At 42.9% G+C, this 53,979-nt stretch overlaps 1 protein-coding gene across 1 annotated transcript; it reads left to right on the forward strand.

The window, feature by feature from the left end:
* Window positions 1-13,885: 13,885 nt before the first annotated feature.
* Window positions 13,886-45,953, forward strand: LOC118836450 (selenoprotein N-like). Its single transcript, XM_036743741.1, has 12 exons — window positions 13,886-14,071; window positions 15,032-15,149; window positions 20,259-20,401; window positions 26,094-26,297; window positions 26,810-26,934; window positions 29,792-29,929; window positions 32,132-32,225; window positions 37,258-37,440; window positions 44,518-44,623; window positions 44,755-44,867; window positions 44,971-45,072; window positions 45,801-45,953. Exons 1-12 carry the CDS (start codon window positions 13,886-13,888, stop codon window positions 45,951-45,953), a joined length of 1,665 nt encoding a protein of 554 aa, XP_036599636.1.
* The last annotated feature ends 8,026 nt before the right edge of the window (window positions 45,954-53,979 follow it).

Consider the following 53,979-nt stretch of genomic DNA (forward strand, 5'->3'; position numbering starts at 1 on the left):
CTTTATCATCACCAAGGGACTTAGAGGGAATCTAATTAGAGGGTGTGGGTGGGATTTTGTTAGGTTTGGATGATCTCAAAAGAAAAATGGAAAGAATGGGGAAGAGTAATGCACTGGGAAAGGGGAAAAAGAAGAATGGGGGGAAATATCTCATGTAAATTGAGTGTGTAAAAAGGAGTTTACACCACAATGAGAAGGCTGGGGATGGAGCGGAGCAGACAACATTTGAACTTCACTCTAATCTGAACTGGTAAAGGAAGGAAAAATACACAACTGAGTACAGAAATACATCTTACCCAATATACAGGATGGAAAATGGTGAAATGAAAGTGGAAAAATAAGAAGGTAGATTAAGAGGTGATTAGTTGGAAGCAAAACAGCAGAAGCAAAAAAAATCAGAAGCAAAACAGGAGAAGGATAAATATAAGAGAATAGAATGGAGGCGAATAGTTAAGTCATAACTGGGAATGAGAATGGGATGAACTCACCCATAAAATGGAAGAGGATGCCAGAATGGATTTTAAAACCAGAATTTAACAATGTTATTTGTAAGAAACACAATTGAAACACAGAGTTAAAATAAGAGGCTGGAGCAGAATCTATTATGCTTCAGCTAAAGTAAAAAAGGCAAGAATAATAATGATCTCAAAACGGAAGCAAAAATAGACCTAATTAAAAGACATAAATAGGGAAGCTATATTTTGCTAAGAGGTACCATAGACAATGAATTACTATTAATACTAAACATATATGCACCAAATGGCACAGCCTCTAAGTTCTTAAAGGAAAGTTAAGTGAGTTACAGGAGAAGGAAATAGTAAAACTGTAAGAGTAGAAGACCTCAATTTACCCTTCTCATACCTAGATAAATCTAATAAGAAATAAAAAGAGAAAATGAATAGAATTTTTAAAAAATTAAATACTATAGACTTCAGGAAAATATTGGAGAATAGAAAATAAATATGCCTGATACTCAGCTGTGCATAGCATCTACACAAAAACCCACCCTATATTATAGTGGGCATAAAACTCTCACAAATTCAGAAAAGCAGAAATATTCAATGGATTTGTTGACTATAATGCAATAAAATTATATTCAATGAAGAGCCTTTAACACACAGGTTAAAAATTAATTGGAAACTAAAGAACTTAATCCTAAGCATGCAATTAAAAAAAACTAGAAAAACCAAGTTTAAAATTCCCAATTAAATACAAAAATATAGATCAAAGGAGAGATGAACAGAATTAAAGTTTAAAATTATTGAACTAACAAAACCATGAGTTGTATGTTGGGGGACAATAAGGATATGCCATTAACTAATTAAAGAAGAAAATCAAATTGCCAGTATCAAAAATGAAAAAGATGAATTTACAACCAATGAAGAAATGAAAGCAATTATTAGGAACTATTTTGGAGCTCAACAGTTGGATTGTTGGGTCAAAAGGGTACAAAAATTTAGTTATTTTTCTTGCAAGTTCCAAATTGGTATCCAGAATTGTTGGATTAGTTCATAGCAAACTCAACAATCAATCCAATACATAAGTCATTTGGAAAAGAAAACTGCCTTTTGTTTTCTTTAATTATTCTCCTGCCTAATTGGTAATGACAACAGGAATCATAAGTTGAGATGTCTTTGGAAAGTAATACCAACCTGTAGATACTTAGTCCTTTTGAGATTGCCTCTGAGGGGTGGGTGGGGCAGAGAACCAGGGATAGTGAACTTATGGTTAAGAGTGTGACCTGGTAGTGGTGGAGATGGATCTTAGTTACTAACGGGAGATGCTTTCCCCTGAGGTTATAGGGCCAATCCTCAAGAATCCAGGAAGACATGGCATTATCAAAAAAGAATACTGGATTAAGAATCAGAAAATTCAGAGTCTGGTTTCAGTTCTGCTACAAGTTGTCTTTCACTCCCCCCTCTGAGTCTCAGTTTCCTCCTCTGTAAATTGAGGTGGTTGGATTAGATTGTCCCTAAAATCCTTTCAACCTCTGATCTTCCATGATGTCTGGGGGTTCAGGCTATTGTTTCCCTTCATGAGTTAGTATATGCAGTTATTTCCTCCTCTCCCCTCCCTCAATCAATAAATATAATGGGAGAATTCTCTTCTGTACCAAAAGCTCAGAGGTAGATAACAGGACACCACCATCCTTCCAAGTACATAAGTTCACAACACTGTAATCACTCTCCACACTTTTCTCTACCTCATCCCTCATGTCCTATCAGTTGTCAAATCTTGTTTATTTATTCCACAATGTATGTCCCACCCATACTTTTCTCTTTACTCACACAGCCCTACATCAGACACATCAAGTACAGGACAGCCTTTATTGTACTCCACAGAAAATGAAACATGGATGACTTGGAATAAATGGTAAATACCCTATACAATTCTTTTCCTTCTTTGTTGAATCCCACCTCTATCCCAGAGTCTTAAATAGAAGCCCTAGCACCACCCTTTAGATTGGGTTCCCTTCAGAAGAGAAAGGTACCCACCAACAATTAGCTCAGTAAGTCTCCTTGTCATCCCAGAAACCCATTTGAAAGCCATAATATACTATCTGAGGGGTTTGGATTTGAACAGAGATGAAACACAATCAAAGTTGCTATACAAGTAACTTCCCAAATTGCTTTTGAGACTCACTTACACCCCACCCCCTCATTGGATTCCTTTCTAGCCCATTCCCCTGACTCAATGGTCTGTTCCATTCTATCGTTTTCCATTCCTGTGCCCCACATCCCCTCAGTCTCCCTTCCATCCCTCCCCCCTCTCTTTGGTCTGCATTCTGTTTCTCCCTCACTGGTCTCGCACACATTCCATCCCTCCCCATTGGTTTCTGTTCCATTCCATCCCTGCCTCACCTCTGTTCTATACTCACCCCTACCCCAGCCCCCGGTTCGTTGGTGTTCGTCGGGGCTTCCCGCTGGCGGAACAGAAGCCCCCGCCATGGCGCGGCCTCGACGCTCTGGCCGCTGCCCTCCAGAGCCAGCAGTCCACCCATGCAGCTCATTTTGGAGCCTGGCGCTGCTTCTGTTCCTCCTCGGGGTCGCTGCTACAGCCTGGAGCTACGCGGGCTACCGAGAGGCTCAGACTAGGGCGCAGCGGGTCAGACCCGGCTCCGGGACCGGGAGCCCTCACTAGGGTCATCTGGACTGTGGGAGGTGTCCTCTCGGGTCCCCAAAGCAAACTAAGGATCAGTCCTAGGTATCCGGTGGGACCAGGGTGTCCAGCTCCTGAGTCGGGGAAGGAAAGGCAACCACCGCACCTCCACCTGCCTGGCTTACTGCAAGGACCCTTGTCCTAGCCCCATGGGCCCAGCTGTCTAAGGAGCAGGAAGCCCCCCTCGAACACTTAAAGAGGCTCTATGATCTCGGGCAAGTCAGGCAACTTTTCTGAGCCTCACTTTCCTCATTCATAAAACGGGGATAATAACAGAACCTGACCACTAGTGGCTGTGAGGGTCAAATGAGATCAGGTGTGACCCAGGACAGGTCAGTCAACCACTGTCTGCCTCAGTTTCCTCATTTGTAAAATGGGGATAATAATAGCCCTCACCTCCCAGGGTTATTATGGGGATAAAATGAGATATTTGCAAAGGGCTTTGCAAACCTTCAAACATTATAAGTGTTAGCTCTTACTATGTATTTAAAATGCTTTTGAAAGTGACATTTATTGTTATGGTCATCGTTATCTGTCCCCTTGCTCTGACACAGGAGGAGGTGCTGAAGTTTCTGGGGACAGAAGGCCAATTCCTCTTCTCCTCTCTGGACATTGACAGGGACCTGTACATCAGCCCCGAGGAGTTCAGGCCCATCGCTGAGAGGCTGAGGAACATCAACAGAGAGTAGACACAGGGGCATGGATGATGAGCACAAGAGAACAGGAAACATTGGCTCATCACCTTAAAGGAAAGCTTCATTTTCCCATCCGAGGAATACCCCGCCTCCTCCTCCATAGCAGGATGAGGACAAAGGAGAGGAATCATGAGGAGATCCCTGGACCTGGCAAAGTGCTGCACGAACGCTGGGAATCATTATTAATGGGGGGGAAATATCTGAGTACAGATATTTCTGTACTCTCACTGATGAGAGTCATAATCATTGAATAACCCAGGCAAGCGAATGACTGGACTCCTCAGATCCTCAAAGCTCCTTTCATCATAGGTTTTCATATGATCTCAGCTGCCCTCACAAATGGAGTTTCAGATACTTTCATGGTTGCGGTTTACAAATGTATAAATAATAAAAGCTAGTAGGACCTCCTGCTTATTCTTCCCCACAGTCAAGCTTTGGGAGCAACACAAAGAGAAATCTAGAATCCTAGAATAAGAAGGGAACTTCTTAGAGCTTTATGTGGTCCAAATCTCACATTTTACGGCTGAGGATGTAATACTGGAAAATTAAGAACCCCTGAGAAACCTCTAGCTACTGACAAGCACCCCCAGAAAGAATGGACTCAGATCTCTTCAGCATTTAGCAGATATCCTGGGGCTCCGTGACTCCTCCAAGGAATGTCAATAGATAGGACCATCCCACTGAAGGATAACCTGGCAGACTCTTTCTGTCTAGCAGATATCCCTGGGGCTCCGTGACTCCACCAAGGAATGTCAATAAGATTATCCCACTTAATGATAACCTGACTGAATCTTTTGATCAGCCAGGACCTTTGTTCCTGTTCCCCCCACCCTGTGACCTGGCCTGTAGGTTCCAGGAGATAATTAACCACTGTACCCCCACATGCCCTATATAAGTCACAGCGTCACCCCAACACGGGGCCACTGATTTGGGTTGCAGTGCCCCGATGGCCGCCGGCTAATAAATTCTCCATTTAAAACATATACTCTGTGGAGTGTCTCACTTGCTTCTGGTACAACAAGGAAACTGAGACCCAGAGATGTAAAAGAAAAAAAATACAGCCAAGGACATACACCAAATTAATGGCAGAGCCCATACTAGACTGTATTGAAATGGGTTTTTATCTTCATAATTATACCCCAATCTGGCCCTAACTGGTCAATCAGTTAATGAATAAACTTTTGTTAACAGCCTACAATGTGCCAAGTATAATGCTAAGCAGTGAGATTACAAATGAAAAAGATAGATAGTCCTTGCCCTCAAGGAGCTCACAATCTACAAAAGCAAGCTGAAAAGGGGGAGGGGTTGGGGAAGAAAGTACCCATTGTAGGGGTATGGTGGGGTCCAGTCCAAGGATTACAAGCTGGTGGAAAATGAAGAGATGGCTGGTCTAGGAGCCTTCTTTAAATGGAGGCTTTGGGAAGAACACTTACTCCACCCTCCAGCCCTCCAGTGAGAGGAACAGAGGGTCCTGACATGAGGAGTGAATACCAAAGCTTGAAGGATGATGAGCTTCCACGCTAAGAAGTTTTCCTTTGGGTGATGTGGAGTCCAGTCCAAGGAGTGCAAGGTGGCAGGATATAGTCTTTTGAAAAAAAATTTAAATCTCATAGAATCAGAGAATTTCAGAAAACTGAAAATCATTGTCTGATAGTCAATAAATATTAAGCTCTTACTATGTATGTGCCAAGCGTGTTGGTAAGTGCTGGAGATAGAAATATGGAAAAAAGAAAGATGGTCCCTGTCCTCAAGGAACTTACACTCTTAGAAGGGAAGAGGACACACAAAAGAAAACTGGAGGTGGGGAAGGGTGGTTAAGGCACCTGACAGGGCATGGCCAAGGAATCAAAGGAGTCCCAAAGGAATGTAACCAAGTGGGAAATGAGTCGTGTGTCCTGAGCCCCGCCCCCCACCTTAAATGGAGGTTTTGGACTTCTCAGCTCTGCCTTCCAATCAGAAAGGTAGAAGGTATCTGAAGGGTGAGTACCAAGACTGATTCAATCTTACAGGGTGATGAGTTTTTCCCAAAGATGAGCTTCCTGGGGGGGAAGCTACAGCACTGCTCCTGCCTCCAGAAGACTTGGATTCACATCCCAGCTAGAACACTAGCTGTGTCATCCTGGGCAAGTCAGGGACTTAGCCCCTCTGAGCCTCAGTCTTCTTAGATGTAAAAAAAAAAAAAAGAATCATTGTACTTATCCTAAGTTTGTTGTAAGGAAAATGTATCCACACTATAGCTTTATAAAAATGGGAATCATCCTCTAAATCAAATGAGATGATATTTGCAAAGCACTTAGCTCAGTGCCCGACACAGAGGGCACTATATAAATGCTTATTCCCTTCTTCCCATCTATTCTACCTTCCTGTCTCCCCATTTCTACTCCACCTTTTTTTCTTAAACAGAAAAGAATCTGAAGCCAGAGAGTGGAAGTGACTTGCCCAAAGTCCCATGGTCACTTAAAGTTTATTAAACAAGCATTTGCTAAGCACCTGCCCCCTGAAGAACACAGTTTAGCTGAGATGTGGTTCCTGCCTTCATGGGTCTTATAAGCTATTGGCCAGACCAGCAGTGACAGGGGATTCCCCAAATCACCCCCTCCATTACAGACTGGACTAAACGTCCAACATCCTAACTTTCATTTTAGTGACCTTTCTGTTACATCAGAAACAACCCGACTATTTCCTTTTCGCTTTTTTTTTACTACTTTAATTCCTACTTAGTTCTTTTTGTTGATCTATTGGTAGTTTTCACAAGGGTCCCAGGATAGTTGAAGCTGGATGGTAGTTGTTCCCGTTTTAGGGGCGGGGAAATTGAGGCTACACCAAACATTCACTAGTGTGCTCACAATTCAAAAGCACTCCCACAAAAGATGGGAGCTGGAGCTTTCAACTCATGAAGAATGTGGAACAGTTGCATAATGATGGTTAAAACAATGTCACGGAGGCTAAAAGCAGAAGAGAGACCACAAACAGGATTTTCTCAGCTGTGTTCTGGCAAAAAGGAGAGCAAGAAAGCATTAGAATTGCTTCCTGGTAGGAAGCACAATAACAGCTCCCCTTAGGAGAGTCTTTTGAGGTCACAAAGCACTTTACTCACAATGGCTGGATGGTGGTTGTCCTTTTGTTCTCCAAGAGGACCGAAATGACATCATTATGTTGGGGTCAAGGAACAGCGTGTCCGACTGTGGCTGATCAGATCAGTCTGCACTCAGAAGGCTCTACCACAGGTCAGGCACGAACATTTGGAGGAGAGATGTGTCTAAATTTTGTGCACCCGTGTTTCTTTTGAGCTATTGCAATTCTGCTTCACTCACAGAACACAGCACCTCCTTTGACGTGGGCCATGCTGGACAGTCCTTTGCCAGTATCTCCTATGTCTCACAATTAATTCCAAAGTTCTTAAGACAGGCCTTGAGAGAGTCCTTCTAACACTTCTTCTGACCTTGCCTTGTGTGATTTCTCTGTAAAATGGTCTTTTAGGCAAACATACATTTGGCATTCAAACAGTTCATCAGAGTTGCACTCCCTGCAGAAGAGTTTGAATGCTTGGCAGGTTAGCTCAAGAAAGGACCTGTGTCCAGTACCTTATCATGCTAGGTGATTTTCTGAATCTTCCTAAGACAATTCAAACGGAAGCAATTCAGTTTCCTGGCATGGCACCGGTAAACTGTTCAGGTTTCACAGGCATACAACAATGAGGTCAGCACAATGGCTTTGTAGCCCTTCAGTTTGGTAGGCGCCTAGTACCTCTTCTCTCCCACACTTTTTCTTCAGAGCCCCAAACACTGAGCTAGCTTTGACATTGTGTGCATCAACCTCATCATCTACGTGTACATCCCTGGAAAGTATACTGCCAAAGTAAGTGAACTTATCCACAGCATTAAATATTTATTTCTCCATTTGCTGTAACTGGTGGTTCTATGGATTGATAGTGTGGTGTTGGCTGATGGAGAACCTCTGTTTTCTTGGTGTTGATTGTCAGACCAAAATTAGCACAAGCAGCGGAGGATCAGTACATATCTTGTAATATGTACATATCTCAGCCTCAGAGGCTGCATTTAGTGCACCATCATTTGCGAACAAAAACTCATACGTGAACTCTCCCTCCACTTTGGTCTTGGCTTGTAGCCCATTTCAAGTTAAAAAATTTACTGTTAGTATAGTAGCTGACCTTAATTCCATTTTCATTCTCAAAGGTGTCCAACAACATTGCTGAAAACATCATGCTAAAAAGATGAGAGGAAGCACACAACCTTGCTTCACTCCACGGGTGACTGGGAGCATTGTCCATTATCCAGAACCCGGGCACACATGCTGTCATGAAATTGACATACAACACAATGAACTTCTCTGGGGAACCAAACTTTGACATAATTTTCCACAAGCCCTCATGATTGAGAGTATCAAAGGCTGTGGTCTGATGGACAAATGTTGTGTGTTCTGCTCCTGACATTTCTCCTAGAGTTGTTGGGCAGCAAACACCATATTGACCATTCCCCAGCCCTTTCTGAAGCCACACTGGCTCTCAGGTAGATGACCATCTTCCATGTATTTTCCTCACAATACCATGGCAAAGGATGACCTCAGGGAAACAAACGTAGACCACTCAGCTTCTATTCTGCTCCTCTTCTCTGTCAAGAAGGATGATCGCCAGACTGAAAAGGGAAGGATCAAAAGGTTTCCGGGGAAATGGAAGCCCAAGATAAGGGAGGACTCAGTAAGAATACACTCAGGTGTTTTAAAGACCACCTGACTCAGCCCAGGTACATCATGGGTCCTGGAAGAGCCTATAAATAGGCTTGCTCAGCTGCTGAAGGTAATCTCCAAGGAGTCCTAGAACCAGAACAGTCTCAGAACTGGAATAATCATTCTAACAACAAGGCTGTTGTGTGGAAAATATGAGGTGTTGTTACTATCCCCATTTGACAGATGAGGAAAATGAGGTTGAGAGAGGTTAAGTCACTTGTTTGACAGTCACCCATCTTTCTTTGTATCCTCAGTGCTTAGAACAGTGCCTGGAGCATGAGCAGATGCTCAGTGAATGCTTCTTTATCTGACTGTATTTGACATTTGAGGCAGGATTCCAACTCAAGTATTCCTGACTCTCAGTCTAGCACTATATTCCTTATGCCATCCAGCTGGCACAGCACCATGCCTTCCTCTGCCTCTGGTGCCAATTCACTTCTAGGAATGCTTGAATTTGTCTCCAACTGCACTGAGAAGAAGAAAACCCAATCGATGCCTGAGCATTAGTCCAGGGCCCCCAGGAAGGAAGCAGACAGACATCTCTAAGGATGTAGCTTTTGTCCCACACACGATTTTTGTGGTAAATGAAAGATGTAACTTTGGTTATTTACTTTTTTTTGAGGGGGGAAGGCGAGGCAATTGGGGTTAAGTGACTTGCCCAAGGTCACACAGCTATTAAGTGGGTCAAGTGTCTGAGGTCACATTTGAACTCAGGTCCTTCTGACTCCAGGGCTGGTGCTCTACTCACTGTGCCACCTAGCTGCCCCGAAAGATATAACTTCAATACATCAAGTTGTTGTATGTTTGAAAGGGTTAGTTTTAATTTAAAAGCAAAGGATAAATGAAGTGTAACTGTTAGGAAAACATGAGAAAATTAATAATATTCAAGGAATTGAGGGGATTAGGATAGAAAGAGGTTGGTTGCAGGAATAGGGTGAACCACAGTGACTCCATCTTGTGACTCAGTTCTGGAGCCAGCTCAGTTCTCCTTCTATTCAATTATGGGTCTAGTCCAACTTCTATCTTGTGAGAAAATTTTATTCAATTACGGGAATTGAGAGAAAACCTTATAGCATCATTTGAACCTAGCCCCGTGTGGCTGGGAAACTGGACCACCTCTATGTGTTACTTAATTAAGGACCTGGGTTATATTGAGCAGAAACCCAGGCAGCTCCAAAGATGAATGCACGGAGTTTTCTCACAATTGTACACCTCAATCAAGATGGCTTATCTTCAAAATGGCTCTGTACTGATCAATCAGTTACTATTTCCATATTACTTTGATTGAATACAGATACTTGGGGAGTGGGAGGAGTGGGGCACCTCCTTTTCTGATTTCAGAGAATTGAACCTGTTCACTCTCCCCCTCCCAACTTGAAAAGTTCATAATTTTTCTTCCAAGTAGAAACCAGATGACCTAATGTATCCTTGTTAATGGTCTCCTTTTAATTAACTGACTTTACTTGATTAATTGTTTTTAATGTATAAAAGTCTTTCTCCCTCTGTATTCAGGGTCCAGGCCTAAGCTGAGGAGGTCTAGTCCTGGTTTGTCCAGCAATTGGCATGCATTGCTTAATAAATCAATAAGCTTGGAAGATCAGAACTTTGTTTCCTCAGTCATTTCATCTTTTACCTACCACACTTTATATATATTAACATTATATAATATTATTATATATAAATGATATATATTATTTCTAAAACATGTACATATTTTAAAAGGAACACTTGCTTCCCTCACTGATCTCCAAAACATATATACATACATACATGTATGTATATATGCACATGTGTACATATATGTTATATACAAAGGTGTGTGGTATATATACACAGGTGTGTGTATGTAAATATATATGTTGTATATATATGTATATACACACACACTATATATATATAAAAATCCCCCCCCCTTGATGTGTGATTTCATCAGTGTAAGTTCTTTCTACCAAAGTATATCTCCAAGCATTTTGCAGGTTATAGCCTTAGGACCCTGAGGGTAACTTGGTTTGCCCAAGGTCACACAGCCAGTAAATATCAGAAGAAAGACTTAACCCTTCACCTTCATCTTCCTGACCTGGACCCTGGCTATCTAACTACTGTGCCACTCTGGCTTATGATTAAATAGATGTATGATTAAATTCCACAATTTAGAAAGACAAAAGCATTGAGAATCGTCTCCTTGTTCCATTAGAGTCGGACTCTGCACAAGGGAGGGTAACACACACAAGGGAAAGAGGTCAAAAAGCCCAGCCAGGGCCAGAGCAGGGCATCATTCTTGTGTATGTGCCTTGTAGTGGTGACACTTGGCACTGACTTTGATAGGAAGAAGCTGCCCTTTCTCTAAAAACCACAGGCACGAATAAAAGAGGCTGGCCAGAGGTAAATCAAGAAGGGATTTGCATTTCTTTGTACCCCCAAAACTTGGCAGTGTGTAGCACAGAGTAGCCATTTAATAAATAAATGCTAGTTGACTTGACTTAGGGACCATGAGGATGGTGCCCTGGAGGCCCCTGATCAGGCCTAAAAGACAGCAGAGATCAGGGATTATGAGGCTTCAGTCTTGTTTTCCTATCTCCAGGTGGTGGTGGGTGGAGAGTGGGGAAAGATTTTGGGTTGGAGAGGATCTCCTCATTTCTGACAATCTATCTCCCACACTGTCCTGCCTACCCTATGTTGTATGAACAAAATGCACTATGCCCAATCCCCCTATCCCATTTCCCACACCCTTCAGACCTCCTCCCACTTTTCCCAGAATTGAGGAACTGAGAAAAATCCAAGTGAATCCAGCCCCAATATCCCAGCTTGGCCCAGGGCCTCATCACTCCTCCCCATCCCATCACGGGGTAAAGAGCCTACAATTAGACCCAGTGGAAGGGGCCAGTTCCTGTTCCAGAAAACAGCCTCTGTTTGGAGGAATTATTGCTAGCATCAGGTCAGTAGAAGCTCTTTGCGCTATTCCTTTCCCTTTCTTCCTTCTTCTTGTCCTTTCCTTTCTTCCTCCCTTCATCCATCCTCAGTGACAACATCTCTAAGTTACCCACAGCCACTGTACATGTGCAGTCAATGTACATGCTGCTCAGATTCTCTGTGCTGGGTTCAGTCCTCCTGCCCTTGCCAACCTGTATAAAAACTCAGACCAATTAGATGGTCAATTTAAAAAAAGTGAGGCATTTATTCAGGGTTGAGGAATTGCAATTCGGGACAATGATGTCCAGGGAGGGAGGGAAGAAAGGGGGATTCTTATAGGGTTTAGGCATGGGAAACAGAAGGGGGAGGGTGTAGCTGGGAAACACAGACTAGCCAAACTGAAGGAGGGAGTGCGCAGTGGTGTCCTTGTGATGATCTCTGTCCTGGAATAGGAGTGGTTAGAAATTGCTCAGGTATGGTCTTCTTGGGGCAGTTAGAAACTGCAGGTCAGAGCAGGGTAGGGGCCCAGAGATTGCCAAGAGGGACACCCTATACTAATATACATGGTCTCCTTTACCCCCATATATGGTTTAGACAATCCATGCACAACTGGGAAATGGTCTTTTACTCAGCATTTGCTGAGGTGATGGTAAATTATTTCCCTTGCATCTGCCAGTTGTCCTGACCTATGTCTCGCCACTGGATTCTGAATGACTCTGAAGGAGAGAGTGAGGTTGATGACTTTGCACAGACCTTCTTCACTTAAATCCAATTCACTTGCAAGTCACCCTCCTGATGTCATTGGTCCTCTTCGAGAATGAAGGACGAACAACAACAATCTGTGAGCATCTGTTCATTGGAAAGTCCAACCAGCTCTCCCACAGATAAATAAGTGGTTGCAGTGAATAGTCTCGATAGGGCCCTACCACCTTGAAAGAGGAGAATGTCTTGATGACCCCTAGAAAGACTCCACTAAAATCCCTGGTCAGTGGGTCAATCACTGATAGTCCTTTGACTGCATGAATGTCTCCTAATGCCCAGAAATCAACTCTTCTGTCCCACAGCTATCACCTAACTCCCAGAATGCCAGGGACACCCTCTAGCCTGGGACTTCCCTTTTTCCCCCCTTTCTTATTCCTCCCTATAGGTTTGCAGCTTGTGCCCCTGGCCTCTGGACTTCTGCCATTGGCCTCTGATAATAGTGCCAATATAAAAGCCACCTGCAATGAATCTTGGAATAATCTCTTCCTGTCAGAACCTCTTAGATGAGTAATAGACCGAGGTTGGACCATTACGACTTTCTGTAGCTTGTGATCCACTGACCAAAGCTGAGACTGTGTTTCTAAACATGCATAGTCTTTGACCAGCAATAGCATCATCATTCTTAGATCCCAAACAGATTAAAAAAGAAGGGGGGGAGGGTCAGCTAGGTGGCGCAGTGAGTAGAGCACCAGCCCTGGAGTCAGGAGGACCTGAGTTCAAATACAGCCTCAGACACTTGACACACTTACTAGCTGTGTGACCTTGGGCAAGTCCCTTAACCCCAATTGTGCCCTGCCTTCCCCCCTCCAAAAAAAAAAACACGGAAAGTCCTATAAGCACAAAAATCTGTATAGCCCTTTTATCAGGAAATGTGTAAACTAATTATGGTATAGGAATACAATGAAATGCTACTGTGCCATAAGAAATGAGGAAGGGCACAATTTCAGAGAAACTTGGGAAGATCTATACAAACTGATGCAGACTGAAACGAACAGAACCAGGAGGATAATTTATCAACAACACTGTAAAAATGAAAAGCTTGGGATTCTGATCAATGCAATGATTCCAGAAGACAGAGGAAGAACACCACTCACCTCCTGATAGAGAGATGATGGACTAAAAATGCAGAAACGAGACACGTTTTTGGACATAGTCCAAAATTTGGAGATTTAGAATTTATTTTGTTTGACTATGCATATATGTTGCAGGGGTTTTGTTTTTCTTCGGGGGATAGGGAGAGAGAACCAATTCTTGTCCATTGAAAAAAATGTATTGTTTTTTTAAAGAAGAGACTTCTCTTGCGCTGGGCCTGGCACACAGTGGGTGGCTAATTACAACTTCATAGTCAGAACCACATACTGCAACCATCCGGAGCCGCCAGCTCCAGAGCCAGCTTCCCATCTCCTGCCAGTTTAGGAGACCGAGAATCTCCAGTTGTCAATCAGACGCCGGTCCCGCCCCTCCCCGGCTGTCAGTCAGTGGTTCTGGCCACACCCCTCCCAATCCGTTAACTGGCCCCTTCGGAACAACTGGCCCCGCCCCCTCTCCGCCATTGGCCAGCCATTGGCATTTTCGCCTCTGAGGAGGAGGAGCCGGAGCTGCGGCCTCCTATCATGGACCCTCCCAGGAGGCCGGGGCCCAGCGAGCCTCGCCAACCCCAGCAGCCCCGGGGCCGCCGGCTTCACTGCCCCCTCAGCCTCCGTGACCTGGCGCTGCTGGTGGCCATGCTGGGGGCGCTGCTGGCCATCGCCGCCCGGGGCTACATGGACTTCAGGGAGGCCCAGGCCGAGGCGCTGCGGGTCAGGCCTGGCCTGGGAGGAGGCGGGGAGGGGACCGCGTTGGAACTCCTTCCTCCTCCCCCATCCCCTCCCCCTCTCATCTCTCTCTTCATCCCCTTCCTCCTCCCCCTCTCATCTTCCTTCTCCGCATCCCCTCCCCACTTCATCCTCTTCCTCCTCCTCTCCCATCACCTTCTCCCCCCCTTTCCCCCTTTATCCCCTCCCCTCTCATCTTTCTCCTCTCCCATCCCCTTCCCCTTCTCATCTCCTTCCTTCGTCCTATCACCTCCCGCTCCCCCATCCCCTTCCCTGCCTCTTCCCTTTCCCTCTATCTTCATTCTGGGTGTATCTGTCTCTCTTGGGTCCCCTTGACTTTTCCCTCCACTCTCCAAAAGCCTCCTTCCCACACTCAGGCCTTAACCCGGTCCCTAACCACTGAACCATCCCCCTCTTCCGTTAGTCACAAATTCCCTTCACCTTAGTTGCCTCCTCACCTCCCCTCCATCCTCTGATGATCCTAGCGAAGCCTAGCTTTCTCCTGGAGATCCACATCTCCTCTTACCCTGGACGCATCAGACTAGGAGAAGGAATCGTCATATTCCTTATTCCCCACGACTGCCTTCTGGCAGCTTCACTCCGTTAACACTCCCTTCTTATGGGAGTTAACCGTGGGGCCTCCAGTTCCCTTCTTTCTCCCTTCATCTCCTTACCCACCCTTACACTAGCCTCCTTCCAACACCTCAGTTCTCATAAGTTGTCCCTCCAGTCAACCTCAGCCACGGAAAAAAAAAAAACAACCTTTCTCCTGCCTCCCTCCCCGACCCCATCCCCACCTCCAGTCAACTCAGTTTGCCTCAAGTGTAAAACGTCTTAACTGTGTCTGATCCCAAGACAGAAAGAGCAGCAAACAAGCCTCTGGGGAGTCCAGCAGCCTCTTCTTGTATGCTCAGCCCGTCTCTCTGTCCTCTTTTTCTGACACAGGTGGCTGCACAGAAGTATCTGGGGAAGGATGGATTCTTTCTCTTCTCCTCTCTGGATACAGACAAAGACATGTCCATCAGTCTTGAAGAGTTCAAGCCTGATGCTAAGAAATTGATAGGTACTTGGGAGTCACTAGGGGCTGATGAGAAAGACCCTGGGGGAAAATTGGAGTGACTTGTTCATTTCCCCACCTGAAAAGAAAAATCCCATTTCTACCTCACAGGTCAAGGTGAGGATAAAAGATATAATTCATTCGAAAAGCTCTTCTCCTTTAAGGGCTGTACAAACATCAGGCATTACTGATGATCATTATCAGTGATGACAGTGGCAATAAATAAATAACAGGCAAAAACTAATGACCCCTCAAATTCCCAGAGCTTCTTTCTTCCCAGAGTTTATTTTGATCTTAGCTTTTCTCACAGGTTAGTGTTTCAGAGGCGTTGTGGTGTGCCTTCCTGCCACTCTCGGCCACAGTCCATCTCCCCCTTATCTTGGGTGACTCTTGTCCATGCTCATCCTTCACAGGATCATAGATTTAGAGCTAAAAGGAATCTCAGAGGCCAGCTAGTCCAATCCCCTCATTTTACAGATGAAGAAACTGAGGCAGGAGGAGGTCACACAGTATCAGATGTGGTTGGTTCTCAACCGAAGTCCTTTGTGTCTGCCCAACTCAATGGAGCCCTTACTTTAAGAGAGCCTACAGCCCCCTTCTCAGAATAATGTTAAGTGTCTAAAACAAAATAGACAGCATCACAAAGAAAGCCAACTGTACTAAAGCAGTTATCAACATTTTAATAAGTTACGAGGCTCCCAGTTATAAATAATAGCTAGCACTGATACAGCACTTTAACATCTGTAGACCATTTTACAGATTTTATCTCATGTGATACCACAGCCCTGGGAGGTAGTGGCTGTTATTATCCCCATTTTACAGATGAGAAAACAGACAGAGGTTAAGGGATTTACCAAGGGTCACATACCAAGTAAGTGTCTGAGGCTGCATTTGAATTCAGGTCTTCCTGACTCCCAGCTCAGCTCCTTTTCCACTGTACCACCCAGCTGCCTGCTTTATGAACCCCAGCTTTAGATCTCTTGACATTATTTGGAACCAATGGGAAAAAATGACTCTCCATTGGTTATCCTTCTTTCTCACTATATGCCCACACCTTCTCTTCTTGTCCATTGTCTTGATCATATATTTATGCTGTTTCTCCTACAAGCTTGGCACTTGATCCCACTATGCATCTCTCTGTTGCCTTGTAAGTAGCTGACAGCTTAAATATTCTTGAGATGGGGGTATTCCATGCTTCAAAGCCATGTAGGATCGCCAGAAAAACATTGGTATTCAAAAGATGATCTTTGCTTCAGGGAGCAGCTTAGGGTCATTAAAAGTACTGGGCAATTTCCCAGATGCTATCCAGCCTGCTTTCTTCCTGTTCAACTCTGGGTCATTGCCCCAGTTCATCATCCATCAGCAGTGTCTGGCCAAACAATATGTACTGAGAGTTCAGTTCTATGACCCATCTCTATCACAGTCTGTACAATATGCCTTCTTTCTCTATTTGGTTTTTGCAGTGTAAATAGTGGGGTTAGACTCTTAAATAATTATGAATCTCATAACAATGCAGTGCTTGGGAACAGGATACAATCAGCAATGTCATCCATAAACGGGAGCACCTAGGAGATTTTTACCATCTATAGGCCTTGCTCTTCTTTTTGGATTCTGAATTTAACATCCTTCGTGAAACTGGCAAACACTCAGTGAACATACTTCTTCCTGTTTTATGTGCCATTTGACATTTATCAGAGAAACGGTGTGGTGTAGTGAATAGAGAACTATCCTTGGAGTCAAAATGCCTGGGCTCAAATCAAATACTGACTGTGTGATCTTGGTCAAATCAGTATTTCAGTGTGCTAGGTCATCCCCTTAAGACTGTAAATTGCAAAGGAGCAGCCAATGTGCATTTGTAGATTCTTCATCTGGTAATTTCCTATGCCAATGAAATGACAGGTACATTCCCTATGGATGTAATTTCTTGGTCATTGAACAAAATTATCTGTTACATATCTTTAACCTTACTGGAGGATAATCTTTCAGACAGCATTTTGATCTACTGAGTCAAATGCTTTTTTATAGGTAACATAAATACAATGGGAGTTTGTAGTCTCTGTATCTTTCAGCCAGGTAATTGCATAAATAAAAAAGTTATGTGGTCTGCTTTCAAATTTTGTTAGCAAAAACATGTCTGTTCTCTTCTCATATTTTCATCAAGGATGGCCTCAATATGTGTATAAATTATTCTCATGAAGATGGTCTAGATATAGGAAAGTAGGCATATGGGTCAGTAGTTACCATCTTCATCTCTTTTTAGAAGTCATAATATCCAGGGGTTGATTGGTTGCTTTAAGGATTTGGTGTCCTCTCAGATACCTTGACAATCAGTTCTTCAGTCCCCTCAGGACTGTCATCTTCAGTGCCCTAGGTAGATTTGGTCTAGCCCAACTGCTCTGTCCATCTTTGTCTTCTTTCATGTCATTTCCACCTCCCTTACAGCAGTGGTGAGAACTCAAATAGAAATGGATCCCTGCAGCCACATAATGGCTTAGGAAATCACATCAACATTATTTAGGTTTTATTGCATTCATATTTATTTTGTTAAATATTTTCCAATTACATCTTAGTCTGATTCAGCCATCCTCCCTCAGATGCCTCTGTCATACAGCATATCAGGGACTGTTATGTTAGAGTACAAATTTAGTGTATTCACTTTTATTGATGATTGAATAGCTTTTCAGAATAATTTTGGCAGGTCTTTTCCATTCTCTCATCTGTTGCTTGTCCTTCTAGTTTCATCTTTAAATGTTTTAAAAATAGTCTGGCTTAATTAGGTCTTTAAGTTTTCTATAAATGTTTTTCCCTCTATTATCCGTCACTTTCATAAGGTGATACTACTCATAATTTACCATCTTCCTCTATAAAATTTTAAAAATGAACTTATATTCCAAACAAATATTGTTTTTTACCTTCTATATTTCTCCTCTTAGAAAGAAAATCAAACATTTACTGGCTGAGATTATTTCTAAGCTTTTTTAGCCTCCTTGCTCTGTGACTGATTTATATTGCTTAAACTCCCTTAGAAAATAGTGATAATCTTGTTCTTTTATCTGTTTCCCATGTTTTAGGGTCAATAGTTGATTTAAAGAAGTCAATTTGGAGATTTTTAATTGTATGCAATAACTTCTCATTTTTATTCTATTAATTTGTTGTCGATTGTGAGTTTTGCTCGAACAAATCAATAGTCTGACTATATACATGGCTAATACAGAAATGTCTCCCGTAGCAGTCATCAGTCATTTCCTATCTGCTAAGAAATCAACTTCATTCTTTGTGTGTGATGCTATTCAGTGCTCACCATGTCCAACACCTCAAAACTCCATTTTTTGAAGAAAGTGTTCATAATGTATACGGGTAAGGCTTCTCTACACACTGTATGCTTTTGGCTTTTTTATTTCTTAATCCTGAGCAACATTTTCCTTTATACCCATATTTGCATAGAAGACAATGACTATCAAAATATATGCTGATTTAATTTGGAGAGTCTTTATTGAATTCTTCATAGTGTTTCTTTGCCTCCTCACTGTCCACAGCAGATTTGGGCATATAAGTTGTAATACCTTCATGATCTTTTTGCAAATGTTCACTCATGAGCACTAAGATAAGAGACGACCAGGCATCCCATGAAATAATGTTTCTTGTTTCCTTTGGATGGACAATAAGCCAACTCCTTTATTTGTCTCTCCAAGAAGAACTTTTCAGATATCCTTCATTTAGATGCAATTTCCTTTTGACTTCTGTTTTCATTTGCATTGAGGTTGCCAAAATTGATATGATTCAATTTCTCTGGCAATGGTCTTTGATTGCTATTGACAAGGACCTCACTTTCAGAGTACCAGCAGTTAATTTTTATAGATAGTCTAAGAATGGTATGGTTCTCAGAACCTTCTGCCCCTATTCCTACCAATCTGCAAAAGCAGAAGGGGAAGGAGGGGGGCCATATCACACTGAGGGCTATTTTTAATATTTGTTTGTCATATGGGTTGTGATTCTCCCAAAACTGATCACTTGTGGCCAGTTTAGGGGTGATGACCCTTTCCATACATGGCTGATCTGGCCTTCAGTTAGAGGACACAAATCCTTTTCAGTAGACCTACCCAAGCTTGCTCTCTTCCAACATACATTGAAAGCCCAGGGTCACCTTGACACCACAGTGAGGTACTGGAGTTTGACTTTTGTAAACGACAAATGTTTTCTTAAATGAAATGTGTATCCAGATACACACATCTTCATCCTCTAATTTCTGAATATTTATGCTTTTAGAAACAATATGAGCAGAAATACAGAACTGAAAAAGAATCCCAGGAAACATAGGCTAACCCATTTATTTTATAGATAGAAACAAGAAGTTTAGACATGTGAAGGGACTTTCCCAATATCGTATAGTTAGATTGTTTGTGGTAATTCTGGGATTAGAATATGATCATTATCGTTCCAAAAGCTATGTAGCAAGGTGGTATAACAGATAGAACACTAGATTTGGAGTCAGAAAGACCTGACTTTGAATCCCACCTCAGATTCCATGCTGCTTGTGAGTCGACCTGCCTCAAGTCTCTCCCCACTCCAATCCATCCTCCATTCAGCCACTAAAGTGATTTTCCTAAAGCCCAGGTCTAACCATCTTACCCCCCTACTCAATTCCAGTAGCTCCCAGTCACTCCCAGGAGCAAATACAAAGTGCTGTATATAGACTGCTTTGTATATATTTGTTTGAATATGGTCTCCCCCATTTGATTGTAAATTTCTTGAGGGCAGGGACTGTCTTTTGCCTCTTTTTGTATCCCCAGCACTTAGCACGATGTCTGTCACACAGTAGTCCCCCATGGAGTGCTTGTTCCTAAAACAACTCCTAACCTCCTTGCCAGGCAGGGAAAATTGTCCCCGTTTTACAATTGGGAAAACAGAAAATGGGGTGCAGAGGCAAGACTATGATCCAGTCCCCTCCCCATACACTTCTCTGCCTGAGAACATTCCTTTTCACTTGACAAAGAAGAATTCTCCATAGGATAATGGAGAGGGGAACAGAAATACTTTGCTCCCTGGTACCAGAAGAGAACCTCACAACTCTCCCAGGGATGGAACTGATTCTGTTATTATGTCTATGCTCCACAGCAGCCACATCTGTCAGCATCCTTGAGGAGGAAGTGTCTCAGAAATTTCCACTTGACCTCAGTGAGGAGAAATTTTCTGTGATGGCCAGATTCCAGCCTCTGCTCCAAGAGACTATGTCTAAGAGCAAAAATGGATTCCTGAAGGTAAGTCTGAAGGGAGGCCTGGGCAATAGGGAGCTATAGGGGCCATATTACAGGGTTGTGAGGTCTTAGAGAACAGGGGTTGTGAGCTATCTATTACGCTCTCCCATTCCAATGACAGCTGAGTCATGAGATGGAACTGAGGCAACCTGAAGTGCAGCCATAAAGCTCCCTCACTGAAGAGTTCTCTGTGTTTCTTACCCCATAGTACATGGGAAAATTGCTCTGTCCCCAAGCTCCCACCGCTATTTTCCCTACCTGGTCCCCTATATTCTCTCTTCAGAAGGTCTAAATATAAAGACACTGTGCTGTTTCCATGCTTAATGGATGGTATGGATGATCTAGAAGTCTTTTGAGTTGGCTCCAAGATGCATTATGCAATTTTAGAGGGAGAGGACCAGGAGAAGAAAATTTCTTTTCTCAGATAATTATTGAATGAAATAACATTTTTTGAGCACAAATAGAAAGTAAACAGACAGAATTCCCTTCTTTGTAATATTCAACTCAGGTTAACAATGAAATAAATTCAGCTTCAGACAGAATGCCTACATAGGTTCAAATCCAGCCTCTGGCAATTATTACTATCTACCTAACCTTGGACGAGTCACAGCCTCCAGAATTTATGGCTAACAAAAAGCAATCCTGAGCTGATATCCAAAAGTCCCTCAAGACGCCTTACCAGACACAGCTCCTCACACATGACATTACATGCACATGATATTAAATTTATCTCATAGGAAACTCTTTGCCCAGCTCACTTACCTTCCTATCTTTCCTTATCCCCAACCATTACTCCAGCCTCAGATGAAGTTTCCTTAGTCTTCTCAGTGAGAAAGGAGAGAACACTTATCTTTCTTCTCAGGAAAGTGGAAAGAGAGAAGGATACCTGGAGGCCAAGAAACCAAAGGCTCTGGAGTAGTTTGGCACCTGTAAAAATAGCTGAGATATGAAGTGTGATGGAATAACAGGGGCTTGAGTCATTTTCACAATTACCAGTTAAGGACTTGGGCTCCTTTCTGGGATTCTAGCCTTGGGTGGGTAGGCAGGCAGCAAGCCATTATTAAGCACTTACTTTGTGCCAGGCATAAAGGGCAGTTGCTGCCTGCTTTTTAAGGAGCTTAGGAGATAATGTATAAAAAAGGTGAAAAGCAGGGGGGGAGCTGAGGAGGTACCCATGTGAAGGGGCATGATTGCCAAGTCCATAGAATGAAGCATGGCTCACCTGGGCCCATCCTCAAACTGTAGCCTCATGAGGAACTCAACATTTGGGGAGAGGGAGGTGCAGGAGGGCAGAATGGTAGAGGGATATTCCAAGGGGAGAAGGTTCCAGGTATTACAGAAATTCCAGGATGAGAAGGTTCCAGGTGTTAATGGAAGTTCTAGGGTGAGAAGGCAGCTAAGTCATGGGGGTGAGGACCAGGGAGTCAGAAACACATCTGGGAGGGAAATGAAACCTTGGGAGCATAGACATCCCCCAATATCTCTTCCCTGCCTCAGCAGGATGGCACAGAGAGCCGGATCACAGGGGTAACAAGGGGGAGCATATAAGACATGACTAAAAAGTTCACAGAATCATGGCTTTGGAGCTGGAAGGCATTTTAAGGAGTATCTAGTCCAACCTCCTCATTTTACAGATGAGAAAACTGAAGTCCGCAGAGACTGAGGCCTCGCTCAAGGTCACAGAGACAAGAAGTACTAGAGATGAAATTCCAACCCAGGTCCTCTGACTCTTTAAATAAACACATCACTACTTATACAGTACATCAAAGAGAATTAAGAACAGTGCTGCCAGCTCTTTTTGTGGTGGCCAAGAATTGGAAATTGAGGGCATGCCCATCAATTGGGGAATGGCTGAATGTATGAATATAGGAATGTAATGGAATACTATTGCACTATAAGAAATGATGAGCGGGCAGACTTCAGAAAAACCTGGAAAGACTTATATGAACTGATGCTGAGTGATGTGAGCAGAACCAGAGAACATTGTACACAGTAACAGCAACATTGTACAATGACCAACTTAGATAAACTTAGCTCTTCTCAGTTATACAGTGATCAATTCCAAAAGACTCATGATGGAAAATGCTATGCACAACCAAGAAAGAACCATGGAATCTGAATGCAGATCAAAGCATATTATTTCACTTTTTTGTTTTTTCTTTCTCATGGTTTTTCTCTTTTCTTCTGATTCTCCTTTCACAACATGACTAATGTGGAAATGTGTTTAATATGATTGTACATGCATAGCCTGTATCAGAGTGATTGCCATCTTGGGGAGGGAGGGAGAAAAAAAATTGAAATTCAAAATCTTAGAAAAGTGAATGTTGGAAACTATCTTTACAGGTAATTGGAAAAAAATTAAATACTAGTAAGTGGGAAAAATAAAGAAACTGGTAGATTGAAAAAAACACCAGTGCTGCCAAAGGGCAAAGAAAGGATCCCTTTCTTATCTGAAATATATGGAGATTGTGAGGTGCAAGCACCCTATGAAAGAGGTCCCAGCTGGCCTTTCCACTGTTACTCCCCCCATTCCTCATGCACTCCCTTGCTCAACAATGTTCCTTTTGCCAGGAATATCTTCCCTCCCCCTAGATAACAAGACCTCAAAATCAGAATCTTCTTTGTAAGCTTCTATGTGCCAGTGAAAGAAAGCATCGCACTTTCCCTTTTCTCCTCTTAAGGGGTAGCTATATATTTAAGGCAAAAGTGAACAAACAGCCACTGATCAGTTAGCTTAACTTCCTCTGAAGGTTTAGGGTGGAAAAAGACTATGCACAATTTGGGGCGAGCACTCAATTTCTTCCTTACATTTTTCAGTTGTCAGAATCAGAGATACTGGAACTGAGGGAAACTTAAAGTCACTTGCCCATTGGAGAGGCCTATTGGGGACGTCCACCGTCCCTCCTGTCCCATAGTCTCTTCATCTCATACAGCCCTGCAGTGATGGTGGTCGGTCTTAACAGGCACCAAAAACCAAACCCAGAAACATGGAAAGGAGGGAACAGACAACAGACCCTTTTGCTGGGTACTATAAAGGCCATTCAAACCTTAAAAGCAATATGAGCAAACACACAACATAGATGATTTAGGCAACGTTCAGTGAAGGTAATAACTGATTCTGTCTTACAGCAGCAGCACCTTCCTTCTAAAAATGTACTGGCATAGAACAAAACCAGATCAGCCAAATGCAAAACAGAACAATTCCTCCTAATGGAAACAAGTCAGCTCAAATGGAATCACAAAAAATTAAAAGGAAACAGGGTTTTTTACCTACCTGAAGAAAAAACACATAGGGAAATCTTATGCCTCAGAAAGATGTAGAGTTTACAGTCTCTCTTCAGCCACACATGCTTGGGTTTCTGGCCAATGTATCAATTAAGGATCATGGTAAACAAGGATCCACGGCTCAAAGTGTAGAATACAAGTCAGTAAGAAGAAATGTTACTGCTATTACAAGCCATGGCAGAAAGAGACACCAGCTGGTTTCAAGAGAAATCTCTGCAAACCATCTCTACAACATACATAGAAGAGAATGAAGAAATAAATATCAAGGATAGATAGGCTGAATTACAAACTGTTGCCAGGTACAAGGCTACAGCATTCCATACAAGGGGAGATAAATGGAGTGCACGGTTTTCAGATAAGGGTTTACAATATCTTACAGCCTACTTTATCACTGTGAGAAGGAGAATCACGATGATGATATACTATGAAAGTCTTAGAGATCTGGATGTTCAGTATATGCCTTCTATTTTCTTACAATGTTAACTTTTAGCCATGCAAACAAACCAGATCAGGGGTCAATCTAAATGCAAGGAAAGGAATATGATTTGCTCAATGCACACTGAGATGGAAGCTCATTCTAGAACTCGTGTCAAGAGAAGGAAAATACAAGTCCCCTCCCATAAGGGGAGGGAAGAAACACATATTTGAAAAGGAAGGCAATGAGAAAACATTTTCAATACAAATCAGATTTTCAAAAACTGGTTGCCAGAAATGAACACAATATTCCAAGAATGGTTTGACTGTAGCAGAGGACAGAGTAGCTATCACCTACTTATTCCTGGAAGCTATAACCAAGATCGCCTGAACTGTTTTATCCATCACTTCAGAGTACTTACTCATTGATCCTGCAGTCCACTAAGACCCCCAGAACATTTTCAGACAAAATTCTCAACTACTTAACCATACCTTTCCCATGCTGTATTTATAAAACTAATTATTACCTCTTCTTCATTCCCATAGCACTTTTGTTTCTCTCTTTGTTTGTTTCTCTCTTGTGATCCTTCTATGCTAGAGAAGAGTTTCAATGTGTCCAGCTGTGGCTAATCAGACCAATATGAGCTCAGAATGCTCTACCACAGGTCCGGCACAAATAGTCCGTGTGAACATTTGGGGTGGATACTCTAAATTTGCACATCCTGTCATTCCTTTGAGCTGTCTCAATTCTGCTTTGCTCATAGAGCACAGCACCTTCTCTGATGTGGGCACACCATGCTGAGCGGTCCTGTGCCAGTGTCTCTCATGTCACAACTCAATTCCAAAGTTCTTAAGAGAGACCTCGAAAGTGTCCTTGTATTGCTTCTTCTGACCACCATGTGAACACTTGCCCTGCGCAAGTTCTCCTTAAAATAGTCTTTTTGGCAAGCGTATGTTTTGCAGTTGAACAACATGGCCAGCCCATTGCAGTTGTGCTTTCTGAAGCAGAATTTGAATGCTTGGCAGTTTAGTTTGAGAAAGGACCTTGGTGGGGCAGCTAGGTGGCGCAGTGAGTAGAGCACTGACCCTGAAGTCAGGAGGACCTGAGTTCAAATCCGGCCTCAGACACTTGACACATGTACAAGCTGGGTGACCTTGGGCAAGTCACTTAACCCCAACTGCCCTGCCAAAAAACAAAAAAAAAAAATACAAAAAAGAGAGAGAGAAAGGACCTTAGTGTCTGGTACCTTATCCTGCCAGGTGATCTTCAGAATCTTCCTAAGACAATTCAAATGGAGGCAATTCAGTTTCTTGGCATGGCATTGGCATACTGTCCAGGTTTCACACAAAATTATAGTTCCCTATTGGACTGTAAACATGATGAGAGTAAAGCCTCTGTCATATTTGTCTCTGCATACATTCTCATAATAAGACAGAAATCTTCTAAAAAAAAGATTTATTGAACCAAATAAGTAGAGACAGTAAGCACCATAGGTGTTCAGAGAAGGGAGAACTGAATGTGACAAAGTTTGAGAATATTACACATCTTGGGGCTTGAAGGATGGGCAGGACAGATAGAAGAAGAGAAGAGAGAGAAAGATATTCCAGACAATGAGAACATGATAAGCGAAAGTATTGAGGCTGAGATATTTTCTTGGGAAAGTCAATAAGCCAGTTGGGCTACAGCAGAGAACAGATAGAGTATAGAATTATGAGGTACATCTGAAGTAGGGAGGGGCTCTACATTAGGTGAAAAGCAAGTGGCACCAAAGCCAGAGGATCTCACTGTATACAAGAGCAGTGAGGCCCTCTCATCAAGGGCCCTTGGGAATAAGAACTCTCAGTCTAGTTTGGGCTCTTGGATAAAAATCTTGGTTGAATTCCTGAACCATTCTCAGCGTCAAACCTCCCCAATAGTTTGTCTCTTCCTTTCTAAGTCTGTCTCTTAAGTGTCACTGCCTCTCCTTCTAAGCCACTTGCCCTTGTTTTCTCCCAGGTTTCTCATCTCACTCTATCTGGACTTCGAAACTGGACCGTCCCTGATGAAGTGCTCCGCCTGTTCTCAGCCCGACAGTTTGTCATCTTCCTGCCACCAAAGGAGGATCTGAAGCTGGGAGAGCCCTGGTGGATTATCCCCAATGAAATTAAAGAACTTCTCCCTTCCAATCGCTTCTATCCACCAAGGTTCAAAAGAAAAGAGGTTAGAAAAGACTCACGTCCCTAGGTCCATCCCTATTCCATCCCCTCAGAGCTCACCAAATGATCAGCTTGACCTTCTTGCCTCAGGCCTGACCCAGCCTATTTCAGATCTAACCCAAATTCCTCAGGTCTCTATACCCAGCACTAGGTTTGAGGGCCCAAGCCACAGACCTCAACTCATCTATACCAGGAGTCCAGAATCCATGGATATAAGCATCTTTGCTTTGAAAGCAACTCCCTATATCTTCCCTTGAATTTGACCCTTTGATAATTCTTTGAGACTTTGAGGCTGCCAGGTTCCAGATAACCACTTTCCCACCCCAGGGACCAAGAGGAGAGAAGGAAGCCTCAAAGCCTTTCAGGAAAAACAAAATTATCCCAATCAATCTAAAGGGAAAGTGTCCCCATCATTTAGTGCACAGTGGTATTTTGGTCCAGTAACCTATTTCAACCCCAGGACGGGAGATAACCTTGAGGAGTCTCCCAAGGTATTTTGGCCATTGCCTTCCACAGGCCTTGATCTATAAACTCCTGAGCATGTTCCACCCAAGGCTGTTTGTGAAGACCCGCTTTGGCCCTCAGGGTACAGTGGCCTGCCTTATGGCCACCAGTAACTTCTACTACACTGTGGCCTTCAGGTAAGTACTGCCCACCTCCAACATTCCAGATTGGGGGGTGGGGGGAGTTCAGGGTCTATAGTGGTGGCCAAGTGAGTACTGCCCCCTTCCAACACTCCAGATGGAAGGGGAGATTAGGGTCTAGAGTGGTGGTCATGACCAAAGGGACAGAACCCTGAGACAGAACACTGAGCCGAGGTTATCCCTCAGTCCCCTCTGGGAGAACATCGAGATCTCTTCCATCTCTTGCTATTCAGGAAGGCCTTAGTCACTTGCATAAGAACAGGGACCAGAAATAAGCTATTTTGTACCTTGTACAAATGGCATCACTGTTAAGAGATTGGATATGAAGTTACAATAATTGTGAAATTTAAGGAATTTAAGGAAATTTAAGTAATTTAAGTCTAATCTCTGAAGAGGCTCAAGGTTACCTACAGTTTGCAATTTCCCAAGCCTTCCTGGCAGCAGTTGAATTTTTCAGTGGATCTGCCATCCCAGTGGGTAAAGCCAACCCCCAACCCTACCCCCTCTCCATACTCTTTTAAGCAATAGTTCTTAACCTTTTCTGTGTCACAGACACCTTGGGTAGCCTGGGTAAACCTCTGGAATCTTCAGAATTACATTTTTAAATGCATAAAACAAAATACATTGGCTTATAGAGGAAACCAATTTTATTGAAATATAGTTACCAAAATATTTTTTAAAAAACAAGTTCATAGACTCCAGGTTAGGAATATCTACTTGAAAATGTGTTACTATACCCCTGAAAGTGTAACTTTCTAAACCATTAAACCACAGTATCCAGCCCTAGCTTCCACTCCCCTGTTTTGCTTCGTCTGCCACTATTAGAACCTAAATTCCTTGAGACCAAGGACCATCTTTGCTTTTGTTTTTGTATTCCTCTGGCTTTGTACATAATAAGTACTTAATAAATGCTTTTTCATTCATTGGTTCAAGCACAGAATAAATGACTTTGTCAAATTTGAAGATGTAATGGGGCCTTTTGGAAGACACCCAAATGGCCTAATATGGGGGCACCCTGAGGGAGCTTGCCCAGAGTGCCTATTATGGAGGTGCACTGTGTTCTCTAGCACATAGGTGGGAGCAGCTTCCTTTGACTAGCTACTTGGAACAGGATTAAACCTGGAGAGGTTGTCTGTTGGTAAATGTCTTTCTGTCTTATGAGTCTTCCTGCTGCAAGGAGAGGGTAGAGACCATAGTTCACTCACAGAATGAGAGCCATGAACTGAATGGGGGAAGGGGAAGGACTTCCCTCCTCTACTCAACCTCTCTTTTAATCTAGATCTGAGAAATGGGTCTGGCTGTATTTGCTTCTGTTCTGTTTCATTTGTTCTTTTCAGTTTCGAGTACCAGAGGGCATCCCCACAGGACCTGTGAGTTCAAGCCATGGCAACCTTGGAGCCAGGATGCTACGAAGGATGTTGTGGCCAGCCAGCTTGGCAGGGAAGCCCAGAGAGGCCAGGTCCTATGAGGATCACTTCTGGCACCTGAAACTGAGGACAAATGAAACAGAACAAAACATCCCCATGCCCATTTCTCAGCAGTTCTTTCTCTCTCATCTATTCAGTTCTTGGGCCCACATGTACTCACCCCTAGTCTCAGCAGGAAAGAGCATAGGAAAAAGCCTAAGTCAAAAAGAGAGCTACCAGCAGCAACCAGCAGACAATCTGAATAGGTAGAAAGCCTACCTATTCCGGAAAGCCAGTCAAAGAGGCTACCCCACCTACCCTGTGGCAGGGAGCACAGAGTACCTTCATGTTAGGCAATCTGACCAAGTACCCCCAGGAATGCCTCCATGTTAGGCGTTCTGAGCGTGTTCATTTTCTTCATCTATCAACTGACTAAATCTGAGAGAAAATGAAATGAGGTTAGTCAAGTTTGGCTAATTCTTAATGAAGCCAGACTGTCTCTCAGTGAGCGCTACTTCTTTTTTGAGATGTTCAGTACCTAATACTTTGAAATAAAAATATATTTTAGGATTTTTCCAGGAATTGAAGCCAAATTCTCTGGCTCACATGAAGAATCTACTCCCTTACATGTTTAAATCTGTTCCTGTCTTCCTGCCACACCCATCATGTTCTCCATAATCCTTCAAAAATTAATGACAGTGACTCGAGAATCACAGCTCTCAGCTCTTTCAGCATCTTCAGATGTCCATCTGGGCCGGGTGAATTTAATTTACTGAGAGTAGATAACGTACTCTTAATATCTCCCTACTTATCTTTTTTTTTTCATTTTTCCCCTTGGGGCAAAGGACCTTTGCTTTCCTTGGCATATACCCTCCTTCTTAACAGTTAGAATCCACAGACTATCTTAACACCTGGTTAAATCACTCCCAGCCAGCCTTTTTAGGGAAGACAGGAAAGGGTGAGTTTCTCCCATCTGCAGACAGAATTCTTAGCCAAGCCTTCTTTTGGAATACATTCAGAGAAAAGAACTAGAATGGTGAGGGGATTAGAAACTGTGCCATAAGAAGGCTGGATGAAGGAACTTGAGCTCTTTTACCTAAAGTTTTAGTGAGGACATTACAACTGTGCTGTAACAAGAGGATTAGGCTTGTTCTGCTTGGCCCCATAAGACAGAGCTAAGAACATTGAGTGTAAGTTGCAGAGACACAACTTTACTTGATATAAGGAAAATTTTCCTAATACTTAGAGCTGCCTTCAAATGGACTAGTTTATCTTTCAGCATTAATATCCTATGAAGTGGGTTATCTTCTATGATTCTTAAAATGGAGGTTGAGTGACTACTTCTTAGGGATAAGGCAGAAGGGAATGGATTCAGAGATGATGGATTGATGACTTCTGAGGGCCTTTCCAAATCTGAGATTCTCTAACTTTATCCTTTCTGGCCACAGGATCCATGCTGAGTTCCAGCTCAACGAACCACCACTCTTCCCCTTCTGGTTCACTCCAGGACAATTCACTGGGTACATCATTCTCTCCAAAGACTCCTCCCATGTCCGAGATTTCAAGCTCTTTGTGCCCAATCACAAGTAGGTTACATAGCCCCTCTGGGGCAATGCAGCCAAGGGAGGGGACCCCATCAGACATATTTCTTCTGTGTATTCCAGGAGTTTGGGACCCTGACTTGTCCTAGATGGCAGAATGCTATCACTGTCACTCATTTCTCAGAGACATTCTCCTGGGAGGGATCTGGAACCAGCTACTTTGGCAAGGAAGAAACAGTGAAGTGAGCCCATTGGCACAACCCTGAAAGCTCATCTATTCTTCTGATATAGTTTAGGAAAGGAGGGGATAGTTGCTCTTTACCTTGGGAGGTCAAAAGCTCCCCAAAATAGTAGATCTGAAGATCACATGTGATAGTATCCCCTCCCTCTGACATTCTCCCAGCTTATCAATTCTGAGAGGTCTCCACTCACCTAGAGAAATCCTGGATAGTAGGTGGACCCTCTCATGTTTGTATATTCCAGACTTCAAGAGTCTTATGGGTAATAGATTATGGGAAATAGAAATAGAAAAAGGAGAGAGGTATAGTTCAGACCCTGGCAGTATCCTAGGACAACCTCTGGACTCACCCTTTTATGCTTATTGAAGGAATTTTACTAACCTAAAACCCAGGCTTCCTTTCCATCAACAACCCTCCCTCTTCCACAATAAAATCTTGAGTCAATCATTCTGGTTTGTCAGACTTCCAAGTCTCTATTTGTCCTCCCCAATTTCCTTTCCAGCTTTCTGCCCATCTTGAAGCCATCTGATGTGGATACAAACAGTGCCCCAAGGGTTAAAAATAATATTAAGGGTTGTTTTTCTAGTACTTTGTGAAGTCCCTAGTTTATTCTGTAACCTGAAGGTGCCCTAAAGGCATTTCCCCCCTTATCTTAAACCTGTACCAAAAGAATTGCTTTCGTCTCCCTTATGCTGTGTTCCCCAGGGTCCTTTAATTTTTAATCTGTATCCTCCTGCTCTGTACTTAAATCCTTCAACCATAAAACTTCCCCCTTATCCTGGATCATAAAATTCTTTGCCTTCCCCCATCCTGGGTCACAAAATTTCCCTGTCTCCCTATATCAGTAAGGCAAGATTCATGACCTTGAGGATGACCACAAACATGCCTGAATTGTTTGGAATCGCAAAGTATGAAAAACTCTCTATGTAGAAGGCAGAGGAAGTATAACATTTATTTAGACTCCAGAGGATTAAATCCAAGAACCAATGGTCCGTATAGTAGCAATTATATTCCAAAACCAGTAAGTCCACCTAAATGTAGTAACAAGAAAATTATAATACGGTATTATAGCAAGGAACCAAGTCATCCTGTAATCTTCCTCCCTGCTAGGGCCTTCCTGTAAACAATCACTCAAGAATCCTAACTCTCCACTCAGTGCTCTCTCTGAAGCTCTGTTGACTCTGAGTTCTTGCTCTTTCTCCTTGGGCTGAATTCTGATTCCTGTAGCTCTCTTCAAATTCTGCGCTTTGACTTCTGCAACTTTCTTGTTCTGCACACTCTGCAGTCTCTCTCAATGCTGGCTCTCCCTCATTGTCTGCTGCCTCAATGTCTTCTTGATGTCTGCTTCTGAATTCTGTTGCTCTCAGTTCTGCTGCTCTCAGTTCTGGGCTCTCTTTATATACAATCCTAGCCAGCATCTGATTTGCTGGAACTCAGGTCTCTGATTGGCTGAATTCACGATTGACTAGAACTCAGTACACATACCCTTGGCTTTGGTCTAAGCAACTCCCCTTAAGGCCCTGAGGGCTTCATGCCCACATCAGCTTAGCACCTAGTAAGGAGGGGCTTTAGGCCTACTCACAAACAAAGATAGAATCAAGCTTTCCCAGGTAGGCCCACCTGAGGCCTATTGAGTGGGTGGGGAAGATCTTTGATCACATTAATACTATAGTCCCTTACCTTGTGTCTCCCATCCTGTTGTCCATCCTGTCCCTAATCTTTAACCTCTATATAAACACAGCTTCCCCAAATTTTGAGGTCTCACTTAGTTTTCTTGCTAGGAGACCTGTGCTGCTTTTTCACGTAAAATAAAGCTCCCAATGGCTACAGAAAAGGTCCAGGTGAATTCTTTCACATCTGAACCAGCTCTCCCAACTCTGACCTCAACACATCCATCCAACAGCACGTCCTCAGCCACTGCCTTCAGACCTGATACCACTGAACTCACTGACGTAAGCCATCCTCCCTGGTTTGCACTCACCCAAACCTCATACGCTTCTCTTATAAGGCCTCTGAACGTGGAAATGGAATGGCTTTACCAGTATGAAGAAAATGGCACCTCCAGTAGTGAACTGGACATGGATATTGGCTACCTTCCTCAGGTGCGTGTGAGCTGGTGCTTGACTGAACCCTCCAGTCTAGGGGATTCCTTTGATGACGATGTACTGGGAACAATGTTACAGACAGGAAGGCGATGCCACCAAATTCACAACTCCCGGCTGGCTAGAGAGGAAAAGAATAGCCCGGACGTTACTGCTGCTGTTGTGGTGGTGTTCTCGGCAAAGATAGTGGAGGGGTCTGCCATTTCCTTTTCCAGTGCGTTCCCATTTTACAGATGAGGAACTGAGGCAAACAGAGTTTGTGACTTGCCCAGGGTCACACAGCTAGTAAGTTTCTGAGGTCGCATTTGAACTCGGATCTTCCTGACTCTAGGTCTGGTGCTACCCACCATGCCTCCTAGCTGCCCCAGTGGAGGACTCTGCAAATGTACTCTCTGTGAAAATGAATGGTGGATATTCCCCAAGAAAAATCTGCTTAAGATTTGGTTCCCTTTGGTGTCAGTAGTCACTCCAGCCTAGGAGAAATACCAGGGGGCCTGTCCATCTGCTTACATTCTTGTTCTTTTGGTGCAATGCAGCTGTGGGTCCAGAAGTTATTCTGTTTCTAGGCAAAGGCAATGCCTAGTACCTCAATACTAGTCAATAAATATTTACTAAGTGACCACTCTGTGTCAGGTACACAGATACAAATGGGATACAAATGCAGAAAAAGATAATCCCTGCCCTCAAGGAGCTTAGAACCTAACGGGAAAGACAATTCATAAAAGGAAGCTGAAAAAGGGTAGAGGGAAGAGGTACTCAAAGCAGGGCCTAGATAGAGAAGTCATCCTTAAACGCAGGTTGTTCATTTATTTATTGTGGCTCCAGGATAAAGAGGAGATGTGAATAGCAAGGCCAATTTGATCTAACAGGATGATGAGGTTTCCTGTGGTGGGTTTCCTGGAGCTTGATATAAAAGTCAGAAAAATCCCAAAACAGTGTAATTATGAGAAATGAGCAGTTCCTAGCTCACTAGCATTAAACTACTAAAAGACGTTTAAAGTCTTTGTTAAAGACCTATATATAGACCTATACATTTCTACTTAACCATAATCCTCATCCTAAAATTAGAGGAATGTGAACAGCTTCATTCCTAGACATGACAGCTCAAAGCTTATTCTACTCTCATATTTCATTATTTCTTTCTTCTATTCTTCTACTCCTCAGTGACATAACTCCATTTCCAAGGGTCAAGTGCAGGTATTTCTATTCTAAATGCTCCAAGATAATCACCCACAGTTAGGATGTCTCTTCCCTTTCTCTAAGCACACCAAGAGTTGCCTTTCTGTGTACTAGCAGCTGCCAAATCTTATACGATCCTGACTGTGGCACTGTAGTACTCGCGCTCTTTTTTTCTGGATGCCTGCAGCATTTTGTCTGCGACCTGAAAGTTCTGGATTTGGGCCATGATGTTCTTGAGAGTTTTCATTTTAAGATTTATTTAAGGAGGTGGACTTTTCCCCCTATTTTCACTTTGCCCTCTGGTTCTAATAGATCAGGGCAGTGTTCTTTTAGGATTTCTTGAAATATGATGTCCAGGTTTTTTTTTATGGTCATGGTTTTCAGGTAATCCAATGATTCTTAAATTACCTCTCCTTAATTTGTTTTCCAGGACAGTTGTTTTTTACTGCTATTTTTTCAGTCTTTTGACTTTACTATTTTATGTCATCTCATGGAGTCACATTAAATTCTTTTTGATCCACTCTAGTTTTCAAGAAGTCTGTTACTCGGGTTAAGTTTTGTACCTCTTGTACTAACCAGTCCCTCCCAAAGTTCTCATTTATTTTCCAATTATTTCTTCTAGCATTCTCATTTCATTTATAAAATCACTTTCACTCTTTTTTTTTTAACTTTGGCTTCCTTTATTCCAGGAACTCTAGTTGACTTTGATCCAAGCTGTGTTTTTCTTTGAGACTTTTCTTGTAGATGTTTTGGAATTATTTTCTTCTAGGCTTGTGTCCTGGGTATCTCAAAGGAGATGGTATTTTCAAGATACTTACCACAGTGCCTACATATAATGGACTCAATAAATGTTTGTCTCCTTTCTTCCTTAAAGTAGGATTTGGGGCGGGGGGGGGGGGGAAGTTTTGTTGTTTTTTTTTTTTAATTTACTTACTCTTCCAGCTGTACTTCCTGAAAGGGGACTTCATGTTAAGGTCAGATTCTAAGCCTTTAAGGAATATCTGGGCCTTTTTTGGTCTGGATTAATATTCTCTGGGGTTGTGCTACTTTTTTCTCTAGATATTGAATGTTGTGTTTTTCAAGAATCTCTGGGGCAATTCAGGCCAGGGACCTGCAAACTTTTAGTGTACCCAAAGTGGTGTAATCTAAGACAAAATTTGATTGCTGCCCTCCTATTCTAAGCTTTATAAAGCTCCTGATGCTCTTTTTGGTCTGGGTGATACAAATGTAGTTTTGCCCTTGGTTTGAGTTCCAGTAAACTGCTGATGGCCTTATCCTCTGTCTACTAGCTGGAGGGATCTGCCACAGAGTTTCAGGCTTCCCCTTGGTCTGAGCTACCTGTCCTGGTTACTTGGCTATTGGCCTAAGACTGAGCTGGGGGCTGAATGCACAACCACTCTTTAGGGCCAAAGCAATGCAACTGCTGCTTTTTTCTGTTCTTACTGCTTGCCTAGTATACAACCTTAGGCCCAAGTTTGCAGTCCACTAAAACCCCCAGATCTTTTCCACGTAAACTGATATAAAGTCATTCCTCCCCTGTCTTGGATTTGTATAGTAGATATTTTTAACCATTTTTCCCTGTTAAATTTCTTCTTCTTAGATTGAGCCCAACAATCTTTCCTTTTGAGATCTTTTTGAAAACTGTGTCTGTCATCCAAAATGTGAGCTATCCTTCCCAGCTTTCTGACATCTGCAAATTTAATGAGTGTGCCATCTATGCCTTAATTTAAGTGATTGATGAAATATGTTAAATGGCAAAGGGCTCAGCATCCCTGGGGCAGTCAACTAGACTTCCCTTTCCACTAACATCAACTCATTTATTAATAATTTACCCTTTTCATCTGGTCTATCAACCAGTTATGAATCTACCTAACTGAACATCTATCTAGGCCATATCTCCTCATCTTGTCCACAAGGATAACATGAGAGACTTTGTCAAATGTTAAGCTGAAACATAGGTAAGCTGTAACTACAGCATTCCTCTCCTAATCTAATTAACCCAAATAAAAATATAAAAATAAATAGATTAGTCTGGTCTTACGTATTCCTGATGAAGTCACCCAGTCATTTAGTGGTCACTACTTCCTTTCTTTATAAATTAACAAATATATTCTAATACTTTTCCAGGAACCAAAGTCAAGCTCATGGGCCTAGGATTATAGGTTCCATTTTCTTTCCTTTTTCAAGTTAGAACATTTGCTCTTCTCTAATTATATGCTACCTCTCCTGTTCTCCATAATTGTTCCTCTTAACCTCATTGTATACATTCTCATTCTGTATAGAATTCCTGTGTAGACATAGAGTTCATTGAGCCAATAAGCATTTATTTAGCACCTACTGTGTGCCAGGCACTGTGCTAAGTTTTGGGGATACAAAGAAAGGCAAAAACAGTGTCTGCTCTTGAGCTCACAGTCTAATGGGGGAGACAACATGCAAATGATTTTATACAAACAAGATACAAATTAGAGAAAATCAACAGAGAGAAAACACTAGCATTGAGGGGCACTGGAAAAGGCCCTTAGAAAGTAGAATTTTAACTGGAATTTGAAGGAAGCCAGGAAAGCTAGGAAGGAGAGATGAGGAAAGAGAGAATTCCAGGCATAGGATAGAACCTGAGAAAATTCCCAAAATAGGGAGCCAGAAATAGTCAAGGAGACCAGTGTCACCACAGTGACACTGTGCAGTGTCAGAACACATGGGGAAGAGTAGGGAGAAAGAGGACCAAAAAGGTAGGAGGGGCCAGGTTATGCACACCAACAAGATTCCACATTGGATCCTGGAGGGTGACAGCCAGTTAGATGGCTAAACCAAACCTTGACCCTTACTTCAACTCCTCTATTCTACTTCTTACTCCAGGAGGTCTGACTCTGAGCTTTGGGGCCATAGGTCCAGAAGGACTCTGGGAAAGAAGAACACTTTTAACTTTAATGAGTGGTGCAGAGGTAACCTAGTGTCCTTCTCCTGGGTGCTTCTGCCACTACTGGTGCAGGTCAAGGTTACTGCTCATGGTAGATGAAGGCTCACCTTCAGTAGGATGAATTGTTCGTCCATTAATGACGACGAGTTTGCACTGAGTCCTCTATATCATACTCCCTTATGACCTGCAATTCATCTATCAGTTAATAAGCATGAAGTACATGTTATGTTCCAGGTACTGTGCTAACTACTGGGAACACAAAGAAAGCCAGAAGTGCTGCCTCTGCTCTCCAGGAGCCTACAGTCTAATAGGGAAGAGAGCATGCAAACAACTATGTGCCAACAAAATGTCAAAAGGATAGACTGGTGATGATCAACAGAGGAAGGCCCTAGAATTAAGGTCGATTGGCAATTGGTAAAAGCTTCCTGTAGCAGAAAGCATACATGTGCCTGATGCATTGCTGGATGCAATGAGGGCTATGCTTTGGGGTTAAAGGACTGAGTTTTCTCTGTTCAAAACTAACTGGCTTGTATGGGGAACCCTTAGGACTGTAGCACCATTTTCATCTAGCCATCCAAAGTTAACTGACCCAGGCTCTTAAATCTGTGGTTAATGCAACTACACAGTCAGGTCTGAATCCTTTTCTCCTTAAGTATGTCTGATTGACTTTCTGTCATCATGACCTATCCCACTCACATCTCTGCTCTCCTTGATCTGATTGCCCTCTGACAGTGAGAACACACCTCCTCCCTCTTCTGCATCCTCTCAGAGAGACTGGTCCAGAGCTCAGATCATAGGAACCAGTCAGGTTAGGGTGCAGGGTATCAGTTCCAGAAAAATGCTTCCTTCTCACACAAGGACTACTCTATCCTTAGAACATAACTAGAAAATTCACTTGGGATTTCTAGAATCATTACTGATTACTTCTCCTCTCAGATGGAGCTGGAGTCCTGGGGACCCTCAGCATCAACTGAGATTCACAAGAATGGCAAAATAACCTACAGAAGACTTTGTGAGCAGTCCAGCCAGTTTGTCTTTGAGGACATTGTGTGGCAGCAGGAGATAAGCTGGGAGAAGGCAGCCCGGCAGCTAGAAATTGCCATGTACCCCTTCCTGAAGGTAAGGTCTTATAGAATGATTAGAGGACAGAATCAGTGGGAGCTCCCCAGGTTGGCCCTTCTAGGACAAATTGGGGAGAGCTGCTAGAGATGTTGGCAAGGCGGATAGAAGCTGGGGGCAAAAACGCTGGGTTCAAAGTTTTTAGAATTCTAAGGGGGAATAATGAAGGGATACTTTTTTTTGGGTGGGGGGAACTAAAGTGTGTAAAAGGGACCTTCTGTCTTTCTGTTACTCCCAACACCAAGCACTAGAATAGAAAACGTGGTCCTATCAAAAGCTCTCATTTCCTTACTGGCCACCCAGTTCTCTTTGGGATGTGTCATCTTCCTCAGGTAAGGAGATTGAGGTACTCAGAATATATACATAACTTTATTATCCTTAGTCCCTCTGTGGGAAGTCACCTGTAAAATTGTAGAACACAAGACTTGGAATCAACCTTAAAGGTCACATCATCCTCACCTAATCCATGAATCTCCTGAACAACACCCTCCTACAATTGGCTTTTCAACTCTGTTTCAAGACCTCCAGTGGTATTTCAAATCTGAATCTGCATTTGAACTCAGGTCCTCCTGACTCCAGGGCCGGTGCTATACTCATTGTGCCACCTAGCTGCCCCTAATCCATTCCATTTTATGCCAGTCCTTTTATTGAGTCCAAACCTGTTTCTAATTAACATTATCAATCCTAGTTCTGACTTGTGGAAATGGACCTAGTCCCTCTTCCACATGACAGCTCTCCAAAGAAACTTCTGGGCATCTATCAAGGCTCCTATTCAATCTTCTCTTATAGCTAAAACATCCCCAGTTTCTTCATATGGTACTGTTTTCTGTACCCTTGTCATTCTGACCATCATCCTCCTGATGTGCTCCAACTTGCCAACCTCTCATTTAAAGTGTGGCTCCTGGGCCCAAGAACATAGAGGAGCTATCCCTTCCTTTGTTTCAGACACTGTACCTCTTAATGTAGTTTTAAATAGCTTTAACTTTTATTTAAACCAACAAAATTCTCTTGATTCTTTGAGCTTAAGGCAACTAAACCTCTGTCTTTTTTCACATGAATTACTGACTAGTGTTTTCTCCATCCTATATTTGTATAGTTTATTTTTAAAAATCTAAACATGTGACATTATACTTTGTCCCTAGCAAATTTGACCTATCTTTTTTACCTGATGAGACCTTTTCAGTGCTGCTATCCCTCCCACATTTGTGCTGCCTGCAAATCTGATGACCAGACCCCATTTAACTGCACATATCTCTCCTATCTGGTCCCCATGATCATCATAAAAGATTTTGTCAAATGACTTGCTAAAACCTCATCATATTAAGTGTGTAGCATTCCCCTGAGCCCCGAGTTTAGGAACCTCTATTAAAAGAAAATGAGGTAAGGCTGGCATAATTGTTCTTGGTGAACAACTGTCAAGTTGTGATCTGCACTTTTCTTTCTCAGTGCTCACCAACCGTATGTTAAATAATCTGTGTTAGAATTTTGCCTCCGGTGAATACCAAGCTTATCTATGTATAGTTTGCAGAACCTATCTTCTTTCTCTCATTAAAAACCTGGATAGGCGGTCTCCAGTTTTCCAGTACTTGCTCCGTTCACCAAGCTACCTCAAACATCACCAGCAATGGCCCCTGGGTCACGCCTGTGAAGGTTTTTCTATATCTTGGGTTGCACTTTATCCAGACTAAGAGACATAAGCCAACATTAATCCATTGAGCTACCCACCCTTTTCTCCCTCTAAAGGATCCTACTATGAGAACACAATTGTTAAGAGGCTGTCCTGCTTTTTCAGCCATCTTTCCTTACAGACTCTCTAGGAATGACATCATAGCTATTTTTTCCCTACAATTTTTTAAATAGTAAATTTGCTCTTTATTTTACCAAATAAACCTTTTCCTCCAACCACTTGCTACCTTTACTCCTATTATCTTGCTGCTGAACAGAGCTTGAAAAAAGCAAAACTGTGTTTACTGGGTCAGCTGCAGATTTTTTTGTGTCATTTCAGCTGGGCCCCCCCTGCAACAAAACAGTCCTTTGGTACCTGTTTTTTTCTAACCTTCAGGACATTCTCCTTAATAAGTTTCTCCTCCCCAACCCTTGCCCCATACTAAGGGACTTCAATATGTATACTGATATTCCCTCAGACACCCCTGCCTCATGGTTCCTCAGCCCATTTGCCATGACTTAGTCTTCTACCTCAGCTGATCTAAACACAACAATGGTCGTACCCTTGATGCTGCCATCACCCACAAGTGCTCTGTTTCTATGTCTGTGAACTCTGAAGTGTCTTTTTCTGATCACGATTTTGTCATTCCATCTCTCCCTCTACCTTGTCATCCCTAACCCTGTTCTTCATCCTTGCCATGACCTCCAATCTCCTGACCCCTTAGTTCTTTCCCAGCCATCACTAGCTTCACCCTGTCCCTCCATCTTTGTGAACCAGTCCAACTCTACATTGTCCTGTTGTCTCAAGTCTCTTACCCTTCCCCCCATTGCTGATTTTGCCCTGCCAAGCCTCAGCCTTGGACTACTCCCACCATCTAATACCTTGGATCCAGCTTCATATGCTGCTGAAAGAAGATGGGAAAACATGATGCAACTGTGCTGCCTGGGTCCACGACAGATTCATGATACGTAATCTCAACCATGCCCTCGTTGCAGCGAGCCAACCCTTTTACACCCACTAATGCACACACTAGCGCCCTTGCCACAGGGGCTCTGCCAAACCTTGTCATTGCCCCTCCCACCCCTCCCTCTTCCCCCACCCCCTCCGTCGAGAACTTCGACTCGTATTTGCTGAGGAGTGAAGCCATTTGCTGAGGGCTCCCTCTTCTCTCCTGGTACTCTCCTCACATCTCTCAGATGCCTTCCACCATATCTCCTCCTTAACCCCTGTCTCAAATGAAGAGGTGGCCCTTCTCTTTGTCAAGGCCAACTCCTCCATATGCACAAAAGATCCTATTCCATTCCGTCTTCTCCAGCAGATTTCCCTTTCAACCCCACTCTCTCACCAATCTTCAGTCTCTTTGTCTACAGGCTGCTTCTCTACTGCCTACAAGGAAGTCCATACTTCCCCCATTCTCAAGAAATGAGTGAGCTTCATTCATCCCTGCTAGCTATTATCCTATATCTCTCCTTCGTTCTGCCAGTCAATCAAGGTATTTATTAAATGCCTACTATATGTCAGGCATTATCCTAAGCTCTGGGAATACAAAGAAAGGTAAAAGACAGTCCCTGCTTTCAAGAAACTCATATTCTAATAGAGGAGACACCATGCAAAAAAAAAACTACGTATAAACAAGAGAGACAGATACAGATATGAGACAGATTGGAGTCATCAATAGAGGAGAGACCCTAGCATTAAAGGGATCAGGAGAGACTTCAAGTAGAAGATGGAGTTTTGGCAGAAGCTTGAAGGAAGCCAATAAAGCCAGGAGGCAGAGATGGGTAGGGAGAGATTTCTGGGCGTGGGGATAGCCCGTGAAAATGCTTAGTCTGGAGTCAGTGATGGAGTGTGAGAAACATTAAGAAGCCAAATGTCCCTGGATTGCAGAGAGCATGGGGGCCAGTAGGTGTAAGAAGAATGGAAAGGTAGGAAGGGGTCAGGCTGTCGAGGACTTTAAAAGACAAAGAGAGGGTTTTAGAAATGATCCTGGAGGTAAAAGGGAGCTATTGGAGTTAACTGAATGGGGGAGGAGGGAGTAACATGGTCATACCTTCATTTTAGGATGATCAATTTGCTATCCAAGTGAAAGATGGACTGGAATGAAGAGAGGCTTAAGTCAGGGAGATAAGACAAAAGGCCATTGCAATAGGCCAGGCATGAAGTAATGAGGGACAGCATCAGAGTGGTGGCAAGGAAAAAGGAAAGATGAGAAAAGTGGGACATGGATGAAAGATGTCATAAAGGTAGAATCAACAGGACTTGGCAACAGATTGGATATAATGGGGGGGTGAAAGAGAGGGAGGAGTCAAGGATGCCACCTAGGTTTGTAAGCCTCGGTCACTGGGAGGGTGGTAGTGCCCTCAACGGTAAAAGGGAAGTTAGGAAGAGGGGAAGGTTTGTGGAGAAAGATAACGAGTTCAGGTTTGGACATGTTGAGTTTAAGATGCTTATAGGATTTCCCGTTGGATATGGCAAATAGGCTGTTGGATATATGCATCCCCTTCTTTCTTTTGACATTATCACCCCACCTCCTCATCTTGCACCTGGACCACTACGTGAGCTTTCTGGTTGGTCTCCCTGCCTCAAGTCTCCCCAATCCAGCCATCCTTCACTCAGATGCCAAAATGATGCCCCTGAAGTGCAAGTTGGACTATCACCTCCTTACTTGGTCTAACTCCAGGGGCTCCCTGTTCCCTTCTTGATCAAATATAAAATCTTGTTTGGTTTTTTAAGCCATCTTTGGTTCCAACCATTCAACCTATCCTATATCCATCCGACCCATACTTCATCTTTTCCTCAAGGCTTGCATAAAAGAATTTGTTCAATGCTTTACAAAAATCTAGACAAACTATAGATAGCATCCCCTGATCCATCAGCCAGAACACTGTCCAAAAAGCAAAGAAGGTAGATCTGGCATGACTTGTTCTTGATAATTTCATGTGACCCTTTGTGACCCTCTTCATATTAAATGTAAATATTCTCTCCTTCCTCTTCCAACTTTAGCTAATCCACCAGTTAAGTTCCTGCCCAAATACCCTCTTCCAAAGCCTCATCCTCATGAGATACATTCATACCTCACTAATAGCCCATCATTGCAGTATTTTAAGGCTGAGTCCAGAAAATGAAATCCCATTATTTGATAACATCTCCCCAGCCAGCCATTTCCTTTCCACGTTTTCTTTTCCATTCCTCCAGTCCTCGTGGAAGAAATGATGAAAACATGGCCTGTGCCCTCAAGTCCTTCAGGTTCTCACCCTGGAACTTAGAATCCTTCCAGGTTTTTTGTGGTGATACAATTTTCTACACATTAATTACCAGCCATTGGGTTTGATTCATCTCATCATGCTCCCTGCTTTGTTCCAAATACATACCTAGCAATAACCTCCAGACACAGAGAGAGCTGATGCACTCAGGACAGACCGAAGCATTTTCTTTCCTTTTCTTTCTTGTCTACATGGCTAATGCAGGAATTTGTTTTGCTTGACAGTACAATTGGGTTCATTTTCTTGCTTTTTCACTGGGTGTTGGGGTGGGGGGTTAGAGGCCATGGGAAGGAGAGAATTAAGAACTGAAACTAAGATTGCATTTTTAAAAATTAAAATAAAAAAGACTAATCATGACAAGTGACGCTGATACAGTCCTGCATGGCCTACACAAAGCACTTTCCCCACATCTTCTAATAGGATTCTCACAATTACCTAGGGAGGTAGTTGCTACCAGTGGTATTGTCCCTACCTGACATATGTGGAGTTTGAGGGCCAGAGGGATTAAGTGGCTCATCCACAGTCACATGAATAGTACATGTCAGAGGTAGAATCTCAACAAACCCAGACCTTATGTGATTCCAAGCCCAGCTTTCCCCCACTCTACCAAGAAACTGCTTCTTAGATGCTTTTTTATTGGCCATGTCCATTTTCAGTCCAATAGCCCTCAGCCGGGAGTTGCTGACCACCACAAAACATTTATTCTTCCTTGGCCAGTAACTGCGTGCTGGTTCCTATGCATCACCCTCATCCTTCCTTTGATCCATTGATCTTTTTACCTCAAAACATCCAGGAGAACCCTCCATTTTTTCTTTTTCATTATTAATTAAATTATTAGTAATTTCATTATTAAAGGCCATGTCCAAAACCATAAATCTCATTCTGTATTTTGAGCCTATTACCTCTGCACCAGGGATAAGGATCATCATTAGTCTTCTGGAATCCTGGTTGGTCATTGCACTAATAGGAGTTCTTGAGTGTTCCCATCAACCTTCTATTCTTCTCTTTCCCCTTTTCCACTGGATTACATTCTCCCACCATCAACCTCTCAACCTTGATGCTGATCACTCATTGACTCCTCAGAACATTTTCCTTCATGAATTTCCTCCTTCTTCAACAGTTCCTTCCATCCACTCAAAGAACTCTTTATCCTCACTAAAAACTGGAACATAGACTGGTACTTGTCAAGCCCATTCACCTTCTCTTTAAGTGAGGAGACTTGTTTGCACTTCAGAGTCATATGCCTAAGTGATTTCTTTCAGGAGGAAAGATCTAATAGGCCAGTGAGACAATTGCCTTGTTTTCCCTGAAACTGGACTGTAGGGTTACAGTTCTTTGCAGCATCCCCTGAAAACTCCAGTGGTTGACTACTTCTGACAAACTGCCTTTTGGCTGCGATGTTGTAACACCAATGTTACTAGCAGCTGCTGTGGAGGTGTAAGGCCAATAACACCAGCACACAGGAGGGCTGCTAGCACAGTTTCTTTGATCTGCTTTTCTAAGGAAAGCAACAGTAAGGAGTTTACCATCTCAATTTAATTAAACATACTTATATCATTCACTTAGTTTAGGGGGAAAAGTCAGCACCCTGAACTTCAGAGAAAACACAAACAGAAATTACAAGCAGAAATTATATAAACAGAGCAAATAACACAAAACAGACAGGGCTTCTAACAGTCTGTCCATAGCAATACATACATAGTCACCAGAGAGAGAAGCACCAACATCTGGGTTTTCAAAGCCAGAGGGCTCCAATAGCTACCCAGAGTCTGGTCTGGTGAAATCACAGGAACACTCTTACAATGAGTGAGCCCCCAAAGCAAAATGCTAACCTCAGAGTATATATACACTTCTTCAGGGTCAGCCCACAGAGGGTGTCACAACCATGCGACTCGAACTCATATGACTTGGGCTTTCTTGTGACTTAAGCAGGTCATCAAAGACTCTTGGTTAATCAAACACTCTTGATTCAAAGGCAAGTCTCAATCAAAGGCATTTGATTACCTTAGTGCTGAGAAGAACTAGAACTCCAAAAGAAAAGAGAGCAAAACAAAAAGTCCCACTTTGCTTGCCATTACAGATGTGCATATTTGTATACTGGGCTCTGAGGCTGGAGCCAGAGACTAGCTTTGCCCTCCTATCTCCCAGGTCACCTACTTGCCTCTTGTAAAAGCTTTCGAACGAGCCAGGACTGAAAACAAGCTGGTACACTCCATCGTGCTCTGGGGATCCCTAGATGATCAGTCTTGCTTTGGTGAGGAGTCGCTGGGGTGGCAGGATCTAGAAGACTGGGCAAGTGGAGAGAGGAGAAGAGAGGGGGGAGGAGGATGTCACTGTCCCCCAGCATTCCCTCAAGTACAAATAACATCCTACTATTGGGAACAGGTCCTGGGCAGGATCTGCGAGACATAATATTGGGAGATTCTCTGATCCTCACACTTCTCAAGTACAGTTTTATCAGCAGTTGGTCTCAGGTGCATGAGCTGAATGAGATTCAGGTGAGCGAGGGTAGGGTTGCTGACCATCCAGCCAGAGCAAGCTTTTGGGAGGTCTATCAATGCAAGAAGCTGAGAAACAAGCTGAGCTCTTATTTGCCTTCAGAACAACCAAGATGATGAATCTCACAAAAAGTTGGCTAAACTCCTCCTGGAGAAATACACCTCCCCTGTGAAGATGCTTCTCTGCCTGCCCAATGGGACTGTGGTTTGTGCCTTCCCCCTGCCCCCTCTGCCTGCCCACTTTCCATAACCTCCCTGCTGATTCATTAAATACTAGTATTGATTTTACACCTACTATTTGCAAAGGAAAGAGGATATACTTTCTCTGATATCATAGGTGTCAAAGCCTTAAAGAATGGGTAGAATTTGTTAAAATACAGGGGGACAGGGAGTATATTTCAAGCAGGGAACACTGTATGCATCAAAGTGGAAATGAATATGACAAGGTGGAAATGAGTATATGTAGAAGGCAGTAAGAAAAGAAACCTGGCTTTAGTGGTGGATTGGGTGAGACTGAAAATCAAGGAAAGGCGTTTGGCTACATGATGTGATGATAGGTTCTTGAGCCAGAGGGTGACACTGTTGGCAGGATGCCCCGATGACATCTCTGGTTCTATCACTTCCCACTCCTCTCTAGTGCCCCATTGGAAGTGTTAGTCCCTACCCAAGAAGAGAGGATGAGAAGAAGTGGGAGGTAAAGAGAGGGCCAGAAAGGCCAAGAGTAGGAAATAGATGCCCTGTGCCTGGCTCCGAGGCACTACCTGGGAGAGGCCCCCAACTGGCAGCTTATCCATAATTCTCTCAAACGTGATCCCTCTTCCAGATCCACCAGCAATCATTTCAATTACAATTGAACATTTATCAGGCACCTACTATGTGCAAGGCCCTGTGCCAAGGACTGGGAATACAAATGTTTGTTCAATTGAATTTCAGGTGCACGACACAAGTGTCGATGAGCTATACCAAGCCTCAAAGGAAAGGAGTCATAGATTCGTGCACCCTGTAATGCTGTATGAACAGTTCCTGCAGGAAGGTCTTTTCCGAGCTCAGCCCTTTCTTCACAGAAAGGGGGGAAGTTTATTTTAAAGGAATTAATGGGCAGAGCAGGAAATTCACTCATAGGCTGGGGTCCAAAGACAAGTCGTAACCTCAGTGGAAGTCCAGGAGTACCTTTGCTTAGTTGACCCCTATTGATCATCTTCTCTGATGTCTACAATCTCCCGAGACACATTTTCCCCCAGAACTTAAGTTGGTTTGAGTCACATCTCTAGTAGCATCTCTGGGCATTCCGCCCAACACTGTCCTCCCCTCCTCCTTTCCCCAGTTATTTTAATATTCTGTGTTTCTATGGTTCTTATAATTGTAGCACATGCTGGTTACAAAATCATTCTTTAAAAACAGAAATCCAATAAAGTGATGTGGCAAAGAAAACTTCTCTTTATTTTCCTGGGACTTATTCATCAATCATCCTCTTTCTAATCTGTCGGTGCTCCCCTAGCTTTGCTTCTGGAAGGAGCGAAACTTTTTAAAAATAGTGTTATGAGATTGGGCCTGATGACCTTGATGCCGCCATGGTAGTCTCCCCTTAGGGGAGGCCACAGCTTATAGAATCTATGCATGGAAACCATTGTTAAAAGCTAGACCTGATGGACTCGAGGCCATCATGAGTCTCCCTTAAGGATATAACATATTCATGGAAAAATACTGACGAGAACATTTTTTGAAGGTTAGTACAGCTGTGTCTCCCAAATAACATTTTGTCTCCACCGACTTGTTTTTCTCCTTGATATGCAAACCCCCAAAATAATATTTTGCCCTGATCCCTGATATGCAAATCAGCCAGTTCCAGGAGGCCACCCGAAATCAGAGTATAAGAACCCCACCCCCTTCCTGCTGAATGGACCTGTGTCTTTGTGCTCCCCAACACAGCACTGCCCTTTTGTAAGCTATACTGATGTTAGTGAGTCATACCTTGGGTCCCCTTTTCCTCCTTCTCCTTCTCCTTCTTCCCAACTGCTTGCAATGAAACTTTGCACTGAGCTGATTCCCATCATTTTATATGTTATATTCAGCATCTGAATTCATTAATGGGTATTTTTCCCAATGTCTCTGGCTGACCCACAGGCCTTTACTTAAACATAAACTGGGTACCAGGACAAGGACTCCACCTATTGACATCCACATCAGGAGTATGGCACCTGTAGTAGAAAGCAAGGACCCATAAGGGAACCCCACATCTCAAGGAGCCCCTAAATATTAGTGAGAATGACTTCAAAATTCTAGTCTGGGCAGAGCCAAGATGACAGAGTAAAGGCAAGGACTTGCCTGAGCTCTCCCAAATTTTCCTCTAAACAACTTAATTGACACCTCAAAACAAATCCGGGAGCAGCAGAACCAACAAAAGGATGAAGTCATAATTTTCCAGCCCAAGACCACTAAGAAGTTCAGCAGGAAAGGTCTGTCTCGCTGGGGTGAGAATAGAGAGCAGGCTGCCCCTGGCAAGCCGGCAGCAGTCTTCAGCCCACAAACAGTAAGGAGGTCAGACAACATCAGAAGGAGATTACAGGGGCCACTTTGCTAACACTGGGTGCAGGACTCTGCTGCATTGCCTATATGCAGTTCTGGGTCACAGTCCCAGGGTAAGGAGGAGCACTAGCATACTAACACACTCCCACAGAGGAACAGGGACCATGGTCGCAGTTCTGAGGTGGAAAAGATTGCTTGTGGTCACTCACAGATCAGAGCACAGGCCAGGAGGGCAGTGACCACACCTCTCCTTAGACTATACCACCTTGAAAAAACCAAAAACAGACCCCCCCACCCCTAGAACTAGCTCTGAAAACAGCAATATGAAAAACCTGAAACTTGGAACAAGCAGAGCCCAACTTTAACATAAAGGTAAAAGTCAAGAAATAGGCTGAAAAAAGAGCAAAAAAGAAAAAAAACCTGACCATAGAAAGTTAGAATGGTGACAGGGAAGATTAAAACATTAACTTTTTTCAAAATGGCTATATGCAAAGTCTCAAAGAAAAATGTGAATTGGCTTCAGGCCCCCCCAAAAAAGAATTCCTGGAAGAAGCTCAAAAAAGGATTTTAAAAACAAAATAAGAGAGGTAGAGGAAAAATTGGGGAAAGAATTAAGTGATGCAAGAAAATCATGAAAAGAGAGTCAATGACTTGGTAAAGGAGGCACAAAAATACACTGAAAGGACAAATGCCTTAAAAAGCCAAATTGGTCAAATGGAAAAGGAGGAACAAAAGCTCATTGAAGAAAGTAATTCCCTAAAAATTAGATTTGGGCAAGTGGAAGCTAATAACCCTATGAGACATAAAGATGAAAAATGCTATTTACCTCCAAAGAAAGAACTGATGGAGTTTGAAAGCAGATCAAAGTACACTTTTTTTAACTTTATTTTTCTTAGTGGTTTGTTGTTGTTTTAGGGTTTGTTTTGTCTGCATTTCCTTTTCACAACATGCCTAATATGGAAACATGCTTTGAATGACTGCCCATGTATAGTCTACATCAAATCACCTGCCTTCTCAAGGGAGGAAGGGAGGGAGGGTGAAAATTTAGAACTCCAATTTTTAAAAACACATGTTAAAAATTGTTTTAATGTATAATTTGAAAAAAAATGAAATATGAATTTTTACAAATTCTGATCTGGAATCTATTGAAGTCCCCAAACACCTCTGTTTTTTTCTAGCCTACTCTTTATCAAACAGGTTCCCTTGTTATTCCCTATTAATTCCTTCTCTTCTATTACAGTAGCCCATCCTCTTCCCCTACCCCTCTTCTAGGATCTCCATGTCTGAAAATTTCTATAACTGGAACATTATAGACTAGAATTTTTAATTTCCTAACTGATTGGTGATTCCTATTAGCTCAGGTATAGAAAACCCACCTCACCCTCCTGAAAGGGACCCCTTCTCCTTCTATAAAATATTTGAGCAGCTTTGATCCAGGCATTTCTCTAACTGCAGCTGCACTGATGTGTGGACCCATGAATCTTATACCATCATGGATTCCTTCCTTTGATGGCTCAAAGACCATCATTCCCAAGGCTTCCTGTGGGCATCTCTGGTTATTTCCTTCCCTTCCCCTTCTTAGTTCCATTTTGGAGGTGTTTCAACAATCTGGCTAGCAGCTTCTGTGGGGGTATGAGATCCACCCACAGCCAGCACCCAGAAAGCTGCCAACAGCACAGGTTCTTTTGATCTGCTTAACTAAGGAAAGCAAGGTGAAGGGGTTGACAAGCTCACTTTAATTCAGCATACAAATATCAGTCACTTAGTTCAGGGGAGAAGGCCAGCACCCTGAACTTCATAGCAACATACAAACAAATTACAAACATCAACAGACAGACCTTGTCTGATTGAAATCCCAATACATAGTTACCAACATCTAGGTTCAGCCCGGGAGCTTGGAACAAGGGCTGGCCCAGAGTCACATGTGTCACCACTGCTGCGGGAATGAGCTCCAAGGAACAGACAGCCAACCCCTGGTTTTTATATCTTTTTCAGCATCAGGGGTGAGTCACACATGCGACTCACCCACGTGACCTAGAATCGTCACAAAGAGGCGGACTTAAACCCAATCCACACCCACTAAGGTTTTACACCTAATAGGGGTTTGGGCCTGGGGCTGAGCACAATAGTAAGGCTCAATGAATTACTCAAAGGGAACAAAAGCCAAACTATTCAAGGGCACTTGTTGAACTAAGTGCTAAGGAACCCATTTTGATTACCAACACAGGAGGTGTTAGTCCTAGTCTCAATGAGACAGTGGTTGGTGGGCTGCCATACTTTTACGGTATCAGTCCTGGAGTCAGTGGATCATTGGACTGCCTTACTACCCCTTGTTTTTCCCTACCTTCTTTTCCTTAGTGTGTTTCTAATTAAGCCACATAGCCTTCCCTTTGAGCTTTTTCCTTAAATGGCCCAAATAGTAGAGGCCTGTTACTTATAAGATTGGTTAGTTAGTCAAAATCTTCTGCAAAGCACTCATCCTAGCAGTAGACCTTAGTAAGGCCTTTGAAAACCAACACCAAAGGTCAAGTACTTGGTAGGCCCCTTTAAGGACCACATAGGGGTAGTGATATTGGTGATGACTGTAGCTTTGAGTCATTTAACCAAGTGGATGATTGACTTCCAAAGAAGGACAAAAGTGGGAGAGTATACCTTCCCCTTAGTGGATTAATCCAATTCCCAAAAGTCTAGAGAGGCTGTGGAATGTGTAAGAGATCACTGAAGTAAGAATGAGAAGACCTTGGCTCCTGCTATAAACCATGACCTATGTTTCCAGCAGAGACTGCAACCTAAACCACTAAGTTTAGCATATAGCCCTGAATATTGAAGTCACTTAACTTATCTTGGTTAAACCTTAAGTTTTCCCCATCTATAATTATTGCCAGTGCAGGGGCAGTTCCTCTTCCCTCTCCCAGCTGTGGTCCCCTGGGGAAAATGCCTGAAGAGAAGACCTGGGAAATGCATTCATAAGGGAGGGAGTTTATTGGCAAGTTCCCTGATCAGTAAAGCCAAGAAAAAATTACACTGAGTCATTTTTCCAGAATACCTTTGCTAGAATAATTAGGTTGGCAGACATGGGGGATGGGGTCTGGCCAGCATTGTGTGCAGTACCAAGGAACAGAGAGAGGGGCATCAGGGCAGAAAGCACAAGGCAGAGGATCCCTGAACTAGCAATGGAACAGGAATGACTACTATCTGGTGGTTCTTACTCCTGGGTCACTGATCCAGGGCAGAGAGGACCAGTTGTGAGCATTCACCCTAGTTGTGTACTGAACAAGAAACAAGTTCAGAAACAATAGCTGTATTTCTCTGATCCTAGGAGCAAAGTAAAACCTGCCATGCAATAACCAAGACAGGAGTCCCAGACCAAAGGGGAGCCAGCAGTTCAGTTGCTCTGAACCTACAGAATTGTCCAGCATGCTAACTGTGACTAAGCAGTGACTAAGCCCAGCAGCAGTGTTCTCACACTCAACCACACACAAGGCAACAGACTCAAACTTGGGTTAGGAATTTAAATAGCTCAGACCAAGAGGGCAATGAATAGATCTCACTCCCAGATCATATCACTTTAGGGGTACTGAAAACTTGCAGGCCCTCAGCCTAAGCTGAGAAAGCTGCAGAAGAATGTAAGAACACCACAACTTGACTAGTGTGTAAAGTAATTCAACATGAAGTTATACGTGGAAGATATATGGGATTCCATGCCATCTTGGGGAGGGAGGGAGGAGGGGGGAAGAAAATCTGGAACTCAAAATTACATAGAACCAAGTGTTGTAAACGAAAATTTAAAAAAAAATTAAAAAAACAAAACAAACAAAAAGAAGAATGTAAGAACAAATCTCAATCCAGACATCCCCCCACATCAGAAGTGTGCAGAGACCAGCACTAACAAAGTCCAAAATCAAGAAGTAGACTGAAAGAACAAGCAAACAAAGAATACTACCACTAATAACTATTATGGTGACAGGAAGGCTCATGACACCAACACAGAAAAAACAGAATGACTTGAAAAATCTACAAGCAAAGCCTCAAAGAAAACTGTAGCTTGCATACAAGTCCAACAAGAATTTCTAGAAGAATTAAAGCGAAAGTTTTTAAAAAGCTAATAATGATTTTAAAAACCAAATGATAGTGGTAGAGGAAAAATGGGGAAAGAAGTGAAAACTATAGAAAAAAGATACGAAAAGAGAATTAACTGCTTGAAAAAAAAGACATACGACTGACCCTAAAGAAAGTAAATACTTCATTTGGAATTAGCCAAGTGAAGGCTAATGACTCCATGAAACATCAAGAAATAATAAAACAAAGTAATACGTATGAAAAAAGAAAATATGAAATATCCCAAGAAAAACAACTGACCTAGAAAACAGATCAAAGGAAGATAATCTAACAATCATTGAAAACTGGAAACCATGAACACCAAAAGAGTCTAGATAATCATATTTCAAGAAATCATAAAAGAAAACTGCCCAGGGGGCGGAGCCTAGATGGCAGCTCAAAAGCAGGGACTAGTGTGAACTCCCCGCCGAGCCCCTCCAAAAACCTATAAAAAATGGCTCTGAACCAATTCTAGAACTGCAGAACCCACAAAATAGCAGAGGGAAGCAGGGCTCCAGCCCAGGACAGCCTGGATGGTCTCTGGGTGAGGTCTATCCCGCACGGAGCTGGGAGCAGAGCAGAGCCCAGCGTCGGCGGCGGACCAACCAGACCAGGAGCCGGGCGGAGTGGGCCCTAGTGCCCCGAATCAGTGAGTTACCAGACTTCTCAACCCACAAACACCAAAGACAACAGAGAAGGTTAGTGGGAAAAGCTACGGGAGTGAAAGGGGTTCGGCTACCGGTCCCCGGGGGCAGTGGAGGTGAGGCAGCTACAGCTGCAGTTGCTTCTGGCCCCAGGCCCACCTGGTGGGAGGAATTAAGTGGCGGATTTGAGCAGGAGTGCACAGCCTGCTGAAGATTTAAGCCCAGTCCAGGTTGGGGGTTCTTGGGGAAGGAGCAGTGCTGGTGTGGCAGAGCTGGCACATCCCCCCCAAACATGGAACATAGAACTCTCTAGTCTACAAGCAGTCATACCCTGCTGAAAAACTCAAGGGTCAAGTCAGTTGGTTGGGAATATAGCCAGGCAGCAAAAACGCACCCAGATTCAGTCTCAGACTTTGCATTCTTTCTTTGGTGACAAAGAAGACCAAAACATACAGACAGAAGAAGTTAACAAAGTCAAAGAGCCTACAACAGAAGCCTCCAAGAAAAACATGAACTGGTCCCAGGCCATGGAAGAGCTCAAAAAGGATTTGGAAAAGCAAGTTAGAGAAGTAGAGGAAAAATTGGGAAGAGAAATGAGAAGGATGCGAGAAAACCATGAAAAACAAGTCAATGACTTGCTAAAGGAGACCCAAAAAAAATACTGAAAAATACACTGAAGAAAACAACACCTTAAAAAATAGACTAACTCAAATGGCAAAAGAGCTCCAAAAAACCAATGAGGAGAAGAATGCCTTGAAAGGCAGAATTAGCCAAATGGAAAAGGAGGTCCAAAAGACCACTGAAGAAAATACTACCTTAAAAATTAGACTGGAGCAAGTGGAAGCTAGTGACTTGATGAGAAATCAAGATATTATAAAACAGAACCAAAGGAATGAAAAAATGGAAGACAATGTCAAATATCTCATTGGAAAAACCACTGACCTGGAAAACAGATCCAGGAGAGAGAATTTAAAAATTATTGGACTACCTGAAAGCCATGATCAAAAAAAGAGCCTAGATAACATCTTTCAAGAAATTATCAAGGAGAACTGCCCTGATATTCTAGAGCCATAGGGCAAAATAGAAATTGAAAGAATCCACCGATTGCCTCCTCAAATAGATCCCAAAAAGAAATCTCCTAGGAATATTGTCACCAAATTCCAGAGCTCCCAGATCAAGGAGAAAATGCTGCAAGCAGCCAGAAAGAAACAATTTGAGTATTGTGGAAACACAATCAGAATAACCCAAGATCTGGCAGCTTCTACATTAAGAGATCGAAGGGCTTGGAATACGATATTCCGGAGGTCAATGGAGCTAGAATTAAAACCAAGAATCACCTACCCAGCAAAACTGAGTATCATGCTCCAAAGCAAAATATAGACTTTAAATAAAATAGAGAACTTTCAAGCTTTCTCAGTGAAAAGACCGGAGCTGAATAGAAAATTTGACTTTCAAACACAAGAATCAAGAGAAGCATGAAAAGGTAATCAAGAAAAAGAACAAGAAAAAGAAATTGCAAGGGACTTACTAAAGTTGAACTGTTTTGTTTACATTCCTACATGGAAAAATGATGAGTATGATTCATGAGACCTCAGTATTAGGGTAGCTGAAGGGAATATGCATACATATATATCTTTATGTATATGTGAGTGCGTATGTACGTATATATGTATGTGTATATATATATATGGAGAGAGAGAGAGAGAGCAGGCACAGGGTGAGATTGAAGATGAAGGAAAGATATCTAAAAGAAATAAAATCAAACTAAGGGATGACAGAGTAATATATTGAGAGAGGGAGATAGGGAGAGATAGAATGGGGTAAATTATCTCACATAAAAGTGG

The sequence above is a fragment of the Trichosurus vulpecula genome, chromosome 2 (assembly GCF_011100635.1).
Source record: "Trichosurus vulpecula isolate mTriVul1 chromosome 2, mTriVul1.pri, whole genome shotgun sequence".
Lineage (NCBI taxonomy): Eukaryota > Metazoa > Chordata > Mammalia > Diprotodontia > Phalangeridae > Trichosurus > Trichosurus vulpecula.

Bases quoted from the DNA above. Each gene is read 5' to 3' on its own strand.
- LOC118836450 (XM_036743741.1), top strand. From the start codon at position 13,886: ATGGACCCTCCCAGGAGGCCGGGGCCCAGCGAGCCTCGCCAACCCCAG. The intron at 20,402-26,093 runs GTAAGTCTGAAG...GTTTTCTCCCAG, and splicing joins GCAAAAATGGATTCCTGAAG to GTTTCTCATCTCACTCTATC. The intron at 44,868-44,970 runs GTGAGCGAGGGT...ATTTGCCTTCAG, and splicing joins ATGAGCTGAATGAGATTCAG to AACAACCAAGATGATGAATC.